Below are 54,732 nucleotides of genomic sequence, written 5' to 3' on the forward strand. Positions count from 1 at the left end.
CATATATACAAAATGGAATACTACTCAGCCATAAAAAGAACAAAATAATGCCATTCACAGCAATGTAGATGCAACTGGAGATTATCACACTAAGTGAAGTAAGTCGGAAAGGGAAAGACAAATACCATATGATATCACTTATATGCAGAATCTAAAATGTAGCATAAATGAAACTATCCACAAAACAGAAATTCCTAGACATAGAGAACAGATTTGTGGTTGCCATGGGAGAGAGGGAAGAGAGTGGGATGGACTGGGAGTTTAGGGTTAGTAGATGTACTCTATCACACATTTAGATAAGCATTGAAGTCCTACTGTATAGCACAGGGAACTATACTCAATCTCTTGGGACAGATCATGAGAGAAAACAATATAAGAACAGGAAACGTAGGCATTCCCACTGTAATGCAACAGGATTGGCAGCATCTCTGGAGCACTGGGATGCAGGTTCAATCCCCGGCCCAGCACAGTGTGTTAAGAGTTCAGCATTCAGGAGTTCCCCTCGTGGCACAGTGTAAAAGAATCTGACTAGGAACCATGAGGTTGCGGGTTCAATCCCTAGCCTTGCTCAGTGGGTTAAGGATCCAGCGTTGCTGTGAGATTTGGTGTAGGTCACAGGTGTAGCTCGGATTCCTCATCATTATGGCTGTGGCATAGGCTGGCAGCTGTAGCTCCAATTGGACCCCTAGCCTGGGACTCTCCATATGCCACAGGTATGGCCCTAAAAAGACAAAAAAAAAAAAAAAAGAATCCAGCATTCACAACTGCAGCTCAGATCTGATTCCTGACCAAGAAACTCCACATGCCACAAGGCAGCAAAAAAAGAAAGAAAAAGGACAGTATATGTATATACATATAAATATGTGTGTGTGTATATGTATATATGTGTATATATGTATATACGTGTGTGTGTGTATATATATATGTATGACTGGGTCACTTTGCTGTACAGCAGAAATTGACATAACATTGTAAATCAACTATATTTCTGTTGTCTTTTTTAGGGCCGCACCTGAGGCATATGGAGGTTGCCAGGCTAGGGGGCGAATCAGAGCTGTAGCCGCCAGCCTGCTCCGAAGCCAAAGCAACAAGGGATCCAAGGTGGGTCTGCAACCTACACCACAGTTCACGGCAATGCTGGATCCTTAACCCACTGAGCAAGGGCAGGGATCGAACCTGAGTCCTCATGGATACCAGTTGGGTGTGTTAACCACTGAGCCACGGCAGGAACTCCTAAATCAATTATATTTTAATAAAAATAAAAATAATAAAATTTTTTTAAAATCCCAATGGCTGTTCCCAGCCCACCACTTTTAAAGTCTTCCATGATCTGGCCCCTGCACACTTTTTCAGCTCCATTTCTCACCACAGCCCCATCCTTTCTGACACTCCTACTTCTAGCTTCTCGAGAAAGAACTCTAGGTTTTTGCATGTGCTGTCTGCACTGCCTGAAATCCTCTTCCTCCATGATTGAGCCTAACACAGCTGGCTCTTTCAGATTTCAGCTGAACATCACCCTTCCTGGGAGCCCAGGGGGATGTACAGCACAGGAGTTATGAAACTGACACTGAAACCAGTCTGCGAGGTTCAACTCTCAGCTCGCCACTTCCTAGCCATGGAACCCTGGGCAAGCTGTTAAACTCTCTGGAACTTCACTTTTTCACCTGTTGTGAGGATTAAAGAAATCAGTACAAGTAAGGTGCCCTGTAGTGCTACATGTGTCACCCAGACCATGTGAAGATTCCTTGCCAAGTGTTTTCCAAAACTCCTTCACAATGCCATAGAATGCCAACCGCACTCCTGAGAATGTTTGTCCATTTACCCACCTTGCTAGATGGCCAATTCCATGAGGACAGGGGCAATCTGACCTGCTCCTGCTCCTATTTCCAGTGCCTGGCACACAGCAAGTGTGCACATTTGCTAAATCAATGACTAGAAACCCAGTGCCAGAGTTCCCATTGTGGTGCAGCAGAAACGAGTCCAACTCGTATCCATGAGGATGCAGGTTTGATCACTGGTCTTGCCCAGTGGGTCAGGGATCTGGCATTGCTGTGAGCTGTGGTGTAGGTCACAGACATGCTCGGATCTGGTGTTGCTGTACCTATGGTATAGACTGGCAGGTGCAGCTCTGATTTGACCCCTAGCCTGGGAACTTCCAAATGCCGAAGGTGCAGTCCAAAGAAGCAAAATAAGAAGAAGAAAGAAAGAAAGAAATCCAATGCCTACAGATATCGTGGGGAAATATGCTCTCTAGCAAACATCCACCTCAAACAAGGAAGGAAGGCAATGATAAGATTTTTTCAGGAGTTCCCGTCGTGGCGCAGTGGTTAACGAATCCGACTAGGAACCATGAGGTTGCGGGTTCGATCCCTGCCCTTGTTCAGTGGGTTAACGATCTGGCGTTGCCGTGAGCTGTGGCGTAGGTCACAGACGCGGCTCGAATCCTGCGTTGCTATGGCTCTGGCGTAGGCTGGCAGCTACAGCTCCAATTTGACCCCTAGCCTGGGAACCTCCACATGCCGCGGGAGCGGCTCAAGAAATGGCAAAAAGACAAAAAAAAAAAAAAAAAAAAAAAGATTTTTCAACCAGTGAATACATGGCAGCCTTGCGCTTGAGGCTAAAAGCAGTTCACAAAGACAACTTGGAAATTAGGAAAATACCTTTATTATTTCTGAAATGTTCCAATATTCAATGTAAAAACCATGATAGTGGCTTTTTCACAACTTTACAAATTATAGAAAAATGACTTTCCACCTTTACAGAAATCACCCAAATCACATAGGGTTCCATGACGGCTGACATGGTACAGGAAGGAGGGGCAGCAAACACAGCAGGTAGAACTGCAGCTCTCTGAGCAGCCTGAGGCTTTTCCCGCACGTGTAAAGCCAGGCCGAGTCCCAGAGACGCAGGCCTGTCTCAAAGGCCAGCCGCCCACAGAAGGCGTGCAGTGTGGCACCAAAGGCTGGCAAGCTGCAATCACGGCAGCTTTGTGAGAACGAGTGCAGGAGGCAGGCCTGCCGCTCAAATCCTCCTCCCTAAAACACGGCCAGGAAAGAGGCTGCAAACACGGGCCAAGTGGTGCTCTGGGTTTAGAAATTTCCCCTTTTACTCAGCTCACAAAGACGAATTTGTCAGAGTTGTGTTTTTTGTTTTGTTTTGCTTTTTTTAAAATCAGAAAACAAACATTTGGTTCCGTCTCAGCTGTCATCAGTAGTAGGTAATTTTTAGAGAGAGACAACTTGAGTTGCTCATTGTTTTTTATCAGGTTTCTGACTCCTTCCTTTCTCATCCATGGTCCGGGCAGAGGGGTTACAGCTGTAGCAGAAGGCTGTTTGTCGATGTGAGAAAACTGTGAAAGTGTTTTGCACTCACATACAAAGGCTGATGGAATTCAGAACGATCCCACCGATTTTTATGAGAAACATGACTGTTCCTCTTGGGTGTCTCAAGTCAAAACAAGGCAACAGCCTAGTGATTTATAGTCCCCACTACACATTTTCTGCCTTCCAGAAGGCATTAGAGAAAAGGCCAGTGTCCGCCAGAAGCGATTGTAAACACCCCACTGACAGCCTGGACACTTTGTTTTTAAATACGGCAGGACTTTCTCCTTTGGCCCTGGCAAAAAAAGCCAACTCCCTAAGACTGTTTAGGAAGAAGCAGAAGGAGATCTCCCCCCAAACCTGAGTGAGGGATCAGTGACCTCCATTGACTAGAGTGTGGCTGAGAGCATCATCAAAGGCAATGGATACATTTATGGCATGTGAAAACTGTCCTGTGGTTGGTCCCCAACCTGTCCCCAGGCTCAACCTGGCTGGACAAGGGGCACGGGAGGTTTGGAGCAAGTTACCGTAAGGCACATGGTTGAAATGGCCCCGACACCAAGCCCAGAAGGATTATCTCTTCGCGCGATTCCAAAAGTGTTGGAAAGCTGAGGAGTTGATGACACTCACTATGAGCAGCAGCAGCAGATACAGGGATATCATGACCGTAAACCAATGGCTGGAAACCCAGGAGAGCTGGCTTGAGGCCCTGCGTCAGGGGGAAAAAAGAGTGATGTTGGAACAAAGAGAAAAACATTTTTTCAAAGTGTATGCAACCACTTCTGGCTCAAAGAAGATGAAATGATGAATTTGAGCCATGAAATGAAGCTTTGTGCGTGCTCCTTCACTCAAAAAATCTGGGACTGTTTGCCCTGATGCTGACACGCCTTTCACCAGAACATTTTCTAAATGTACAAAGACAGCTATGCAATGAGCTCATCCTGATCTTTTCTTTTATAGCTCCTCTTGTACCTCTTGTAACCCGTCTTTTCTTAAGCAAGACTTTGGTATCTAGAAGGATGACCTTGCTAATGGTGTCTGACCAGATGGCAGCAGGTGCAGGGTACTTAGCAAAAGGCTTTTCACTTTCAGACATGCACAGATATCATTTTGAGCAGGGGAAATCCTCTCTGGCCCACTGGGAGATGATCTAAACCATGCAAGTGTGCACTAGAGACACTCCAGGAAGGAGTGGGAAAGAAATGGAATTTTCAAGTAGAAAGAGCCAGATGATTTTAAACCAAAGGATAATGTCCCCCAAACTTAGGAACCTTGTGCCTATTTCCCAGATCTAAGGGGTAAGATTTTACAAGTTTATTGAATCCTGAAGGCTGGAAACCACTTGTGTGTACAAGTAGGAGTCGGGACTATTAACGATAACAATAACCACTTTCCCTGTCTCACCTGCTGCTCATCCCCGTGAGAAACTCCTTCATGGACTCCAACAGTGGGACAAGATGGCAAGTGACCCCCAACCCTGGCAAGCCCTGCATCCCTCAAACACCACCCTGTTGAGATGGATCAGGAAGCCATCCTTCTCAAGATCCTAGGAGCTGGAAGGCCTCGTCTACTGTAAGGTCAACACTCTCATTGTAGAGATAAAGATGAAACCTCTCAGTTCCAGAGAGGAGTAGGTGGTGGTTTGACGGCCACGGAGGTGGACGTGACCAAGCCAGGTGGTACACCATCCCAGCCAGAGCCAGTCACCACCCTGCCTCTCAGCACCACCGAATCAGTGGGTTTCAGGCTGCAATCAGGAACCTAGGTGGCTAAGGGTTTGGCTTCATTCAGTCCCTCAAGTTAAGTCCCTCTTCTTCACTAGCATATATGGTCCCTTAGGACCACGTTTTATTTGACCTGTATACCTCACCTCTTACCTCTCACAGAAAGCAGAGTGCAGTGCTTTACATACTTTATACATAGCTGAGGTCTAAGGCTGGGGTGGGCAGGGTGCTGATCACTAAGAACCCAATACTGTGAATGCAGCCTTTCGTTGTTCTGCACCACATGCAGGGACCGTCCTTCTCACCTCTTGGGCTGCTTCTGCGAGTACACCAGCAGGTACTTCACCCGCAGGAGCTGATTATTGGTGACCACAAAGTACTTTGGAGGGATGTCACCCCCTTCACTGTGCTTGATTCTTGCTCTCCTGCGATCTATCTCCTTGGAATCTGAATAAGAAGATAAAGCACAACTTTACAAGGGGCAAAAAAAACTGGAAGCAAATTGTGAACAGAAATGGGTCGAGTCTCCTGGTCCTGAGGGTGGAGGAACCCCAGGAGGCTGAGGAAGGGCCTGTGTGTGTGTGTGTGTGTGTGTGTGTGTGTGTGTGTGTGAAGGAGGACTAAAAATAGGAGAGTCTCTGACAGGCCAGAATAGGAAAATAAAAGGGATATGACAGAAAAATATAAAACAAAACTGAGTGGGGGAAGCAGAGGGAGTAAGCAGCTTGAGGGCCACAACAAAAAAATAACCTGCAACTAGAAATAGGACTTGATCTGAAACAAGTCTTCTAGCAGGCATTTTAAAGTAACGACTCTGGACTCGAGCTTCTTAGAACACTTATCTTCCACCCTTTGTACCAAGACTTGTTAAACAAAACAAAACGTTTCCTTTTAATAACATGAGAAAGCTGTATCGAAAAGAACCAAAAAACAACAAAAATCCCTACAACAGGCCAAAGCTTCGTGACAGCAGACGTTGCAGGGTTTTGCCCTGATGTTTAATGTCATGGTTTGCAGACATCCTAGGAATTATAAAAGTGAATATTCATGCTGTCTGGTTTGGGAGAGTGGCGTCAGACCTGGGCCTGTTCCTCAGGACTCCAGTTGTTTTACATTAGAGGCCAGGAACAGGCAGTTTCCTCAATTCTCCTTTTCTCAGCGGAACCAACAGGCCAGCTCTGGAGACTAGAAGGATGGTTCTGTGACTCTTTTGCCTTCGAGGGCCAGGGCGCACAGGGCAAAGGTCTAGGGGACGTATCAGGAGAGTGGAACGAGGTGGCCCACTAGTCATCCCCTCCCTAGAAGGTCCAGGATTTACCCCCACGGCCTCAGTTTATTCCCTCACATCCTCTGAGGGCTCGGGCACCAGAGCAGCCTGGAGGAACAGGGTGTGGACCCAAGTCTTTGGCTTCAGTTTACCAAATATTTATTGAATGTCAAGTGTGTAGCAGGCGCCTTGCTGACACAAGGTGCCCAAGAGGGAATGAGACCCAGTTTCTGCCTTCAAGGAGCTCGTGCTCTGGCCTCACACACTCACATCCATCTTCTCCACCCCTAAAGCTTTCCCTGAGCACTTGGACCCCACGTGACTGCTCCTTCCTCGGAGCTGGACCCCCACGGACCTCATCAGCACCCTCACGCACTCCCTACCCTCTGCCTTGCAGGAAGTGGTGTCTTTACCACCGTGTGTTCAGTCTCTAAGGAGACTGCTTGCTTCCTGAAGGCAGGCCTTGTCCCACACCACTCTGGACCCAGCCCATCCTCTGGCATGCAATGGGTGCTCCACCCAACAGCTGGGCCAAAGGCAAGAGCCTGACACCCAGGGGCCTGCAGCCCAGGCCTGGGCCAAGTGCACACTCACCCTTCTTCTTCGTTTGGCACTTGACATCTGGATGGTCAATGACCTCGCACACAGCCACACAGCTAAGGATGGGGCCGAGGAGGCTGCGCTGCCACCCATGGCCATGGGGGCTATAAATGAGGGCCAGGCTCAAGTCACTGGTGAGGTAGGTCCCTTCCCCAAACAAGGATGTCTAGAATGGCAGAGGTCAACAGAAAAGAGACAGGGCTGGGTGAGTGCAGAGCTGGCAAAGCAAGATGGCACAGGTCTTTCTTCGGCATAGTTGTTAACACAAAATCCTCAAGCCTTTTTTCCCCCAGCAAAAGGCTCAAGAGCAAATAACCTTATGACATCATTAGAGGGTTATTACAAAACACATTCCTATCTGACAACAGTTTAACTAACTGGGGATGTGGCTGACTAACCTGGCAAACTAGTAGCTCCAGTGGTCAAGGCTGAGTAAGAAAAACACAGGTGTAAGAGTCCAAACAGACCCACATTTGAATCCTGCCTATCCCTCTACCAAGCTAGCAAGTCATATAAACTCTCTGGGTCTCAGCTTCTACATCTACAAAGTGGTGATATTACCATCTCCTCCTAAGGACATGGATGAGGATTTGATGAGATGATGCACATAAAGCACCACACAAAACACCTGGCATAAGAGAATGAGACAGCCATTCCACCGCAGGCTCTTATTTGTAGCATATCAGTACTTCCTGCTGCATGAATGTGTTAAACGTGGTTCCGCTGACAGACCTGCAGAAGCCAAGTCATGTCCTTATGCAGAGGAGGGAGTCACACCTGAGTAGGGGAAGTAATCTGAGTCATTACTTGGAAAAGAAATGAATCTCTTAGACCAGAAACTGTAACCAAATAAGGCAAGCCTCATGAGAGGCAGGGTAAGTTTTGCTCTTTGTGTTGGTGAGGACCAAGAAAATGTCCAAGATTCTAGGAGGCAGGTCCCTGGTGGTGGGTGCTAACTTGCTGTCCTCCATAAGGAAGGATGCCAGATTGAAAGAGAAGGAATTCAGGTGAAAAACCTGCAAACTGAGGCTATAGCAGGGGTAGAAAACACATTCTTTGCCCTGGGGAGACATCAATAATCAACTACGATGCCAACATAAAAATATCAACCATTCATACTGGCTCAGAGAACACTGGATGTCCCCTGATCTGACCCCATGTCCATTTCTTCTTATGCCTACCACATATACACCATTCCCTAGACTCAAGAACCATCAGCAGAGGAGCATAACAGTGAGAAACTTGGCATATCTCTACCACGAAAACAACCTCAGAGCTTCAGCTGGCAGAGAGGTTCCCTCAAGCAAGGCTCTCACTGAAATCCCAGACAGAGGAGGCCAGGAGAGCACCCACTTCACCAAAGGGTGTAATGAGATGCTTCTAAGGAACAAACTCCCTCGGGCGTTGAAATGAAGGTTTAGTTACAAAAGTGTAATCTGCAGGCAACTTCTCCAGGCTGCTCTGGCGTGAAGCCGAGGCCCCCTGGATTCCAGTAGCCTGGCTGTGGTAATAAGCTAGGAGCCAGGGTAAACAAGGCCATCATCCTCAGCAAAACCCAACTGCGCTAATCAGCTGCAGCAGTTCTGGGAAAGTCTCTCCAGGCTTGGGACGCCATCAGCCACAACTAAGCCCACAGTTCATGGAGCCAGCCCACCACCCCAGACAAGGCAGATGCTGGCATGACTGGCGGAAAGGCTGCAGCCCTCCAACCACCAGAGTCCCTCTCCACCAGCCTCTAAAAGCAGCCACTGCTTCCTTAGTACTCAAGGACAGGAAGAGCCCTTTGTATACGTGAACTGTTTCAATCCTCTCTGGACACCAGAAAGTGGGCGGTGGCGTCCTGTTTTACAGATGAGGGCACCGAGGCTCCAAGAGGTTAAATACATTTGCCCAGGACAGCAGAGCTGCAAAGGTGGTCCTTCTGCCTCTTATCTATGTTCTTTCTCCTACATCTCCCTGAGGGACAAACTAAGTGCCAGGCACCAAAGGGGTGGTTGATGCTGTTTTGACTCCTTAAAAAGGGAGGAAAGGAGCTCAAGGAGGGAGGGAAAGGACCTCCCTCAATTCCTCCAAGAGCCGACAGTTGGGAGTGTCCCCTCTCGGCAAGTGCTTCCCAAACTTCAATATGCATATGAATCACCTGGGAGCTTGTTAAAGTATGACTTCTGATCAGGTAGTCTGGAATGGGCCTGAGATGCCACATGTCCAACAAGCTCCCAGGTAATGTGGATGCCACTGCTCCAGGGATCATGCTGAGGAGCAGGGGACAGCCACACACTGGGATCACGGGCAAGCTCTAAAAGCATACTGATGCCTGGGCCCCACTCCCAGAGATTTTGATTTAATTGGTTGGGAATCCAGCCAGATATTGGCATTTTTCTTATTTTCTTTTGGCCGCACCCATGGCATGTGGAAGTAACCAGGCCAGGGATTGAAGGTGTTTTTTTTTTTTTTTTTTTGCTTTTTTTGGGCTGCACCCACAGCATATGGAGGTTCCCGGGTTAGGCGTCAAATTGGAGCTACACCTGCTGGCCTATGCCACAGCCACAGCAACACAGGATCCAAGTCATGTCTGCGCCCTACACCACAGCCCACAGCAATGCCAGATCCTTAGCCCACTGAGCAAGGCCAGAGATCAAACCTGCATCCTCATGGATGCTTGTCAGATGTGTTAACTGCTAAGCCATGATGGGAACTCTAGTATTGGGATTTTTAATACCTGCTCAAGTGATTCTAAATGTACAACTACGACTGGAAACCAGTTTTAAATCGATACTCTTCAAACTGCAGTCAGTAAAAGAATCAGCTGGAGATCTTATTAAAATGCATGTTCTGATTCAGAAGGTCCAGGTGGACCCAGGATTCTGCATTTTCAGACTCCCAGGCAATGCTGCTGCTGCTGATCTACAGACCACATTTGGAGTGGCAAGGCCTTGGTGAACCTACCTACCCCACCCCCACCAGCTCTGACCCCCCGATGTCAGTAGGCTTGGGCCCCACCTTGTTCAGGTGGCAGTGCAGGCCATTGTGGATGATGGAATGGAAGTTTTCTAGGCGGCTCCCGTGGAAGGCGTAGATTAGGTCTCGTTCTCCTTTGGTCTCATAAAATTTGGCGTTGGCTGGGTCGGAGTACTCGATTTCAAACAGGAAGTCCGGCACGGGGACAGGCGTGTGAGGGGCACCAGTCAGCTTTTGGATCTTTTCAAACTTGAAAACATGCAGGAAGTTGCAATTTTATTTGGGAAGCTGGTAAAATATGCTGCCAAAATGGCCTCCTAGAGCCTTGGGCTTAACTCCTATGGGCTCTGCTCATGAGAACAACTGGTTTCAGGGAATAAAAACATCAGGGTTTTTTTTTTGTTTTTTGTTTTTGTCTTTTTGTCTTTTTTAGGGCCACTCCCTCGGCATGTGGAGGTTCCCAGGTTAGGGGTTCAATCAGAGCTGTGCGAATCAGAGCTGTAGCTGCCAGCCTACACCACAGCCACCGCAACGCCAGATCTGAGCCGTGTCTGCAACCTGCAACCTACACCATAGCTCACGGCAATGCCAGATCCTCAACGCACTGAGCAAGGCCAGGGATCAAACCCACATCCTCATGGATACTAGTCAGGTTCATTAACCACTGAGCCATGACAGGAATTCCAAAAACATCAGTTTATAAACAAGCTCAGAGCTTATAGCTCAAGACTGCTTTCCTTTAATGTTTTTTCCTACAGTAGGTTAACTGAGAAGCATAAATTGCTCCTTCTAACTAAAGATCACTTCTAATTTTCATAACACCTTCATGTCTATTTTCCACATTCTATTTTTTACAATGATCTCTGGAGGCAGAAATGGCCACAAACTGTTCCTCCTATCCCTGTCCATTCACCTCTCTGCAATGTGACTTTGCAGCTGGAATCCCACCAAGATCCCATCAAGAGATGGCATCTATTTCTTCACCCCTTGAATTTGGGCTAAACATATGGCAGAGACATGAAAGGGCCAGCCCTTCCTTACCTGCTGCTGGGAACCCTTCGCAAGCCCTGCTAGCCTTCTACAGCCACAGCGGCCCAGCCACAGCGGCCACCCCAGCTGAAGCCCCAGACATATAAGTGAGACTACCCAGGGTGAACCAGCCCTACCCGGAAGAACCACCTGAACAACCTGCAGAATCATGAGAAGCAAGCAGTGTCATTTTAAGCCAGTAGATTTAGGAGATACTTGTTATACAGCAAAATCTAACTGAAACAGAAGGGTAATAATCCTCTTCAGGGCGGAGACCTGAATCAGCATTTCCATGATTTTGAAACAGTTAAGTCACAGCCCCAAACCAGTCTGTGATGAAATGACACAGATAAGGGCAATTTAATAGATCTATTTATACTGATGTAAGGTTTTGCCATGATCCCTTCTCTGGAAGAATTGTCCTTCAGTCTGAGGTCAGGACCCTCCTTCCTTTTTTGTACTAAAAAATATAAAAGGATAATACATGGGAAACTAATATCCTTACTTGGGCATAATAATAAGCTGATAATCCTGGGTCCTGATACTCCATATTTTAAGGGAATTTAACTGGTTCATAATCAAAAGTCAAGAAAAAACTGCCTTATCTACTTTACCTATAGCCCCCAACATCTAGAAGATGCTCAATGCCCTCATGAGAAATGAATAAATGAATGAATAAGGCTAAATTTAACAGACGACAAAAGTGAAACCCAGAGATCATCTAGGAATGAGCAGCCCAGCCTGGACCCTGACCCCAGTCCAGGGCTTTTTACATCACTTTACCATCCAACGAGGAGGATGGTCCCTACACACCAGAATCAAGACACCAAATTCTACACCACTTAAGGAGGATTTTGGTCTTGAGCGGAAACTCATAAAATCAAATGCGCTTAAATTATAATCAACTAATTAAGTGAAGAACAGTACAGACAAATCCCTGCTGCCACTTAGAGGAAAGAGCACCAGATCAAGGATCTGCCAGTGCCACACTCTGGTCCTTGTCATCCCAGCCAGGCAAGAGAAACCGGATTATGGAATGCCTGGCCTGTGCCACTGTCCTGGGGGTAGCACACAGGCTATCACAGCTCCCTTCTGAGGTGACTATTAAGATCCTCAATTTACAAACAGGGAAAAGAAGGCTCAATAACAGGTAAGACTGAAGTTTGAACCCAGAACCTAAGATTTTCCACCTCTTCGGGTTCTGCCTCTTTGCTTCCTAATAGCTGGAATGTTTCTTTTTTCTTTCTTTTTTAATTTTTACTATTTATTGAAGTATAATTGATTTACAATGGAATGTTTCTTTTCTTTTTTTGGCCGCACCCACTGCATGTGTAAGTTCCGGGACAGAACCCGTGCCATAGCAGCAACCTGAGCTGCTGCAGTGACAATGCCAGATCCTCAGCCCACTGTGCCACAGGGAAATCCTACAATGGATGCTTTATAGGCTGTGGTCAAGGGACCTCTTATCAGAATTACCTGGGGGCTTGTGACACCCAACATTTACTGAGCCCTTAGCATGGGCCCTTAGGCATTGTTCTAAGTGAAAAAATTCATTTAATTCTCACAGCCAGTTCCCTGATGGAAGTATACTATTATTTTTTGGCCATGTCCATGTCATGTAGAAGTTCCTGGGCCAGGGACTGAACCCATGCCACAGCAGTGACAACACCAGATCCTTAACCCATTGAGCTACCAGGGTACTCTATGAAGTACACTATTATTATCGCTAACAGATGAGGAAACTGAGGTGCTGAAACACACCTGATAACCTGCTCAAAGTGACACAGCTGGTATTAGAGGGAGAACAGAGCTTTGCGCTGTGAGTGTGCAAGTTCCTGGGTCCCAGTCTAGACAAAGAATCAGAATCTCTGGGGACAAGTTCCAGGAATCTGCATTTCCAACAAGCTACCTAGGTCATTCTGGTGCACAAAGAGGTCCCAGAGCTCTTCAGGCCCAGGAATCTGTGATCCTGCAGACCAAAATCTCACCTCTGACTTTCCTGCACTGTGGATTGTCAGGACCTTTGAGGATAATATCCAGCTCACCAGGTCCCAGGCCCATTTGTCCTCATCTCCTGAGGACTGGAGAAGTTCTTTCAGGTTGGGTAACTTGCTGGCATCTGAAAGCTGAAGGGAGGAAAACCTTCATTAGCAAGGATCCTGGATAAAGTGATAGTAACCAGGTGCCCTCTAGTGGTACATCGGACAGCTTGCACTTCTTTCACGCTCCAAGGAATTTCTGAAGAGGGAGATGCAGAGGTCTTCAATCCCTTTCCAAATACTGCCCAATTCCAAATGCTGTCAATACGGGAAGGGTGTTCTGCAACCCAACTGGTACAAAACCTAATCTGAGCCAGTGTGAGGCTCACTTAACCTTAATCATCCCACTTTGTGTTACTAGTGATGTGATGCACTTTGCTGCAGGCTGCAGGATTAATGTCTGACTATGGGATACACCACAATGTAGATATTACCAACTTCGTGGCATATTTGTATATGTACCCCACTATGAGTGGGTATAGGGTTAGCAAAGCCTTTCCCCTTCAGCACGAGTTAATTTACTGCTAACCTCTTCCCCTTGGAGATCAGATAAAGCATACTACATACATAACCAGGCAATACTGCTTATGGTAAAGATGACCCAGAATAGTAAACTGCATCCAGACAGGAAGAAACTGTGACTGAGGAATACATGGTTTGGGGTTTTCCTGAGTGTGGTGACTTTTCGTGACGACCCCGGCAGCTATGTCTATGGTGATCTTACTAGAGGGACCAGCCCCCAGGGACCATGTGCAGTTCATCTCCTTACACCTGAGCTGTCATTCTCAGGGGCAAAGACTAGCTCCTGGACGTCTCTGTAGACCACAGCAAGAACTTCCACAGAAAAGGAATGCCCTGCTGTGAGTTGTGAACCATCCCAGATCCTTCTCATGGAGGCTGGTGCCCTATGTGGCCTGTGATAGGTGTTGGAAGCAGACAATACTGCCTTTATAAAATCAGGCAGAATCTGAATTTCCAAACAAATTTGGTGCCAGATTTTTGATAAGGGACTGGGGACCTGGACTAACAGAGAGCTACGAGGTATCTATAGCTTTTGCTCAGAAATGGAAACTGACTAGAAACCAAATCTCTCCAGCATGGCATTCAAAACGTCACTGCAGGAGTTCCTGTCATGGCGCAGCGGAAACAAATCTGACTAGGAACCATGAGGTTGTGGGTTCGATCCCTGACCTTGCTCAGTGGGTTAAGTATCTGGGGCGCGCTGCAGTGAGCTGTGGTGTAGGTTGCAGACATGGCTTGGATCCCATGTTGCTGTGGCTGTGGCGTAGGCCGGCAGCTACAGCTCCGATTGGACCCCTGGCCTGGGAACCTCCATATGCCGTGGGCACGGCCCTAAAGAGACAAAAAACAAACAAAACACTACTGCAGACTAGTGCCATCTGTGGACATACCTTCTCCAAGCTTTGCTCACTCGGTCCCCTGGAATGCCCCTTCCCTCACTTCTACCCACCCAGGCACCTCCTCTCCTCCAAACCCGTAAAACATTCAGCCCCAATCCTCCCTCCTCAGAATGGCTAGGACTCCCAGAAACCAAGGGCTATCTCGTGTTTTTCTTTCTCCTGTAACCTGGATGTAGAGGAACGAGCAGACGAATCTCAGATTAAATCCCTATTCCTTAGGCAAAGCACTAGCCTTAGCTGAGCCGCCAGCTCCTAACACAGGAACTCCACTATCTCCACGTGGGTTGTCAGGAGGATTAATGAAGGTAACAGAATCTCAGGACCAGGTGCATATACAGTGCATATCCATTTTTTTAAATTTGTACTTCTTCCTGGACAATATACACCTTTGCTAGGGATGTAGTTGGTGCTTCATAAACACTAGTGGTTCCTTCCCATATTTCTTGTAAGTTCACTTGCTTAACTTGGGGGGGGGGATATTTTTTAATCCATTAGTTGAAAATTGGAAACATTTCAGGGCTACATTATTCTTGTCTCTATTTCTAAAGATTCAATCAACAGCCTCGGGCTATCTCTGATAAAACTATACATGCCTTGTGGGCCATCAGTGAAGATTCAGTTGAAACACAAGGATGCTCTATGTGTGTTGGTGCTGCACAGTAAGAAGGCAGAAAGGTAAAAAATTATGACTTAAAACTATTCCTTGTCATAACAAAGATGGATACAAACTACTAAGGAAAGCAGGCAGGATTCCTGTTGGATAGAGGCTGGGAGCAAAGAGGGTGGTAGGGAAAGGCTTCCCAGGGAGGTGCTATGTGACTGGGTTTGACAGGTAAAGTCACAGAAGCATGGAAGTGCAGCGTGTAGGCAGGGACGTGGATGACAGCAAGCTTAACTGTGCCAGCTCTCTTGCCAGGAGGCCGGGGTCCGAACCTGGGCTCTTACACCCCTTACTGTGTGACCTGGTTAGGTAACCTCCTGTGTCTCAGTGTCCTCAAACATAATGAGATAACATTAGCCACTTCACAGGATCCCTGTGAAGGTTAATCAAGTTAAACCAGTACATGCTTAGAGCGACAGGAAGGTATTAAGTTAGTGGGACTGCCATGATTGTTGTCATCGTTAAATGCAAATGGTTTGGTGTGACTGGAGCCTAGAGTATGGGGGAGGGGTTGCCAGAAGGAGCAGGAGTGAGATCGCAAGCTTGAGATCAGCCTTGGATCCCCCTTGGGGACGGTGGTTTTTGTTCTGCAGGCAACACGGTGGACATGCGTTTCGAATGATACACCCTCAGGTACACCTCAGCCTCTTTTCTGCTCCTGCTCCACACTTGCTATACCAGAGCCAGAGCAGAGTCTTCTCTCCCAGGATTATCATTCCCATTACTCCTCTCAGCTCCATCCCATGAGCTGCAACAGTCCAGACCCAGGCACAAGGGACCTCACAAAAGGACTGTAGGCTAAGCCAGGCCCCTTCTAGGGGTGCAGTCTGTGCAAGTGGTTGAGATCCCTTCCAACTCTGAGCTGGGCCCAGGCCTCACCTGAGCTCCCCTTGGGGCCAGGCCTCTTTCAAGGCTCAGCACACCCCCCTCCCAACCCCACTGCTGCCTGCTGACACAGAGGCCCTATGGGTCCTGCCAGGCTGTCCTCTCCGTCCCCATTCTTTAACCCCTCAACTGGCCTCTCTTATGCCCTGTTTCATTTTTTAAGCTACTGTGAAAAGTAAATCTGCTTCAAAAAGTTAACAAGATTCCTCCTCTTATGACCAAACCGGTCTGTATTTGAGCAGGGCTTTTTAAAGACCAGGCACACAAACAGGGTTATCAGATAAATGACAATTTTTTTTAAGTATAAGTATAACCTATGCAACATCTGGGGCATATTTGTGGTAAAAAAAAAAAAAAAAAAAAAAAAAAAAAACACCTAATTATTGCTTCTCTGAGATTCAAATTTAACTACGTGGCCTATATTTTTTATCTGCTAAATCTAGCAACCCTCCCCTTAACAAGGCCCTTCAGAATCTGGTCTGAACAAATCTGACAACCTAGAAGAAATGGACAACTTTCTAGAAACATACAGCCCACCAAAACTGAATCAAGAAATAGATAATTTGAATAGACTGGTCGCTAGAAATTGAGCATGTAATTTTAAAAAACTCCCTACAAGCAACAGTCCAGGACAAGATGGCTTCACAAGCAAATTCTATCAAACATATAAAGAAAACTTACACCAATCCTTCTTCCTTTTTTTTTTAAAAGGTCTCCACCTACGGCATATGAAAGTTTCCAGGCTAGGGATCGAATTGGAGTTGCAACTGCTGGCCTACACCACAGCCACAGCTGCCAGATCCAAGCTGCGTCTGCAACCTACATCATAGCTCACGGCAACACCAGATCCATAACCCACCGACTGAGGCCAGGGATCAAACACGCATTCTCTTAGAGATACTAGTCAGGTTCATTTACCACAGAGCCACAAAAGGAACTCCCAATCCTTCTTAAACTTTTCCAAAAGACTGAAGAAGAACAACACTCTCAAAGGCATTCTATGAAGCTGCCATCACTCTCATACCAAAACCAGACAAAGATACTACCAGAAAAGAAAATGATAGGCCAATATCTCTGATGAATATAGACGTAAAAACTCAACAAAATTTTAGCCAACCGAATCCAAACACATATAAAAAAATCATATACCACTACCAAGTACGATCCATCCCAAGTTCACAAGGATGGTTCAACATACCCAAATCAATCATCATATACCATATTAACAAAAGAAAACTCAAAACCCACATGATCACTGGAGTTACCACTGTGGTGCAGCAGAAACAAATCCAACTAGTAACCATGAAGTTGTGGGTTCAATCCCTGGCCTGACTCAGTAGGTTAAGGATCTGGCATTGCCATGAGCTGTGGTGTAGGCCGCAGAGGTGGCTCAGATCCTGCATTGCTGTGGCAGTGGCGAAGGCTGGCAGCTGCAGCTCTGATTCAACTCCTAGCCTGGGAACTTCCATAGGCCATGAGTGAGGCCTTGGAAAAAAAAAAAAAAAAAAATGATCATCTCAATAGATGTAGAAAAAGCATTTGACAACATTCAACATTCATTCATGATTAGGAGTTCCCGTCGTGGTGCAGTAGTTAACGAATCCGACTAGGAACCATGAGGTTGCGGGTTCGGTCCCTGCCCTTGCTCAGTGGGTTAACGATCCGGCACTGCCGTGAGCTGTGGTGTAGGTTGCAGACGCGGCTCGGATCCCGAGTTACTGTGGCTCTGGTGTAGGCTGGTGGCTACGGCTCTGATTTGACCCCTAGCCTGGGAACCTCCATATGCCGCAGGGGCGGCCCAAGAAATAGCAAAAAGACAAAAAAAAAAAAGTATTCATGATTAAAACTCTTACCAAAATGGGTATAGAGGAAACATACCTTAGCATAATAAAAGCCATTTATGATAAACCCACAACCAGTACAATACCCAATGGAGAAAAGCTGAAAGCCTTCCCACTAAAATCTGGAACAAGAGAAGGATGCCCACTCTCACCATCTTTATTCAACAAGGTATTAGAAGTCCTAGCCACAGCAATCAGACCAAAAACAAATTTTTTTTAAATAAAAGGTATCCAAATTGGGAGATAAAGGGTAAAAGTGTCACTACACGCAGATGATATACTATATATAGAAAACCCTAAGGACTCCACACAAAAACTAGTCAATCTGATAAACAAATTCAGCAAAGTAGCAGGAGGAGAGGTCAACATTGAGAAATAGCTTGCATTTCTGTTTACTAACAACGAAACATTAGAAAAGAAATATTTTTTACAAACAATACCTTTTAAAATCACATCTAAAAAATACCTAGGAATAAACCTGACCAAGGAGGTGCAAGACTTACACACTGAGAACTATAAAACATTAATAAAAAGAAAGAGGAGTCAAAGAAATGGAAAGCTATCCCATGCTGCTGGATTAGAAGAATTAATATTGTTAAAATGGTGATACTACCCAAAGCAATCTATAGATTTAATGCGATCCCTATCAAATCACCCATGACATATTTCACACAACTAGAATAATCCTAAAAATTATATGGAGGCATAAAAGACCCAGAATTGCCAAAGCAATCCTGAGAAAAAAAAAAAAAAAAAACAAAGCAGAAAGGAGTTCCTGCTGTGGCACAACAGGATAAGTGGCATCTCTGGAGCGGTGGGACACAGGTTTGTTGGATCCCCAGCCCAGCACTGTGGGTTAAGGATTCGGCATTGCCAGTAGGTTGAAACTGTGGCTCCAATCTGATCCCTGACCACAGAGGGAATTCTATATGCTGTGGTTGGCCAAAAAAGAAAAATAAATAAATAAATAAATAATTTTTAAAATAAAAATATTTTAGGAGTCCCTACTGTGGCTCAGCAGGTTAAATATCTGACTAGTATCCATGAGGATGTGGGTTCAATCCCGGCCTTGCTCAATGGGTTAAAAGATCTGGCATTGCCATGGCATAGGTCACAGATACAGCTCCAATTTGACCCCTAGCCTGGAAACTTTCATATGCTGCAGGTGCGGCACTAAAAAGAAAGAAAAACAAAAACAGAAAACAAAAGAATTTTTAAAAAGCAAGAGGCATAACTCTCCCAGACTTCGGACAATATTACAAAGCTACAGTCACCGAGACAGTGTGGTACTGGCATATAAACAGACATAAAAATCAATGGAACAAAATAGAGAGCCCAGAAATAAACCCAGACACCTATGGTCAATTAATCTTTGACAAAGGAGGCAAGAATATAAAATGGAGAGTTCCCATTGTGGCTCAGCGGAAACAAATCTGACTAGCATCTGTGAGGACACACGTTTGATCCCTGGTCTCACTCAGTGGATTAAGGATCCAGCATAGCTGTGAGCTGTGGTATAGGTTGCATATGCAGCTCAGATCTGGTGTGGCTGTGGCTGTGGTATAGGCCGGTGGCTACAGCTCTGATTTGACCCCTACCCTGGAACCTCCATCTATCTCGGGTACAGCCCTAAAAAGACCAAAAAAAAAAAAAAAAAAGCATATAAAATGGGAAAAGGTTTCTTCAGCAAGTGGTGCTAGAAAAACTGGACAGCTGCATGTAAATCAATGAAACTAAAATATACTCTCACACCATGCACAAAAATAAATTCAAAATGGCTTAAAGACTTAAACATAAGATATGAAACAATAAAAGAGAACAGAGGCGAAATATTCTCTGACATAAAAAGTAAAAATGTTTTCTTAGGTCAATCTCCCAAGGCAATAGAAATAAGAGCAAAAATAAATGAATGGGACCTAATCAAACTTACAAGCTTTTGCACAGCAAAGGAAACCACTAAAAAACAAAAAGACAACCTACAGAATGGGAGAAAATAGTTGCCAATGATGCAATCGACAAGGCTTTAATCTCCAAAACACCCAAACAACTCATACAACTCAACAACAAAAAAAACACCCAATTGAAAAATGGGCAGAAAGAGTTTCTGTTGTGGCTCAGCAGATTAAGAGCCAGACATAGTGTCCATGAGGATGCAGGTTCAATCCCTGGCCTCACTCAGTGGGTTAAGGATCTGGCATTGATGCAAGGTGTAGTGCAGTGTAGGTCACAGATGCGCCTCAGATCCCACGTTCCTGTGGCATTGGCTTCGGCATAGCTGCAGCTCCAATTCAACCTCTAGCCCAGGAACTTCCACATGCTATAGGTGCAGCCCAAAAAAGAAAACAAAAATGGCAGAAGACCTGAAAAGACATTTCTCCAAAGAAGACATGGCCTTCATTAATAAGTCTGCAAATAACAAATGTTGGAGAGGGTGTGGAAGAAAGGGAACCTTGCCTCACTGTTGGAAGGAATGTAAACTGGTACAACCACTAGGGAAAGCAGTATGGAGATACCTTAGAAAACTAAATACAGAACTACTATATGACCCAGTAATCCCACTCTTGGGCATATATCCAGACAAAACTGCAATCGAAAAGATACATGCACCCAGATACTAACAGCACCACTATTCACAATAGTGAAAATATTGTGAATGGAAATAACCTAAACGTCCACTGACAGATGAATGGATTAAGAAGATGTGGCACATACACACAATGGAATACTACTCATCCATAAAATAGAACAGAATAATGCCATTTGCAGCTACCTGGACAGAACTAGAGCCTCTCACACTAAGTTAGAAAGAGAAAGACAAATACTGTATGATATCATTTACATGTGGAATCTAAAATAGGGCACAGGAATTCCCATCCTAGTGCAGCATAAACAATCCAACTAGGAACCTTGAGGTTGTGGGTTCGATCCCTGGCCTTGGATCAGTGGGTTAAGGATCCAGCATGGCTGTGAGCTGTGGTGTATGTAGGTCACAGACACGGTTTGGATCTGGCATGGCTGCGGCTATAGAGTAGGCCAGCAGCTATAGCTCCGATCAGACCTCTAGCCTGGGAACCTCCATATGCTGCAGGCGTGGACCTAAAATTAAAAAAAAAAAAATTAAATTAAAAAATAAATAAAACAGGGCAGAAATGAACCTATATACAAAACAGAAACAGACTCACAGGCATAGAGAACAGACTCTCAAGGAAGAGGAAGCAGGATGGACTGGGAGTTTGCAGTTAGTAGATGTAAACTATTACATTTAGAATGGATAAGCAAGGAAGTCCTACTGTATAGCACAGGTAAGTGATATCCAATCTCCTGGGATATACCATATGGAAAATAGTATTTTTTAAAAGAATGTGTGTGGGGGGGTATGTATGACTGAGTCACTTTGCTGTACAGCAGAAATTGGCACAACATTATAAGTCAACAATACTTTTAGAGAGTTCTCACTGTGCCACAGTGGGTTAAGGATCCAATATTGTCACAGCTGTGGTGTAGGTCACAGCTGCAACTCAGATTCCATCCCTGGCCCAGGCACTTGGCCTTGGAACTTTCACACGTGGCAGGAGCAGCCAAAAAAGAAAACAAAAGCCCTATACTTTAATGTATTAATTTATTTTTTATTTATTTATTTATTTTGTCTTTTTGCCTTTTCTAGGACCACTCCCATGGCATATGGAGGTTCCCAGGCTAGGGGTCTAATCGAAGCTGTAGCCACCGGTCTACACCACAGCCACAACAACAGGGAATCCGAACCGTGTCTGCAACCTACACCACAGCTCACAGCAACGCCGGATCCTTAACCCACTGACTGAGGCCAGGGATCAAACCTGCAACCTCATGGTTCCTAGTCAGATTCGTTAGCCACTGCACCATGACAGGAATTCCCCTATACTTTAACTTAAAAAAATTTTTTAAAAAAAGGTCATCATCACAGAAATGCAAATTGAAACCATAAAGAGAAATCATCTCACACCTGTCAGAATGACTATGATCTACCCTACTTACTTACCACTCCTAGGGATATATCCGAAGAAAACAAAAATATTAATTTGAAAAGATATATGCACCCTAATGTTCACAGCAGCACTATCTACAACAGCCAAGAGATGGAAACAACCTAAGTGTCCATGAATAGATGAATAGACAAAGATGTGGTACATATATAGAATGGACTCAGCCCTAAAAAAAGAATGCAGTTTGTCATTTGCAAGAACATGACTGGACTGGGAGGTTATTATGCTAAGTCACTCAGATAGAAAAAAAGACAAATACTATATGTTATCACTTACATGTGGAATCTAAGAAATAAAACTAGTTAATATTACAAAACAGACATACAAATATAGAGAACCAGTGGTTACCAGTGGGGAAAGGGAAGAGGGGAAGGGCAAGATAGGGGTAGGGAATTGGGAGATGCAAATTACTATGTATAAAATAGATAAACTACAAGGATATATTGTACAGTCAGGGAATGTAGCCAATATTTTATAATAACTACAAATGGAGTATAACCTTTGGGGCTCAAATACACCCCAGGGGCACAGATAAGATGAAAATAAGGAAAAAGTGGTTAAGGACTATGTTGAATTGGAGACCCCTGGCCTAGCAAAGGACCCAGCCACCAACTCCCAGCTCTAGCTGCTTTCTGCCCAAGAGCACCCTCCACCCAGGCTGTGGAGCCTCAGATTTTTTTCTTATTTTTAAGAGATCAACAAGCTGCATTTTTTTTTAATTTCTCAATTCCTAAAAGACTAGAGGAAATCAGAACCCATCATCCCACAGGCCACACTTCCGCAGCTTCTGCTCTGAGTAATAAGGAAGGATTCAGCTGGAGAAGCAGTGGGGGGAGCCTGGGTAAGTCCTGAATGGGGCAGTACCTGGGTGGTCACAGGGGATTGAGAAAAGAAGTCTCAGGAAAGGGGCGGTTTGGGTGACTGAGAAGCCAGGGGCAGGGAATTAGTAGGGACTGAGAACAGGTGAAAGAGGGCCAGTGACCTTAGAAAGAGACAATTCAAATCTTGCTTTGAATCAGGAGGGGGCAGACAGTCCAGTGGACACTTTGCAACCATCCCCATCACCATCTCCTGGGGAGGTGGCCCAAGAATCTGTGTTTGCACAAGCTGCCACAGGTGATTCTCATCACCAGGTAAGGGTGGGGATATTCAGGTTTAAATGTTAAGCGATGTTGTTCCAGGAGGGTTGGCAGCAGGAAAGAACATCTGAAAAAAAATCCTTGTCTAGGAAGATTCCAGAGATCATAATTACTAGCTGTGGGTAGAGGTGTTGAAAGGAAAAGAACCAGTGGTCCAGCCCTGGTCATCAGGCTCAGGGGCCTGACAGAGTGACAGCTCCAACAGTACGGTGGGCAGGATGGGTGGACCTAGTGGGCTGCTGAGAGGAAGGCAGGAAAGGTGGACAGCACAGTTATATACAGGCACACCTTGCTTTGCACAAACCTAAGGAGTGAAAATCCAGATTTACTGAAACAGACTGGGAGTGAAAGTCTACAAGAGTCCTCTGTATAAAAAGAGTCATCATAGGGACCTTTTAAAGGGGTGGTTCTCCACCCTGACTACACACCAACATCATCACCTGGAGGCTGGACCGTGGTCTGCCACCAGCCCATATACTGACGGTGACATAGCTGACAGTGACAGAGATGATAAGAGAACCTACACTGCTGAGGTGTTAGGAAGATTACATGTGAGGGAGTTCCCAGCAGCGGAAAGGAATCCGACCAGAAACCATGAGGTTGCAGGTTCGATCCCTGGCCTCACTCACTGGGTTAAGGAACCCGCATTGTCCTGAGCTGTGGTGTAGGTTGCAGACGTGGCTAGGATCCCGAGTTGCTATGGCTGCAGTGTAGGCCAGCAGCAACAGCTCCAATTCGACTCCTAGCCTGGGAGCCTCCATATGCCATGAGTGTGGCTCTAAAACGACATAAGACAAAAAAAAAAAAAAAAATTATGTGTAGGAACAGCTCAGAACAGTGCTGGGTGAGCAGTAAGTGCTATGACTACTGTGTAAGTTTTAGGCACTGTATTATTATTATTATTATTATTATTATTATTATTATTCAAATCTCCCTCTGTAGTGCACCCCAACCTGCTGAGGAAAGGCCTGAATTTCTGGGATGGCCAGGAAGGGAGGAGATGGCTTGGGTTCTCCACAGCACCCTCCTGAAGGCTGAGACACCTTTCTAGCCACATACCAAGCAAGAGTCACATCACACCTCTACGTCTGTATGCTCCCTGCCCCTCTCCTCAGATACCATCTTCGAAAACAGAAATAAAAAGGTAATCTAAGAGAGAATTTTACCTGGAGATATCAAGTATGTACCTAAAGGACACTTACTCATCACACTGAATCTCACTGTTACCATTTCCTCACTGCCCAGCATATGAGTGCCCATGAAAATCATCGATTAATAGAAAAATGTTAAAACCACATATTCTCTGCAAATAACAACCCTCCAGAGTACCTGTCGTGGCTCAGCAGAAATGTACCTGACTAGTATTCATGAGGATGAAGGTTCAATCCCTGGCCTTGCTCAGTGGGTTAAGGATCTGTTGTTGCCGTGAGCTGTGGTATAGGTCGCAGACGCAGCTTGGATCCTGTGTGGCTGTGGCGCAGGCCGGCAGCTGTAGCTCCAGTTTGACCCCTAGCCTGGGAACCTCCATACACCACGGATGTGGCTGTAAAAAGACAAAAAACAAAAACAAACAAAAAAACCCTCCAATGCCCAAGCTCCACCTTAGACCAATTAAATCAGAATCTCTAGGTGTGGGGCTCAGACATCAGTATTTTCTAAAGTTTCCCACATGAGTGCAATGCCCAGAGCCAAGGGTTGTGAATCTTACAAAGAAAGATCTCCCCAGTAAACGTTAATATTCAATTTCCAATCTAGAAATAAGCATCAAAAGCCTTCCTTAAAAAGGTTTGTTAGCCTTTGAGCCAGCAATTTCACCCTCAGAATTTATTTCAAGAAAATAGCTAAAGATGTAAATAATGATTAATGTAGAAGGATGTTTACCACAGCATTATTTACAACAGAAAACGTACTAACATTGCGTAGGAACCCAGAGGCAGGACTCCTAACTGCTGGGAAGTGGAGGCTCAGAACAAGATGAGGCTCCAGCTGTAACTTAGAGGATGAAGGCAAGTTTGCCTGGACAAAGAGAGAGAGGGCATGGAGGGGACAGGCAAGCCCTGGGGTCAGGAAAAGAGTTTATTCATGTTTTAACCCAGACATTGAGGAGTCAGATTGTCTAGATGGTACAAGCCAGAGATTAGAACCAGGAGTGGTGAGAACAGTATGGCCCTCAAGATGGTAGATGGGAATAGGATAGGCTAGATGCAGTGCTTCTCAGGCTTTATTTACCATGCACACAAACACCCAGGAAGCTCCTGAAAATGAACAGCTGGACTCATAAGAGTGAGGAAGGGCCCAACATTCTGCATTTCTAATAAGCTCCCAGATGACACTGATGCTGATGGTCCTCAACCACACTTTGGGTGGCAAGCAGCTGGAATTAATACAAGGGAGCCATTCCCACCCACCTCCCACCCCTAGAAAGGGTCTGCTAATGGAGAACCAAGGTATTTTCTAAGGGAAAACAAAACACCTTACAGCTGCAACACCTTACGGCTTAACACCACAGGATTCTGTGTAAGTGATTCAGGAATGTTAACTGTACATGGGGTAGCTCAACCTGAAGTTTGGGAGCAGGGGGGCAGCCAATGGTCACAACTATAGGACATTCCAAAAATGCTACAGATTCTCTGATCTGACTAGGGCTTAACCAACCCCTGACCCAAAGAACAAGGTCAGAAACCCCTCAGCCTGGGTATCAGGACATACCCAATGTGGTCCCTTAAACATTTGATAAGCACGTCTCAGGCCAGGTGCTGGGAATGAATACAAAGAACGCCTAGTGTAAAACCAAAGAGCTGACTCTGAATAGAAATGCTCTCAAAACAAGGCACCCGAGCAATGATTGGGGACTTCAGAGGCTATGAAAGAATAAGGCCAGAGCATGGTTCAGCAGGGGACAGGCTCAGGAAAGCAACAGTCAATAAAGTAATTCAAGCCAGAGCTCTAAGTATTGGCAAACTCACCAATGTGTTACAGGGATGTCATGACACTTCAGAGTGTGAAGGAAATTAAATTTAAAATGGTTGAAAATGATACACTGTTTCACATTACTTCCAAATGCTTTTAGCCAAACAAATGAAAATGGTAAACTTTTTAAACAGCTCCCTACCTTCTTCAGGTAACCATAAAATGATCCAGAAGGCCAGTCCAGACCTGATTCTCTTTTAAAAGTTAACCTTTGAGTCAGAGACACAGGTGCAGATGCCAAGTTCTCTACAGCTTTTCTGTACCTCATGCAACGTGGCAAAACGAAACCTCAAGTGTGTTTACCTAAGAACGTGTGCACCCCCCAGAGGTCATGCCTGGTGAGCGGCCCCTCTGCAGAAAGCTTCTGAGAGCCATGCCTACAGACAGCTGAGAATTTGTGCAGCCTGGGCTAGTTCTCCTTACACTGGTGCCCAGGAAGGAGTACGGCAACAGGACAGGATGGTAAGAATCTGTCTCTGTTTCTCCAGGGGCCACCTAAAGGGTGCACTGCCTAAAACTGGCACAAGGAGCCCTGTGAGGAGAACAGTCTGTCCCCACAGAGGAGGTGGGGCTCCTCAGGTTGGGGCTACCTGAATTGCTGACGCTCTCCTGAGGGATTACAGGTGTGAGAGGAAGGGTGGGCCCCAAACTGAGAGCACTGATACCTATGGGGGGACGTGTGACAGGGTGAGCTCTATCAGGGGCGCTTGCACTTTACTCATATCACTTTACTTGCCTAATGAAAACAAAATCTTTAGAAAGCATGATCAAATCAAAACAATGCCAAAGCTCCCTTCGCATCTTATCCCACATTCATCAAACACATCTGATTCTGTTTGCCAAGATGACCTTCTACCACAAAGAGAACGGACCGAGCGTTCTAGTCCATTTGGATGTTTCTTGGCAAAAATTAACTGGATTAATTTCTTGGAACTGTGGAGTATCATCTCTGGGGAGTTTGGTCCCTCTGACCCCAGGCTCTTCTCCCCTCCCTACTCCTGAACAGATCCCTCTGTCACCCGGCCACCACAGGGGTCTTTCAGAATACATCCTGGATGCCACACATGCCCTCCCAGCCCAAGGTTAAAATCTACACGTCTGTGCAGGACATGCCCAGCGCTACTTGCTCCAGCTGGCCTCATCTCTTCCTATTCCCCACGACAGCCACACTGAAGTACAGACTTGTCCTTTCTGGTGAGATCCTGGCCTTCTGCCCAGCCTGCTACTCCTCCTGGAATACCCCCTTTCCTCCTCTCAGCTCCTCAAAATCTGCCATGTCCCTAGGCCCTCAGTATGGCATAACCCCCCCTGGTTAAAGCTCCCTGATTCCAGCCAACTCACTGCCAACGCCCAGGGTCCTGCTCTAGGCTTCCACGTTGTAGGGCTCACCCTATAGTATAGCTGAGCAGACTGCTAACCTCCCCCTGCGTCTTTAATTCTGTATTCTTAGCACCTGGCCCACAGCAGAGGCTCCATAAATGTCCACTGACAAAACCGAAAAAAAGTTTCATCCCCAATACTCCGATATCACAAACTCACAAAACTGAATATCTGAATTTACAGAACAAACCATGGAAGAAGTCAGTCTGCTTGCCTTATACTCCCTGTACCCTGAAACATTTGTGCACTGCAGTCAAGGCCTGAGGTGCCTTCAACACATCCCTTGCCTAAGCTGCAATGGACTAGGTAGAGGCCAGGAGGCTGGGCTTTTTCCCTTGACCTCCTGGGAGTGATAGCAAAGAGGGTTACCCAACACTGACCACCTCATCAGAGATAATTTTAAACATCTGTCGATTCTAAACATGATCAAATTCTGTTAGTGTGGTTCATAACATTGAGATTTTCTAGGGAGGAGTTCCCATTGTGGCACAGCAGAAATGAATCTGACTAGTAACCATGAGGTTGCAGCTTCAATCCCTGGCCTCGCTCAGTAGGTTAAGAATACGGTGTTGCCATGAGTTGTGGTGTAGGTCACAGATGAGGCTCAGATCTGGCATGGCTGTGGCTGTGGCCAGCAGCTATAGCTCCAAGTTGATCCCTAGCCTGGGAACCTCCATATGCTGTGAGTACAGCCCCTTAAAAAAAAAAAAAAAAGAGAGAGAGAAAGAGAGATTTTCTAGGGAATTCCCTTGTGGTGCAGCAGATTAAGGATCTGTCATTTTCACTGTAGCAGCTCAGTCACTACTGTGGCAATGGGATTGATCCCTGGCCTGAGAAATTCTACATGCTGTGGGCATGGCTGGAAAAAAAAAAAAAAAAAAAGTGAGATTTTCTAAGGCTGAACGAATTTTTCATTTCTGTGATTAAACTCAATTTATTAATAAGGAGTTATTCTTTTTATATATTGCTGGTTTCAGGATCCTAATATTTTACAGAGGATTTCTATATTTATACTCTTGAGTCATATTGGCCAACAGTTCTCTTTTCCTGTATTATCCTTTCTAAGGATATTATCCTTCTTAAGGATAATACAGGAAAGGATATTATCTCATTAAATTTCAAGATTACACTAGCCAATTTTCAATACTCTGGAAGAATTTCTATAAAACTGGATTACTTATTCCCTCAGTGACTGATAGAACCCACCAATGAAACCAGGTAGTCCTGGAGTTCTAAGGGAAAATCTTTGACTACTACTTCAATGTCTTTAATAATTGTAGGTTTTGATCAATCAATTTGGTTAAGTTATATTCTTCTCGATAATTCCAAACATTTAGATTATAAAAATAACTGATACCTGGAATGCTGACCCTGAGGTGAACTCTGCAAGAAATTGAGTGCTTCGTGAATCATCAAGGAAATAACAGCTCACATGTATACTGTACATGTTATAATCTACAAAAGTACTGCGCATATATTACCTCATCTGAAGATGGAGGTCTGGGTGGCGTTGGTGACTTCTGGTGTCTCATAACTTGCAAAGGGATAACTAACTTCCGGTTGAGCAGAATCAGCTGACGCAAATCAACTCCCCATTACTGACCACACTAGGAAATTTTGGGGAAGCCTATGCAATTGCTGATTTCCTCACTTCACCCGGGGAGTCACTTGTATTAACAAGAGGAAGCAGCCACCTGGTGCTTTAGAAGTGTTCTTAACGCCTAGAAACCTTTCCCCAAGGAAAGTCTGGGGCTGGCACCTTCACTAACACGGATTCCAAGGGCAACGTGGTCTGGGACGCCCGGGTCAGCGCCGGGAAAAAGCACACTTACCAGGGCCTCAAAGTCCTTGCAGTCGTGGCGGGCGTAGGACGCAGGGAAAGGCCGCAGAACCGAGTCGCGCTTGTAGCTCTGCAGGGCCGAGGCGAAGAAGCTGCAGCGGAGGTCAGCGGCCAGCACGTCGCGGCCCGCCGCCTCCCTGACCGCCGCCCAGCCTGCGGGTTGCATCTCGGGTCGCCGCGCGTTGCCGGGAGAGACACGCCGGGTGGGGGCTAGGGCCGAGCCTGCGGTCAGCGCGGAGCTGGGCCCGTGGACAATGGGCTGGACCCGGCCCGGGGTTCACGGACTTGGGGTGAGCCAGGCAGAGGGATGAAGTGACGCGGGTGAGAACGTCCTGACCAGAGTCTCCTGCGGCGGACCGGCCAGTTGAGAAGAAGAACCGGCAGGGACCGCGGGTCGGCGCGGGGGTTGGGCCTGGGGATAATGGGGCCGGGCAGCCGGGAAATCCCAGGCCTGGGGGAGGGGCTATGACATGGGATGAGACGATAACGTACTGACACCTGCCTTCTGAAGGGACGTGGCGCGGGGAGCAGCCCCTGCGGGGACCGCGAGCCCCCTCCCCGTGCGGGGCCAGGCTGAGAGGCCGGCGCCGCGCTGACCCTCCTGCCCCGCCTACGACGGTCGCCGCCTAAGTCCCGGCGCTCTCCAGGCTGACCTCGGCGCTGCCTGCGTTCTGCCAGCGGTGCGCGGCGGCTCGCAGCGTGTCGCCTGCCCGTGGGACTCCCTCGCCCCAACACGTGCCCAGGCCTACCTGCCTGGCCCTCCCCTCTGCCTGGCGCCACCGGCGCCCTCGAGCTCCGCCCAGCCCAGGGAGGGCCCGCCCCCTCCCGAGCCCGCCTCCGCCACCTCCTCCGCGCAGTTTGTCTGCTGTCCCTCCGCAGGAGAGCCCTAGGCGCGAGGTGTGCGCCCCCTCGGAGGTGCCCTCGCCTGCTTGGGAACACCCTCAGGGAAGGTTGGAGTAAAAGCTAAGCCAGGCATTCTTTCCCTTGCCCTTGTCTCAGCTCAAGGCTGAGCCTGCTGGTCTTCTCTGGGGAATTGCTACCACCTACTGCCTAGGACTTGAATCGATTCTCTGAAAAACCGCTGTACAAGAGAAACTGAGCAGGGCCGTGTGGGCTCCTCCACACAAACTTTTCTGTGTCCCCCATTTTTTGGTTTCCATAAATAAGCTTCAGCTTCCATGACTTTCCCTGAGTTCTAAAGGGCAGGTTCAAACAGTAGCTAATCAGGGAAGTGAGGGGATGCAGAGACAGGTAAGAACAGTCAACTAGTGCAGCCTTGGGGCAGTGTCCAGGTTTCTCTTGAAGGAATATCCATTACAATATCTTTGAGTTCTTTTGCAGAACTAAAACCCCCAATAAGGGTGTTCCCACAGTAGCCCAATGGTCACAAACCCGACCAGTATCCAAGAGGACACAGGTTTGATTCCCGGCCTCACTCAGTGAGTGGGTTAAGGATCTGGTGTTGCTGTGAGCTGCGATGTAGGCCACAGACATGGTTTGCTGCAGCTGTGATTTAAGCCTGGGAACGTCCACATGCCGCTAGTGTGGCCCTAAAAGACCAAAGAAAAAACAAAAACACCCAACAAATGAAAATTAGAGAGGAGGATCACCAGTCCTGGGGCCACTAGATTTGAAGAATACAAGCTTGCATCTACCCTGAGCCTTACCTGTGGCCCTACCTTCTACTCCCAAACTATAAGCCCACTTCCTGTTCTCCCCCAAAGGAGGGCACAGCCTTTAGGGCATTAGCCTGCTGTGGCCTCCTTTGCCCAGCAAAGCAATAAAGCTATTTCTTTCTTTTTTTTTTTTTTTTGTCTTTTTGCCATTTCTTGGGCCGCTCCCGCAGCATATGGAGGTTCCCAGGCTAGGGGTCGAATCTGAGCTGTAGCTGCCAGAGCCACGGCAACGCGGGATCTGAGCCACGTCTGCGACCTACACCACAGCTCATGGCAATAGCCGGATCCTTAACCCACTGAGCAAGGGCAGGGGTCAAACCCGCAACTTCATGGCTCCTAGTCGGATTCGTTAACCACTGCGCCACGACGGGAACTCCCAATAAAGCTATTTCTTTCTCCTTTCTCATGTTTCTATTCAGCTCCAGTGGACTGAGGCCTGAGTTTTGGCAACAGAGGGAGCTATCTAACACTCAAGGCAAGTGATTCTCAAGAGTGCTGCTGTAATTCCCAAGGTCCCCCAGCTGAACTGCGTGAATCTGGGATCCTGAAAGCCAAATGACCTTTCCTCTGCTTTTCAGCCTCTAGAATTCTCTGCACTGCTCAAGTCTCTGACCTCTCAAACACAACTTGCCAAGAGCCTTTTTTGGGGTCCTAATACACACACACACACCCCTGGTGGAGCTCAGGGTGGAGACCAGGAGTGAGGCACTCTGAGCTCTGGGAAAACTGGAAGAGCAGGTCTTCAGATATTTTAGGAGATTTTATGAGCCCACTTCTTGCATCTCCTCATATCTAGAAAGACACTAAAACCCTTCATGGTGATGTCTGCTCCTCGTGACTAGTAGTAACTTTCATGAGACCAGCAGCAAACTTGGTAACATGTGTGCACGGCTGCACGCACCTTCCCCTTCCTCACATATATCTTGATATTCCCCTTTCCTCTTTGGGGCTATTTGAGAGCTATCTGAAATACGGCCTCCTGGGCTGTAGTTAAATGGACAAAAGTTGTCATGGTCACTTATGAATGAAGTCACTTGGAAGGGTGGGCTGGTGAGTCCTGAGGGAATTCAGGAAAGAAAGAATACTGATCTGTAGCTGAGGTGCACAGCAAAGGAGTGATTCCAGTAAGCCCACAGAAACTGGTTTTCTGTACATCTTTTGTTCCTAGTACCTCCCCTTTGTTGCAAAAACTCATATATCCTAGCTTCCCCCATCACCTCCTCGAAGTGGTTTCTCAGGGCTACCTGAGATGCTCTCTCCTTGGTTTAGGTCTTAGTTTTGCCCCAAGTAAAACCTGACTCTCAACTTTCAGGCTGTGTTTTATGTCTTGTTTTGTTGTCTTTTTGTTTTTCTAGGGCCTCACCCACAGCATATGGAGGTTCCCAGGCTAGGGGTCTGATTGGAGCTGTAGCTGCTGCCCTACACCACAGCCACAGCAACTCGCGATCCAAGCCGCTTCTGTGACCCACACCACAGCTCACCACAATGCCGGATTCTTAACCCACAGATTGAGGCCGGAGAGCAAACCCGCAACCTCATGGTTCCTAGTCGGATTTGTTTCTGCTGTGCCACGACGGGAACTCCCATGCATTTTTTTTTTTTTTTAAGTTGACAAGAATAAGACTAGACCCCCAGCCACTTCAGAGCTTCCCAGGCCAGGCAAAGAGTACTTACTTCTCCCAGAGTCCACATCAAACCTCTGGTTGCTGTAAGGCGTGGACCAGTCCAGAGGCACCAAAAGACTATCTGAGAAACTTATGGCCACAGACAAGATCCCTAGTGCTCCCACAGTCCTGGGGGCCTCATGGGACCCAGGAACACTGAGGTGGCTGCTGCAACTCAGACCCAAAAGGCAGAGACTGCAGCAGCGGGGGCAGGTGACCTGGGAACCAACCCTCCTCGTTCTACCTCTTTTTCACCTCAGGCCTTTAGACAAGGCCACCCCCTTGACCTTATGGATCTTTTGTTGAATGAATACATGAAATTTGCTCTAGTAGTATGTTTTCTCACATATGAAATGAAAATCATAATGATAACACCCTCATTTCAGGGGGTATGGTAAGGTCTTCAATGATAAAACTTTCATGGTCTGGGAGCTCTAGAGAGCAAGCTGGGTTCTAGAGTTCCATTGTCACTGTGGTTGGTTCCTTTTTTAATTTTTTAAAAGCAGCTTCATTGAGATGTTATCCACAGCCCACATACAGAGAACGTAACGGAGTTCCCGCTGTGGTACAATGGGATTGGTAGCGTCTTGGGAGCTCTGGGACGCAGGTTCAATCTCCAGCCAGCACAGTGGGTTAAGGAGCCTGCATCGCGGCAGCTGCAGCTTAGGTGCGGCCAGATGAAAGAGATGATAGCGCTAGTGAGTGGCAAAGGGCACAGAGCTCCTGTACTCTTTCTGGGTACACCATTCTCCCTGCATTACCATGTGTTCACCAACCCCAAGGCTCTCTGAACCCCATCCTTTTTTGGGCTTTTATGGGGACTTCATGACTCAGGCATGGTTGATTAAATCATTGGCCACTCGTGAATGAGTCACCCTCCATCCCCTTCTCCTGTATCTGGAGGTGATTAAGTCATATCAGCAGTGATAAACCATGCTGATGTATGTACCTCTGAAATAAGATGATGCAAATAGCAGTACACCTATGTGGTCTTCCTCTCAAAAACATATTACCCAGTCAATTACGAGAAAAACAGACAAATTCCAATAGAGGGGCATTCTGTAAAATATCAGTATGCCTCAAGCTGTCAATGTCAAAATAAGCCAAGTCTGAAAAACTCACAGCCCAGAGGAACCTAAGGAGATATGACAACCAAATACAGTGCAGTATCCTGGGTAAGATCCTTGAACAGATAAAGGACATTAGATAAAAACTAAGAAATCTGAATAAACTATGGACTATTGATTCATTAATTATAACAAATGTACCATATTAATAATAACATGTTAATGATTAGAGTATCTGAGTGTGGGGTATACAGGAACTCTCTGAATTATCTTCATAATTTTTCTGTAAATTTAAAACATTTCTTAAAAAAATAAAGTCTATTTAAAAATACATTCTTGCTGTGCCCATTGTGGTATAGCAGAAACAGAAACAAATCCATCTGGAAACCGTGCGGGTTTGATCCCCGGCCTCGCTCAATGGGTTAAGGATCCAGCTTGCCGTGAGCTGTGGTGTAGATCGCAGATGTGGCTTGGATCCTGCGTGGCTGTGGCATAGGCTTGCGCAGCTATAGCTCCAATTTAACCCCTGGCCTGGAAACCTCCATATGCCTCCAGTGCAGCCCTAAAAAGCAATACATAAATAAATAAATAAATAAATAAATAAATATTATTGCTAAATTGAGTTTAGGATATAAATGCAGAAATAAATTATGATAGAAAATCTATGAATCCAATTTTCTTTTTTCTTTTTTCCCCTTTTCTTTTTACAGCTGCACCTGCAGCATACAGAAGTTCCAAGGCTAGGGGTCAAACCAGAGTGGCAGCTGAAGTGCTTGCCACAGCCACAGCAACACTGGATCTCAGCTGCATCTTAGAACTATGTCATAGCCTGGAGCAATGCCAGATCCTTAACCCACTAATCGAGGCCAGGGTTCCAACCTGTATCCTTACTATGTTGCGTTCTTAATCCACTCGGGCACAACGGCAACTCCTGAATCTAATTTTCTGGGAAAACTTATGGTTATCCCAATATCTACCTACAAGGCAAGGAAAAAAATGCAGTGTGCTAGAAGTAGAATGTAACGAGCTCAATCAAAACAATTTCTATCAGATACTTGCTGAAGCTCAGTACAAAATGAAGATGCAAGACCCTTGTTCAAAAATTAAGAATTTCATGGAGTTCTCTTTGTGGTACAGAGGAAACGAACCTGACTAGTATCCATAAGGATGTGGGTTCAATTCCTGTCCTCACTCAGTGGGTTAAGGATCCAGCATTGCCGTGAGCTACGGTATAGGTCTTGGACACGGCTCAGATCCCGCACTGCTGGGGCTGTGGCATACGCCAGTGGCTGCTTCTCTGATTCAACCCTGGCTGGGGAACTTCCATATGCTGCGGGTGCAGCCCTAAGAATAAACAAATAAAATTAAGAATTTTATGAATCCATTGACAGATGAATGGATTAAGAAGATCTGGTACATATACACAACATAATACCTCTCAGCCATAAAAAAAGGAAGAAAATAATGCCATTTGTAGCAATATGGATGGAACTAGAGACTCTCATACTAAGTGGAGTTAAGTCAAAAAGAGAAAGACAAATACCATATGATATCACTTATATCTGGAATCTAATATATGACACAAATGAATCTATCTACAGAAAATAAACAAATTCATGGACATGGAGAACAGACTTGTGATTGCCATTGAGGAAGGGATGGGGAGTGGGGTGCACTGGGAGTCTGGGGTTAGAATATGCAAATTACTGCATTTGGAATGAATAAGCAATGAGATACTGCTGTATAGCACAGGGAGCTATACCTAATGACTAGTGATGGAACACGATGGAGAATAATGTGGAAAAAAAGAAAGTATATAAATGTATGACTGAGTCACTTTGCACTTAATGGTGGTCCATAAAAGCTTCGACCAGAATAAGAAAGGTACCCACTGTCATCTCTATCAGAGTTCAACATTGCTGAGTTCCCAACCAGTTAAGTAAAACAAGAAAAAGAAATAGTGAAGAGTATGACTTAGAAGGAAAAAACAAAGTTGTGATTTTCAGATGATGTGCTTATTTACCTACAACATCCAGCAGAATCTATAACCTATTAGAACCAGAGTTTAAGATTACTGAACACAAGAGCAATAACTAAAACTCAACTACGTTACTATATATTAGCAATAAGCAAGCAGAAATCATGATTTAAGAAATCTGTAATAGCCATAAAAACAAAATATCATGTAAAGGAAATCTAACCAAAAAAAAAAATTTTTTTTATGGTGAAATTATAAAACCATATGGAAAGAGATAAAAGTAGACCTCAATGACGGGGAAGATTTACAATGTTCATGAATATGATGGACAATGTTATATGATATATAAATTTAAAGATTTAAAGTAATAAACTGAATCCTTGATGCCTCTCTCCCAGTTTAAGAAAAAAGATATTTTGCCAACACCTTTAAAACCCTCTGTGGGCCTTTCCCTAGTCATACCCCTCACTTCCCACTGCAGGTAATCACTATCCTGGATTTTATATTAACCATTACTTGCTATTCTCATGACTCCCCCCACCCCAACAATCAGAAAATTATTTTATTTGAAAGAATAGCCAAATTCCCAGTGTACAAAGAGATAAAAATCAGATTGTCTCAATAGACTAGGACCCAGTTTAGATGCCAGGCAGCTAAGCCACTGCTTGGCCCGCTAAAGGTGGCCCCAGAGCACTGTTTGAATACTAAGTATTTCCGGAGTATAAAGGAAGAGTATTCAAGTCTCATTTGCATACCCATAATACACTGCAAATAGTATGAATGTTTTCAAGTTAACAAAAATTTCTTTATTACTCAACTTTTTTAAGTATGAGAATATTAATTTTCAGAATTCCTTAAATAACTTTCTTCAGGCAGGAACTTTTGGGATAAATAGTCACCATCAGTACACTAGGAGTTAAGGTTACTAGAAAAATGAGTTAGGCACGTCAGCTGGTATACTCTGGTTTCTCTTCATATCGTATAAATCTTTCGCCTTTTACTAAAGATTTCCGTGGAGAGGAACAGTTCTGAGTCTTAAACCAATTTTTTGAGGCCTTGCTTCTGCAGGGCTACTTATGTTGTTAAAAGAAAAGTAATATTATTTGCAGCTGACTGTGGTTTCTACAAAGCTAAGGAGCTTTTTAGTTTACACTGTTTTTCTCAGGTGTACTCTAGCACCTACTTGCCTTCTGTTTGTAGTTCTCTGCTGTAGGGTACAACTTTCTTTAGTATGACTCATAAAGTATTTGGTGTTTTGTTTTTTTTAAGAAATTTATACCTTTTCTGCATCTAAAGGGTTCTGAATAAGCAATATGCTTATTCTCTCTCACTTTGCCTTTTTTTCTCCCTTTCTTCCTCAGAGAATATAAATAGAGGGCCACTGTGTCAGGGCTCTTCAGGAAAACAGAACCAATGGGCTATTATGCAGAAAGAGATTTCATAAGGCACAAGGCTGTAGAACCAGGAGTGCCCTGGCTCAAGCAGAGCACATTTGCCCTTCTTCCTTGATTTTGTTCTACTGGGGCCTCCAGGGATTGCTGGTGCTCACTGTACTGGCAATGGTGATCTCCACTCTCTACGGATTCAAGCGCTCATCTCTTCCTGAAACACCCTCACAGGCACCCCCAGAAATGATGTATTACCAGCTATCTGGGCATCCCTTAGCCCGTGAAGTTGACATATAAAATTAACCATCGCAGCCACCTTCACCTCTGAGTTTCATCCTCACAACCACGCCATTCGGGAAGCCACACTATGTGCTCTCCAGACAATTCCCAGACCCAGAGCACCCTGGAGTGCCGATGTCCTAACCTGCAGACTCAGTTTGCTTGTCTCTCCTTGGACAGTAACTCCTGTCCACTGTCTCCCTCCAAGGATCATAGCCAGGATGAAAGGATTCATTTAAGCCCAGTGGAAATGGATGCTCAGACTGGTGCAGGTCACAAAGTCGGAGGAGTGGATCTGGGATTACTATCCATGCTGCCTGCCTTTCAGCCCCAAGAAGACTTAACACTGCTGTAAGATTTTACTTTCAGATGTCTCAAGATTTGCTTTGGGGGGTCGTCTGTGCAGGAGTGTGGAGCAGGGGGAGGTCGTTGGGGTGAGGAATAGGGATTAGGGATGCTCTGATCTAGCTGCAGCGGAGAAGGACTAGATTCCTATTTCTTCTCTCCATGAAAGAAAAATCTAACAGTCCAGTCCCTTGGTCAAGTGAAAAACCAAGACCAGGACATTGCTAAATTCCTAGCTCTGCACTGTCCAAATGTAGCCAAACTCTAGTCACGTTGACTACTTTCATTTAATTAATCAAAATAAATAAAGCGAAAAACTTCCATTCCTCAGAGGCACCACTCAAATTTCAGGTATGCCAACAGTCACACATGAGTAGTGGCTGTCTCTTTTTTTTCTTTATGGCTGCACCTGTGGCATATGGAAGTTCCCAGGCTAGGAGTGGAATCGGCCCTGCAGCTGTGCAGTCACAGCCATAGCCACAGCAACACCATATCTGAGCCACATCTGTGATCTACACCGCAACTCACGGCAACGCTGGATACTTAACTCAATGAGTGGGGCCAGGAATCAAACCCACCTCCTCACAGACACTATGTCAGGTTCTTAACCTGCTGAGCCACAACAGGAACTCTGTGGCTGCCATTCTGGACAGCACAGAACACAATCATTGCCATCATTGCTACCGTAGACCAAGAACTTCCTATCATTTGCATGCCAAGGCAGGAACCACCAACCCATCTCACTTCCACAGAGAGGCTAGGCTGGTCCCAGGGAATGAAGGAGAGGTTAGTGAGAGGCCAGGGTGAGTGTTTGACTTTCGGAGATAAATGGAAGACTCCTTTCCTGCCTCCCTTTTGCTGACTGCCTTTTTCCTGCTTCACAAAATAAAGAATTCCCTCTCTTATCCACCCCAGAGCTTACCCAGGTGCAATGCTGGAGGATGTAAAAATATTCAGGGCTCCCCAAAAATGTCAATTTTAAATATTTGCAACAATTTTGAGGAAGAGAATGAGTCTGGACAATAAATTCCTTTGTAAATTAAAAGGATTCCAAAACTTTTCTTTCAACAGAATTTAAGGAGGTCATGGTCCAGTTATCACCTGATAATTCATTACATGGTAGTGTAACCAAGAAGGACCCTAGGGGGCCTTTCCAGGAAAAGACACACAACTGCAATCAATATCCTCTGCACGCCTCTTGTTTGTAGAAAAACTTTAGCCTCCTGTGCCTTTCCTGAGTTCCAAAGAATAACCTTAGTCAGAGAAAATAGATGATTAACAAGAACCTACCATATACCATGAGAAAAACTACTCAAGAGTTCCTGTCATGCCTCAGTGATTAACAATCCTGACTAGCAACCATGAGTATGAGAATTTGATCCCTGGTCTCAGTTAATCGATCCAGCGTTGCCATGAGCTGTGGTGTAGGTCGCAGATGCAGCCCAGATCCTGTCTTGCTGTGGCTGTGGTGTAGGCTGGTAGCTATAGTTCTGATTCCCGATTCGACCCCTAGCCTGGGAACCTCCATATCCTGTGCATGCAGCCCTAAAAAACAAAACAAAACAAACTCAGTAGTTTGTAGTAACCTATATATGTGGGGAAAAAGAGTGGATAAATTTATATGTGTGACTGAATCAATTTGCTATATACCTGAAATTAATACAACATTGTAAATCAACTCAACTATACTCCAATAAAATTAAATTTTAAGGAGTTCCCATTGTGGCGTAGTGTAAATGTATCTGACTAGTATCCAGGAGGATACAGGTTTGATCCCTGGCCTCACTCAGTGTGTCGGGGATCCGGCTTTGCTAAGTTTCTTAGGTGAGCTGTGGTGTAGGTCACAGATGTGGCTCCAATCCCACATTGCTATGGCTGTGGTGTAGACCAACAGCTGTAGCTCCAATTCAACCCCTAACCTGGGAACTTCCATATGCCAAGGGTACAGCCCTAAAAAGAAATAGAAAAAAAAAATTAAATTTAAAAAAGAATTTCACTTAATCAGAGAAGTGAGGCAAATGAAGAAACAATGGAAAACAGTCAAGGAAGACAAAAGAAAAACAGTTTAGCTATTAAACAAATTCAAGGCCCTTTAGTTGAAGGAGTTCCCGTTATGGCTCAGGGGTAACGAATCCATCTAGTATCCACAAGGATTCAGGTTTGATCTCAGTGGGTTAAGAATCCAGTGTTGCCCTATGGTGTAGGCTAGCAGCTACAGCTCTGATTCAACCCCTGGCATAGAAAACATCCACATGCTGCATGTGCGGCCCTAAAAAGTCGGGGGGTGGGGGTGGGGAGGACCTTTAGTTCCTCCTCAAGGCCTATAGATAATATTCTGAGCTGTATTCTTTGAGCTGTTTTGCTGAGACTGAAACTCCTACCAGGTGGAAAAAGTGAACCACATGTTGCCCACAAGTAGGTAGACCCCAGATTAATTGGAACCAGATGGTTGCTAATGTTGATTTCAAGTTACTTCACCACCAACCAATCAGAAGGTCTAGGCGCTGATCATACACCCCACAAACACAGTCCCTCACCCCGCCTTTAGAAACCGTTCCCTGAAAGCCATCAGGCCTTTTGAGCCTGAACTTCTGGGACTCCTCACTTGGCGCCCTGCAATAAGTGCTGCAGTTTCCTTCACCATAACCCAGTATCAGTGGATTGGCTTCACTGGATGCAGGTGAGCAGACCCAAGTTCGGTTCAGTAACTATAGTGAGTGACACCGTTGATACCCCTTCCATCTACTGATTTATGGGAAAAAGTTTCTTAGGTTACAGCTATAAAAATGAGAAGAAAAGAAACAAACCACTGAAACTAAACCCTGTCTTCTCAAGCAATAAGTAATACAGATCCACATAATTAAGAGATACAGTTCCGGAGTTCCCATCGTGGCTCAGTGCATTAAGAATCCGCCTAGGATTCCTAGGTTCTTAAGAACCACAGATGCAGGTTCCATCCCTGGCCCCTCTGAGTGGGTTAAGGATCTGGTGTTACTGTGAGCTGCAGCGTAGGTCACAGAAGCAGCTCAGATCTGGTGTTGCTGTGGCTGTGGCGTAGGCCAGCAGCTGCAGCTCCAATTCAACCCCTAGCCTGGGAACCTCCATGTGCCTCGAGAGAGGCCCTAAAAAGAAAAAAGATAAAAAAAGAGAGAGAGAGATGCATTTCCATGCATACTTTCAGAGTTCCCACTGTGGCATAACAGGATCCTCAGGGAAGCAAAAAAAAAAAAAAAAAAAAAAAAAAAAGACACTTTTATGTTTAATGATTATCAAAATTTGTTATATATTTATGTTGTATTTGTTAATATATTTATTTTGATCAAGCATGTACTAATAAATGTAATTTAGTCAATCCAGAAGAAAAACATTAGTGCATAAAGTTTTAAGTTCAAAGGATGGGAAAAAATTTAAAAATTCATTAATGTATTTATTTTACCATAGAAAAATATGATCAGGTGATCAATAAAATACTTTCGGGTATAAAAAATACATTTGTATTAAATCTTGGGGAAATGGAAGTGGAAAAACAAGTCCAAGAAGCAAAAGGAATTATGTAAAAACTTTTTAAAAATTATGATGAAATTATCAAATTTCTTGGGTATTCACCTTCCATTGGTTACAATTTAAAGTAATATAAAAATTTAGTGTCAGTATTTACAATCCACAGTATTTACCTTTGCATCTATTTAAATGTATTGTATGGTAAGTGATGTTATGAAAGCTGTACATATGATCTTTAAAATGTGCAAGAGGAACAGATATTTTCAAAATTCTTTCATTGAAGTATGAGAACAAAACACTGCAATCTCTGACCTTAAGAGGTGGGCACTCTGGCCAAATTGGCCACCACATGGAAACAGCGCCCCCTGTGTCCAACAGAGGCTGCAGCAGAAATAAGCCAGGGACAAAAGCTGAGACTTAGAGGCCCTGGTTCACCTTTCACTGGAGCGTCCTTCTCCACTGCAGAATTTGAAAGGATTAAGCGCTTCAACGCTCGCACCTGCCACTTGTAGCTGTGCCCTCTGGGATCCAGCTCTAACAACTAGGAACCAGAGAACAATCCACTAGAACAGGCACGTCTGATTTAAGGTAGATCCCCACCGGAAGAGCAAAACCATTCAATAATAATCCTACAAATGCAGAAAAAGTATTTAATAACTAAAATACCCATTTATTATATCTCTAGATTGGTAGGTAGAAAGATAGATTTTAACATTTGCCAAACCTAATGAGGAAGAGCAACCAAAAACCTGGAGCAAAGAACATAGAACAGAGTGTTCTAAATGTTTCTTTTAGAGTCAGGAAGAAAAACAAATCACAATTTTTTTTCCTTTTTTTTTTTTTTTTTTTTTTTGGTCTTTTTGCCTTTTTTAGGGCTGCTCCTGCAGCATATGGAGGTTCCCAGGCTAGGGGTCTAATTGGAGCTGTTGCCACCGGCCTATACCAGAGGCACAGCAACGCAGGATCCAAGCCACGTCTGTGACCTACACCACAGCTCACGGCAACACAGGATCCTCAACCCACTGAGGGAGGCCCCGGATCAAACGTGCAACCTCATGGTTCCCAGTCGGATTCGTTAACCACTGTGCCACTATGGGAACTCCAAATCACAATTTCAATCAAAAAATTCCAATAAAGGTTTTCATGTTTTATATTTTGGGGCATGTCTTCTATTATATATTAGACTGAATCATTGGCAGAAATGGAAGTGCTGGACATACTATAAACAATGAACCCGCACTGGCCTTGAAAGCTCCAGGTTTACATTCAGAGATGGGTCCATGCTCTGGATTCAGAAGTCCTGGAAGCTCCATGACTCTATGCAGCCCGGAATGGCTAAAAACAAAAGTTAACCTTCCTTGTGTTTCTCTAACCAGTGAAAGCTGCCCAAGACCCTTCCAGAATGAAGCTGACCAAAGGTCCCCTCCAACCTAGGAGCAGAGAAACACTCCTCAAGATGTTCAGAGAGCTGCTCCTTTCCTGTCGTCTCAGTGACTGAGCCCCTGGCCAAGCCCTGTGAGCTGCAGCTATCAGCACAGGGTGGGAACTTTGCATCTCCTGGGGTCTTTTAACTTCCAAGGACATTGTGAAATACAGCAAGAATGCAAAAGTATTAAAACAGCAGTTCCCGTCGTGGCTCAGTGGTTAAGGAATCCGACTGGGAACCATGAGGTTGCAGGTTCAATCCCTGGCCTTGCTCAGTGGGTTGAGGACCCAGTGTTGCCATGAACTGTGGTGTAGGTCGCTTGGATCTGGCATTGCCGTGGTTCTGGCATAGGCCGGCAGCTACAGCTCCAATTAGACCCCTAGCCTGGGAACCTCCATATGCCGAGGGAGGAGCCCTAGAAAAGGCAAAAAGACAAAAAAAAAAAATGTGTGAATGATTCTTGAAAAGATTATGCTAAGTGAAGGAAGCCAGTTACAAAAAGCTACATGTTGTATGCTTCCATTTATAAGAAATGTCCAAAGAAGGTGCTTTAGAGACAGAAAGTAGGTTAGAGCCTGGGGGATGCGGGAGATGGAGAAAACTGCTAATGGGTGCAGAGTTTCTTCTGGGGGTGATGAAAACATTCTAAAACTAGGTTGTGGTGATGACACACAATTCTGTAAATATGCTAAAAACCACTGAATCATACTTTAAATGGGTGAATTGTATGCTAAGTGGATTATATATTTTTAAAAAAGCTGTTTTTAAAGTGTACTACACAAACTTAAATCAAATATATGATCGACTTAGCAAAAGAACCAGCAAAACGAAAAGCAAACGTGCCAGAGAAGGTGTCAAAGTTGGTAAGAGGAATATATTTACATAAGCCACGAGAAAGAAACAAAAAGATGCAGTTTCCTTTCCCAAGGTGGTTCAGTTACCACAATCGTTAAGAGATATGTGTAGATGGTCAGAGCTCACACGCTGTAGAGGAGAGAACAGCTCATTTTAAAAAGTAGACTGGGGCTTTGGGATTGGCATATATGGAATAACTGGCCAAAGGGGACCTGCTGTATAGCACAAAGGACTCTACCCAATATTCTGTGGTAATCTATGTGGGAAGAGAATCTGAGAGAGAATGGATGTGTATATATGTATGACTGGGTCACTTTGCTGTACAGCAGAAATTATCACAACATTGTAAATCAACTATAATTCAATAACCTTTTAAAAAAAATTTTAGGGAGTTCCCATTGTGGTTCAGCAGTAACAAACCCGACTAGTATCCATGAGGATGGGGATTTGATCCCTGGCATTGCTCAGTGGGTTAAGGATCTGGCAGTGCGTGAGCTGTGGTGTAGGTCAAAAGTGGCTCAGATCCCACGTGGCTGTGGCTGTGGCGTGGGCCAGCAGCTGTAGCTCCAATTCAACCCCTTGCCTGGGAACTTCCATATGTCGCAGGTGCGGCCCTAAGAGAAGACAAAAAAAAAAGTTGGATGAGGAGTTCCCACTGTAGCACAGTGAATTAAAGACTTGATATAGGTCACAGTTGTGGCTCAGAGTCAATCCCTGGCCTGGGAATTTCCAATATGCGCAGGGATAACCACAAAAAATAAAAATAAAAAAACAAACATAAGGTGAGACTCCAGGTCTGAAACCGGAATACAAGATTTCATTTCCAAAAGTAGTATCAGGTGAGGCAGGAAACCTGAAACCAAGTGTGCAAGTTCCAAATTTAAACAAGACACTGCAGCTGACGTTTTCCCAAACGGAGAATATTCTAGAGTGTACTGCTGGATGTGCAAGGTACAAAACAAACAGACAAAACACCCATGGGTCCACCACACAGTTTAAGAAATAAGCAACGGTCAATCTTTTAAAAGCCTGGAATGCCCTGCACTCCACGGAAGGGAAGAAATCGCCGTCCTAAACTTTATGTAAATCACTTACTTTTTTTTTTCCTTTTTCAATTTAATAGCAAAGCCTTTATCAGACATCAAAGGCAGGTGTACAAATACACAAAATACATAAAATCTGGGTCTCTAATCTTTCCTGCGTTTAGAACCTAGCCAGCCAATCCTCCGCTTCGCCCCCTAATGGTGACGCAGGGCCACGGTCTGATACTAAGATTCCCCAATCAAAAGGACGCATACTCGCCTTATTTGCATACCCACAGTGCACTGCACACAGCACAAGTTTTAAATGGCAAAATTAGAAAATTCTCTTCCACTTATATTTTCTGAAATTAGACCCTTTGTTTATAGAGTAATCTATAACTTTTTGTTCAGGCGTTGGATCTTGGTAATATCTACTCACTGTCAGTGTTCTAGGAGTTGCTGTTACCCGAGGTGTGAGTTACACACCTACAACCTATACTCTGGTTTCTCTTCAGATCGTATAAATCTTTCGCCTTTTACTAAAGATTTCCGTGGAGAGGAACAACTCTGAGTCTTAAACCAATTTTTTGAGGCCTTGTCCCTGACAAGGCTACTAATTACTGTTTCAAAAAAAGAATCACCTACTTGTGAGTTAGATGCTCCCCTTCAAAGATGTAAGTGTACTTGTGAGTTTAGGTGCTCACCTTCAGGAGATGTAAGTGTGCTTGCTTCTCGTTGGAGCTACTCTTCAATACGTAATTACCAATCTCTTTTTTTCTCAGTATGTTCTCATTTAAACTCTTAACAGCTTGTGAACTTACAAATGCGGGGATATCGTTCTCACTTTTAATACTAGACCTCCCCCGCTCTTATGAAAGCAAGGGGAGCCTAAACTCACACTACATTTGCTCCAAATTCTGAGAACACTGAAGCCCCACTGTCCCGTGCCACATCACCTTAGAAAAAGCCTCCTAGAGGCCTTTAAAGTCCTGAACTTGCCCAGTCTCAATACCCAAAAGCTCCTAGTCAGCAGCAGAAATATCAGTGGCTTATTGGCTGGGGGGAACTTACATGTCACAAGAAGGTCCTGGAGGGCATCTCACACTGTGCGTCGCAGGCATGATAGGGCAGCAGTCTTTGTTCCTGGAAGGAGAGGGATGTTACCAGTTATGGGGGAACTGACAGCAGGTTGGCTCATCGGTTGCCAGGGAAACCGCCAGAGGAGCACGCCCCTCTCACTGCACCTTTTTTTTTTTGCGGGGGGGTGTCTTTTTGCCATTTCTAGGGCCACTCCAGCAGCATATGGAGGTTCCCAGGCTAGAGGTCCAATCGGAGCTGTAGCCACCAGCCTACACCATGAGCCACAGCAACGCAGGATCCGAGTCTCCTCTGCAACCTACACCACAGCTCAGGGCAATGCCAGATCCTTAACCCACTGAGCAAGGCCAGGGATCGTACCCGCAACCTCATGGTTCCTGGTCGGATTCGTTAACCACTGCGCCACGACGGGAACTCCATCACTGCACCTTTAATAAGTTACTTTGGTGGAGATGTTCTGAGCTAAAAATTAGAACAATCAGCAGCTGAGGCTGGGGGGCAAGTACACAGAGTAAGAAGGAAGGTTGGTCATGTAAGTGGGGTGTAGGTGAGGCAGGCACTGGTGGAGCAGGGGATGTGCAGAGAGCAAGAGAATAGCTATCTTGGGGTCCTGATCATATAGAAGGGGACCTCCAGTCAGTGAAGGTGTCTCGCTTTGGTGTTTTCAGGGCATGATGAGATCCCTTCCTTGCTCTCAGCCTGCCACACAGCTGAGAGGACAGTCCTTGGCACAGCACCTGTTTCTTCAGGGGCCCAAATCAGCACCATTTGGGGGGTGGGGCCCTCACAGCCCAGAAGCACCACTCCTGGCCCTTCCTGGGATCCCCACACCAGCAAAATGCCAGCTCAAGATCCTTTCAGAGCTCCACAAGATCCCTTTCCCATCCTGTCTTTCTAAAGGCAGCTCTAAGATAGTCTTTAGAACACATAGGAATTCCAATTACACCTCTATTCCAGAACAATTGAGTTGTCTGAGGGAACCTCTTCCCCACCATAGAGAAGCCCCCTCACTTCCTCAAAAGTAATTTACCTCCTGTAGTGACACAAGGAACCATGGGACCCTTTGTTTTTTTGTTTTTTTTCGATGAAGAGACCAAAAATCTCTCAAGTTCATCTTTCACAGGGCTCCTGTTGTCCTGTCATACTTCATTCATTCCACAAACATTAACAAATGCCCTCATCAAAGACATAATTTACTGTTTCTTCCCAAGGACCCTACATATTGAAAGAGTGCCCACTGCATTTGTCAAGTAAGAATTTCCTCATTTTCTATTTTTATGTTTGCTTGTTTTTTTGGGCCACACCCCTGGCACTTGGAAGTTCCCAGGTCAGAGCTAGAGATTGAATTAGGGCCACAGCAGTGACAATGCTAGATCCTTAATCTGCTGAGCCACCAAGAAACTAATTTTCTACTTGTAATTAATCAAATACATACCTGTCCACCAAGGAGAGTTGTGATCAACATGGGGAGGCCAGAGGGTTCTCCCCACGCTGGCCGAGTCCCATCACAGGAGGAGGAGCGAGTGGTGGAAAAGCAAGAGCTGTGGACCAATTTTGAAGCAGCTCCCCAACCCCAACCACCTTCTCCACCCTGGGGACCTTTGGTCTATTATTAGCAGACTGTAGGGTGGACAAAAGCCTGGGCTGGGGTTAAGGGCATGCTAACTAGCTGGGTGACCTCCTCCAGGTGTGAGTACAGTCAAAAATCCAGAAATACCAAAACCAAAACCACCAAATCAATAAAGAGTACTTAGTAAGGTTTTATTATGCCTATAAAAACAGTTGGGGAAACAGGAGCTTCCAAATTCAAAGAATGCCATGCAGCTCAGGGGCATGAAGTTACAGGATAGCTTATAAAGTGAAAATGAGGAAGTTATTAACGTTTACAATGACTGGTTATTACAATGGGGTTTCTGATGGCAGGGGATTGGTTTAAAGTGATTATCTCACACCATTTCTAGGAAGATGACTAAAGTTTCTTTTATGATTGTCAGAGGCATTAACAAGAAATCACCTAAGTTTCACTTACCGTCATGAAATCAGCTAGATTCCGTTTTGATTACAGGGCCTGTATGGTCTTATCTGCTGAGGGGTGTCTCAAGTCTGTCTCCATTTTGCATTTTAACAGTATCCTCTCTGCGGCTTGGTCTCTCCATTTGTTAAGGGAGGACCTGAGTCAGATTATCTCCACATTTGAGTCCAGACTCTGACATTGTATGATGCTAAGCTCTGGGCTCTGGGCTCAGGGGAGTGGAGGTAAGAGTGCGACAAAAACAAACAGCACCGCCTGTGATTCCAGTGAGGCGCTGCTTCCTGGGCGGGAAGAAAGCCACAGCGGGGCAACGCTGAGCTTCAGGGTCAAGATGAGCTGGCCAGACAGGACACGACACGCCGGCGCACGCCCACGCACGCACATGCGTGTGCAGGCAAACACGCATGTGCAGAAGCTCGCACATCCACGCATGCGTGCGGCCCACAGGCATGCGCGCGCACATTCACCCCAGTGCTGTGAGCGACACAGCGTATGCGTTGCTGGGGTCTTATCCACCTCTCTGCCCTGAGTCCCCAGCTATCATTTCTCGGGGTCTGTCTGTGAGGCTAGATTTGGGCGCTGTCCTAGCCCATAAGCTGGGTTTTCCCTTCCCTTTTTTTTGTGTATTGCTTGTTTGACTTAAATGAATTAAAAAGAAAAAAGAAAAAGGCATAGAGCTGCTTGAAGAAGAACCAAATTGATCCAGAGGGAAGAAGGATTTTGGCAAGAATAAGAGAAAATCCAGGATAGACTGGAGTTGGGGAGAGAAAGAAGGTGCAGGTGGAGCCCTGAGATAAGAGAGAAAAAGATGGACAAAGAGAATATTCAGCCGACTAGGACCCATGAGGTTGTGAGATCGATCCCTGGCCTCACTCAGTGGGTTAAGGATCTGGTGTTGCCATGAGCTGTGGTGTAAGTCGAAGACGCAGCTCGGATGCTCCGTTGCTGTGGCTGGGAACTTCCAGATGCTGCAAGTGCAGCCCTAAAAAGCAAAAAAAAAAAAAAAAAAAAAAAAAAAAAAAAAGAAGAAGAAAGAATAATCAGGATTCTTCAGTGTAGAATAGTGATCCTCTGGCACCACTTCCAGGCTGATCAGCAAAGATTAAAACAGTTTTTCAGTTTGATTTTGGATCTTGTATTTTTCTTTCAAATGTAAAACTTAGGTTGACCACAAGGTAGACTGGCTTTATTTGGGTTACAACTTACTTAGCAAATATTTATGGAGAAGCTTTCATGGGCTGGGCCCTGGATATAAGGGGGTTAGAAGGAGCTCCATCCACAGTGACTTCTACTACATGGAGACAAATCATGCAATGAGGCAGAAACATAGGGGTGTGGAAACAGAAAGGAAGGAGCATTGGTTTTGCCTGAGTCATGACAGCCTCAGAGAGGCAGAGACCTGGGAGTTGGGCCTTGAGACAAATTTAGAAACATTCCAGAGAGAAGTGATGGATGGGCTTCTTCTTCAAAGTTGCAATCTTGGAGTAGGAAAAGTCCCGAGAGAGAGAGTGCTTCTGTAAGGCCAGTGCTGACAGCACCCCCAGGTAGAACCATTCACACTCCTTCCCTCCTTGCCAGGAAGCCAAGAGACCAAGAATGAGCACTGACCATGGAGCTGGAAATCCTGGGTCCCTTGCCAAAAACACCTGGCTTCCTGGGCCTCCAGCTGTGAAGGTCTACATACTATAACCCAGCCCGACCCTATGGGGCCTCTCTTCCCACCTTGTCTGTAGAAAAACTTTATCCTCCTGGGCCTTCCCTGAGTTCCAAAGAATAAATTTAATCAGAAAAGTGAGGAAAATGCCAAAACAAAGGAAAACACTCAAACAAGACAAAAGAATAATAGTTTAGCCATTAAACAAAGTACTTTTAGTTCCTTGTCAAGGGCTATAGATAATATTCTGAGCCATAGCTTTTGAGCTGTTTTGCAGCGAGGGAAACCTCTGCCAGGTGGAAGAAGTTTACTTTACGCTGCCCACAAGCCTACAGACCCCAGATGAGCTGGAACCAAAAGGCTGATAATATTGATTCCTCTTTACCTCACCACCAGCCCATCAGAAGAACGTCCAATCACACAGAATGAGCTGATCACTCTCCTGGTAAACCTCTCCTCAGCACGGAGCCCCTTCCTCTTTTCCCTATATAATTTCCTAGCAAAACCTAGGGAAGTGGTTTTCTGGGACATGAGTGCACCTTCTTGCCAGGATTGCCAGCTTCCTCAATAAAGCCATCTTTTATCCAACCCTTGTCTAGTATTGGATTCTTGAATAATAAGCAGCTGAACCTGAGTTCAGTAACAATAGGACACTACACAGTCAGAAGGAAGCATGAAACAAACCCACACTGTGGCTTGCTCTGCAAAAGAACTGACCCTGTCCTTTCAGAAATGTCAATGTTGATGGGGGAAAAAATGTAATTGTAATGTATACATGTAAGGATAACCTGATCCCCTTGCTGTACAGTGGGAAAATAAAAAAAAAAAAATTATAAAAAAAAAAGAAATGTCAATGTTGGGGAGTTCCCATTGTGCAGCAGGAACAAATCCAACTAGTGATCATGCAGTTGTGGATTTGATCCCTGGCCTTGCTCAGTGGGTTAAGGATCTGGCATTGCCATGAGCTGTGGTGCAGGTCGCAGACAAGGCTCGGATCTGGCATTGCTGTGGCTCTGGTGTAGGACAATGGCAACAACTCTGATTAGACCCCTAGCCTGGGAACCTCCATATGCCAAGTGGGTGCAGCCCTAGAAAAGACAAAAAGAATTTTAAAAATTAAAATTAAAAAAAAAAAAAAGAGAGGAGAGTAAAGAGACAGGGTCACAGGGAGTAGGTGAGTCTTGGCTGGATCCTGATTGGCACAATTGCAGACACTTGATAATCGACCGTATATTCAATAACAGTTTTGAATCTTTTTCTTTAAATGATGGAAATGAACATTTACAATTTCCCCGGGGCAGGAGGATGGGGGTGGGTGGAAAGAATCTATTATTTTACAAGGAGAGCAAAAGCCTGGGATGCAGTCCTGGCCCAGCCACTTGCTCCTTGTGAGAAGAGGGACCTATTTTCTGACCACTGGGAGCCTGTTCCTTCATCCAGGGAAGCAGGATGACGACAGGGCCCACCTCGCCTGGGTGTTGGGGGCAGACTGGGCGCACACAGCTGTGGGCAGTGGGTTAACTCACTTCAACCGGCAATGAAGGCTTAATGGAGACGTTTCCGCCCTAGAAGCATCCGCTGAGTCAGGCCCTTAGGAGTGCCCCTCCCCCCACGTGTGAGAAGCAGACTTGGGGTCCTTGCCCCTTCGTTTCCCGCCCCCACCCCCCCTTTCCCAGCCAGCCCCAGAATAGTTGCTCCCCGCAAGATTTATCAACCGCAGGGTGCAGCCTAGAAGCAGCTTAGATCCCCTTTGTTGGTTTGCAGCAAATTAAAATTTATCTCTCAGGGAGGAAATGAGGGGTCGGTTTTTGTTTTTTTTTTTTCCCTTCCTCTTAATGGGCCCTGATGAAGGAAATGAATGCGGGGAAGGGATCAGAAATACGATCCAGCCTTCCCCGGCTCAGAAAGGTCTGGGGGGCTCCGTGCGCCCGCAGAGGGGGCAGCTGGGCACAGTGTGTTTTATTATACAATTAACCTTGACCCTTCTGGGTTCAAAGAGAGAGGTTAGTTGGAAATAAATCAATAGTCTGGTCTGGTCACTTCAAAGGCTTCAGAACCCGCTGGAAAATTCCATGTTGGCTCACTGTGTAAATTGGAGTAGAGTGTGCAATTCTTTTTGAAAGGTGGGGGGGTGGTTAGGTCTAAAATTGAAATGAATTGTGTATCCGCTTCCTTTAATCAAGCAATCAGGAGTCTTTATTGTATGTCTTTTGGGGGGAGCTGGGAGAAAACACGGTGTGACCTCTGTGTGACCACTGGGCCCAATTCTAGGACAATAGGCATCCCTCCAAGCTTCAGAAACGCGTCCTTCCCCAGCAGTGCACACCCTTAACTCCAACAAGTCCGGAAATCTCATTCACCGAACCATCGCCGTCATAATACATAGCATTTATTGAGTGCTTACTATGGACCAGGTGCCAAGGATTTTCCAGTCATTTCCCATTCGATTCTCCAAACAAACCAATTAGATAAGTACCATGATTATCTCTATTACAGATGAGGAAATTGAGCTTCAGAGAGGTGAAATAATAAGTCCAGAGCCACTTCAAAGTTTTCAAAGTCTGTTTCAATGCCATGGCTCAAGCAATGACAATAAGACCCAAGGAAAAGTTGCAAATTACCCCAAGTTTCCAGTCTCCACGTTCCTTTCCCTCAAGTTGTTGCAAGATGGATGGAGCTGGTTTCTCTTAAATTCTCTCTCTCAGCTTCATCTTTGGTTCACCCTTCATCTCTCTCCCTCCTTTCTCTTCATCTTTTCTCCCTCCCTCTTTGCCTTCCTGCTTTCTTGCTTTCTTTCCAGAAGCATCATATTTGGTGCTGCTCATGGCAGCAGTGCTGGGTCAGAAAGAGATAAGAGGAGTTCCTGTCGTGGCGCAGTGGTTCACGAATCCGACTAGGAATCATGAGGTTGCGGGTTCGGTCCCTGCCCTCGCTCAGTGTGTTAACGATCTGGCGTTGCCGTGAGCTGTGGTGTAGGTTGCAGACGCGGCTCGGATCTCACGTTGCTGTGGCTCTGGCGTAGGCCAGTGGCTACAGCTCCAATAGGACCCCTAGCCTGGGAACCTCCATATGCCACGAGAGCAGCCCAAAGAAATAGCAAAAAGACAAAAAAAAAAAAAAAAAAAAAGAAAGAAAGAGATAAGAGGCCACACCTGTCCATGGAAGCTCACATCCCAAGTTCTCCAAGGAGCTGTAGCCAACACACATCATGTGCATTTTATGTTGCAGAAGGAAAGTATGAGAGGTTGCAGAGCAAGGGCAAAGGCAGGACAGATGGTCCTAGCGGAGAGGATAGGGAGGATATTTGGAAGGATCTGGAAAGAAGGGATAGTTAGCCTCATTCTGAAGGAACAGCTTGCAGAAAGGCCTGGAGCCACCACTGCATGGCGTGTTCTGGAGAAGCCAGGAGCTCAGCTTGGAGGATGACAGGGGCAGAAATTAGCCTCTGCTCTGGTTAATAATTTTTTTGACTGTGTTCATAGCATATGGAAGTTCCCACAACAAGAGTTGAACCTGCGCCACAGCAGTGACCCAAGCCACTGCAGGGACAATGCTGGATCCTTAACCTGCTGAGCCACCAGGGAATTCCCAGCTAATAATAATAATAATAATAATAATAGCACAGGAGTTCCTGTCATGGTGCAGTAGTTAACAATTCCGACTAGGAACCATGATGTTGCGGGTTTGATCCCTGGCCTCGCTCAGTGGGTTAAGGATCTGGCGTTGCCGTGAGCTGTGGTGTAGGTTGCAGACGCAGCTCGGATCAGGCGTTACTGTGGCTATGGCGTAGGCCAGCAGCTACAGCTCTGATTAGACCCCTAACCTGGGAACCTCCATGTGCTGCGGGAAATAGCCCTAGAAAAGGCAAAAAGACAAAAAAATAATAAAAAATAATAATAATAGCACAGTCCTGAATGCTTTACATAACCGGTTTTACTGCTCACAACCTATCAAGTGCGTGCTCTGCTTGTTCATAGATTATAGAGGAGAAAACCATGGCACCAAAGGTTAAAGGTTGTCCACTGGGTCACACAGCCAGAGAGTGACTGAGCGGGGATTGTAAATCTGATCCTTAACCACTGGGTTACACTGCCTCTTGTGAGAGGGACTTGAATGCCAGGCTAAAGGCATTGGATGGCTCTGGGGGCAGTGGGGAGCTATGGCAGTTTCCTGACCCAACCTGCATTTTAGGACATGGCCAAACTCTCCACATCTCCTCTTCAGGGTCTGACAGTCCTTGGTCTCTCCTCAATATTCAAAAAGAAAATCTCCAGAGTTTCCTGGTGGCTCAGTAGTTAAGGACCTGGAATCGTCACTGCTGTGGCTTGGGTTGCTGCTGTGGAATAGGTTCAGTCTTTGGCATGGGAATTTCCACATGCCATAGGTGTGGCCAAAACGCCCTCCATTTCAGCCAAGTCAACCAACTCCTCCCTCCAAGGTCCCCTACTCTTCTTGGTCCTCAATCTACAGGTAACAATCAACAGCCTGCATGGGCTTGAAACAAGAAGACCCAAGTTCCCAGTTCTATCACATCACTTCTCTAGGCCTCAGTTTCTTCATCTGGCAAATGGGAAGATGACAGTAAGTCCAGCCCTGCTCACTACAAGGCTGTGAGAAGACTCAGGAGGTGATGTGAGGGTGTTCTATTCAACACCACGAGAAGTAATAACAGAGGAATCATTATCACTGTGGTACCGAGGACTCCACAGTGACTCTTTCCCTTCCCTGAGGAAGTACCAAGCCATCTGGGCCTCTTACTAGTTCCTGTTCCACCTAGTAAGCCACATGAGCCTTTCCTCAGACACATCAATCACGAAAAAGCATATGCTCTGGAAGTCTAGTAATAATTCATTCACACATTTATTAAGTATCTACTAAATGCCAGGCCCCATGCAGCAAATGATAGCCCCCTGGCTGCTCCCTGGTTTTCCCATGCGCTTGGCTTACCCTGTGCCTTCAGCCTGAGATGTCTTTTCCCCCCTTCTCTACTCTTCTTCCCAGTCTTCCTTAACCCTGGCCCCCAGTGGATCACATTTTCTTGTTTCTACAACTTGCTGGTACCCTTCCAAGCAAACACTTGGATAAATTGCAGTTATTTTCATTCAAGCTTATACTGTCAGCTCACTGAGAGTCTGGGTCTGTGTCTCCCGGATGGGGCTGAGCCAGTCTTAGGGGTGGGTGGCCATCAGGCCCTCCTCCCTGTAGCTGTAATTCTCACTATCTCCACAGGATGGCAGCAAAACCCTCCAGTCACAGCCCTCCCAGGAGCAGAGATCGCAGGCTAGATGCCCTCTGGGCTCTGGAGCTCAGTCCAGTACTGACTGTGGCCTGGCCGGGTTGAGGGCAAAGGGCTCCAGGCGGGGTGTGGCTGGCCTGGGTTCAAGCCCTGGCTTTGCCTTCAACTTCCCTGTGAACTTGAGCAACTCCTGCTTCTCATGGTTCTTGGTTTCCTTATCTGACTCATGAGGGGTTGGGTGGCTCCTTCTGGCTCTGTTACTCTGGGGTCTATGGTCCCTGGTTGGATGTGGTTCTCAGGCTGGCACCAGCTTCCTGTGGCCCCTGATCCATCACTGCCCTAGGAGAGGGAGTTTTCACCATTGCCAGGTGTTCACAGGGGCCTGGTCCCTGGTCCCTGTAACTTCAGGACTGGC

The 54,732-nt window shown here is 45.7% G+C and overlaps 1 protein-coding gene across 5 annotated transcripts; it reads right to left on the reverse strand.

Annotated features, from left to right (window-relative positions):
* PARP16 (poly(ADP-ribose) polymerase family member 16) lies at positions 2,642 to 29,911 on the reverse strand. Of its 5 annotated transcripts, none has more exons than XM_005654484.2 (6): positions 29,089 to 29,910; positions 12,887 to 13,024; positions 9,912 to 10,118; positions 6,906 to 7,077; positions 5,350 to 5,491; positions 2,642 to 4,029 (listed from the first exon to the last, which is right to left on the reverse strand). In XM_005654484.2, the coding sequence occupies exons 1-6, from the start codon at positions 29,260 to 29,262 to the stop codon at positions 3,894 to 3,896; spliced, it is 969 nt and encodes a 322-aa protein (XP_005654541.2). In that variant the 5' UTR covers positions 29,263 to 29,910; the 3' UTR covers positions 2,642 to 3,893. The 5 variants fall into 5 exon arrangements, with proteins under 5 accessions (XP_005654541.2, XP_020955782.1, XP_020955775.1 ...); XM_021100123.1 differs by lacking the exon at positions 29,089 to 29,910 and adding an exon at positions 28,738 to 29,055; XM_021100116.1 differs by lacking the exon at positions 29,089 to 29,910 and adding an exon at positions 26,019 to 26,300.

This window comes from Sus scrofa, chromosome 1 (assembly GCF_000003025.6).
Source record: "Sus scrofa isolate TJ Tabasco breed Duroc chromosome 1, Sscrofa11.1, whole genome shotgun sequence".
In the NCBI taxonomy this organism is placed as follows: Eukaryota; Metazoa; Chordata; class Mammalia; order Artiodactyla; family Suidae; genus Sus; species Sus scrofa.

Excerpts from the sequence above, each read along its gene's own strand:
- PARP16 (XM_005654484.2), bottom strand. The coding sequence starts at position 29,262 with ATGCAACCCGCAGGCTGGGCGGCGGTCAGGGAGGCGGCGGGCCGCGAC. Across the intron at positions 13,025-29,088 it reads GCAAGGACTTTGAGGCCCTG|CTTTCAGATGCCAGCAAGTT; the intron begins GTAAGTGTGCTT and ends TCCTCCCTTCAG. Across the intron at positions 5,492-6,905 it reads GTGCCAAACGAAGAAGAAGG|ATTCCAAGGAGATAGATCGC; the intron begins GTGAGTGTGCAC and ends CTTCTTATTCAG.